This window comes from Anomalospiza imberbis, chromosome 1 (genome assembly GCF_031753505.1).
Source record: "Anomalospiza imberbis isolate Cuckoo-Finch-1a 21T00152 chromosome 1, ASM3175350v1, whole genome shotgun sequence".
Lineage (NCBI taxonomy): Eukaryota > Metazoa > Chordata > Aves > Passeriformes > Viduidae > Anomalospiza > Anomalospiza imberbis.
The window spans coordinates 30,567,634-30,639,722 of NC_089681.1; the positions used below are offsets into that span (position 1 = coordinate 30,567,634).

The window sequence follows — 72,089 nt, forward strand, 5'->3', positions numbered from 1 at the left end:
CAGCAAGCAATATTTTAAGCTAACTATGAAATTATACCCAGAAATCGCTTTCCGCACCTTGTTGTTACAGAAAATAGTCCTGCTGTTTACAGCAGACCTGTGTCTGCAGATGAAGAAAAAGAATCTACACACGTGACACAAATATTTTGTACTGGACATTACTATTCTACACTTACATGACTGCGTTAAATTGGAAAGAGATGGAATCAGCTCAAGCCTTAGATAAAGCACAAGACCACCATAAAGAAGGATCATAGTTCATGCAGAACCACAAATCAGGTCCATCATGACATGGAACACTGAGACAGAATTGCACTTGAGCATAATTAAGGACTTAAAGGATGATTACAGCTAGTAATTCTGCCCCATTAAATAAGAACTGACAGACAGAGAGGTCTTGCGGCAAATGCCTGACATTTGAATCTGGCAGCTTGCAGTTCACTTGGAAGGAACACAGAGTGGATGTGAGAACTAGAGAGTCCGAACAGGAAAAGGCAAAATTGCAAAGAAAAAGTGCAACCATAGCTCAAAGCAGTATCGACAGCAATGACTAATGCAACTTGAAAGACTTTTTAAAGCTTGTAGTATAAGAAAGTAATGCATCATACTTAGAATTATAGAATATGCAGGGTTGGAAGGGACCCATAAAGATCAATTATTGAGTTCAATCTCTGGCCCTATACAAGGGTCACACCATGTGCTTGAGAGCATTGTCCAACACTTCTTGAACTCTGTCAGGCTTGATACTGTGACCACTTCTCTAGGGAGCCTCTTCCAGTGTTCAGTCACCCTCTGGATGAAAAAGCTCTTCCTGATACCTAACCTAAGCCACCCCTTACTCAACTTCATGATCTTTCCTTGAGTTCTGTCACTGGTCACAGGAGTGGAAAGCTCCGTTTTCTCATTTTTTTGAAAAATTTTTTCCCAATTTAGAACATATATTTGAGGGCAGCTCTCACAAAATGTGTCACTCTGGCCCTTTTACTCATGTCCCAGTTGTTCACAGCAACTGTTGGTGGCAAGTCAATTCACACCTCTGTATATTTTACCTTAGAATTTTAAGGGTGCTAGGTTTCTTGGTGGTGGGGTGGGTTTTTGTTTGTTTGTTTTTTGGCCTTGTTTTGTTGTGTTTGGGTTTTTTGTTTGGTTTTTTGTTTTGTTTTGGTTTTTTTTTTTTTTTTGCAAGGTTTCTTGGGTTTGCTTTGGTTTTATTATTTTTCAAACAAGAGTCACATGACCTAGACTTTTAATTTCTTTTTACATATTCTATTTTGTATTTCTGGCACATGTAATACACCAGAAAGTGGGTCTGCTTCAAATAACACATTATAACTTGCAGTTTTTCCATGGCTTTGAGATCAGACAGCTAAGTAAAATCAAGTTACTCATAGCCACAACAGAAATCTAAAGGGACAACATGAAGGCTTGGTCCAGAACTTTATATATTTAGGAATAACTGAATATATGTGATCAACAAGAAAATCAGGATGATGGTTTTTGGAAGATAAAGTAGATAAGAAAGCATCACTGGAGCAGTTGTAGTGCATTCAAATATGAATTCATCATATGGAACTCAAACTTGACTAAGGCAAAATAAAAACATATTTGCAAACAAAAAGAAACATTAGAAACTAATGCCAAACTGCATGAATAAATAATTAGTTTACAAAGGAACACCTTCCTTTTAGAGCAGACTCTGGAAAACAGTTTTGCAAGAACAGAATCTAAAATGTGATGATGGAGATGGATTCTTCATTCCTCCAGTCTTTTTTATTTTTAGAAGTTAAATGCCAGGATTTTCTAGTTTCAACATATTGGCAGTGAAAGAAAATACATTCTTTCTTGTGACTTATACTAAAAGGCTTGGTAAGTCTCAATTTCACCTGACCACTACTCCCCAGTGATGTCTCACACCAAAGCATCTTACAGTTCTTAATATCAGCGACAAGTCAGCAGTATCTAAAAGCAACTGATCAAACTGCTAATGGAGCCTAATGAATTAATCACCTCCCCAGATAATGAACACATGTGGGAATTAATGTCTGTACAAAATTTGAAAACAAAACACAGCTACTCTCCTTCAAGAGTTATGATGTTTTACACTGGCATTACAAAAAAAAAAAAAAAGTGTGGGAAAAGAGCTATCAGGAAATATTTGAGCCCCAAATTAATGCCACAAAATCAGTTTGTAAATGTCTGTAACAGTGACAACCTACATCTAATGTTATAACTGTAAAGATTATATGGGAAGCTATTCAGCATCAAGTAATTTCTGCATTCAGGAGTTACTTCCACATTGCTGTACAGAGGAATACCACCAATGTACACACATTACTTACTCCTTCTTCCCACTGTTGCACTGTCACTGCAAATCCTTGAAATAATATAGAAAACCTAAGCCTAGGTCCATACCAATGCACCCAAAATATTTCCTAACATTTCATTTGGCCACCAGGAAATCACAAAAGTTCACTTGGTGTGTTCACACACAGACACAGATTAAGTAAGTGTAAGTAAATAAGTGTACTGAGAAGGCCAATGGAAGTGATTAGACACTCAGCAATATTGATGTGTAAAGAAAAATATTTGAAAATTTAAAATAAAATTTCACTACAGAGTGTGACATCACATACAGCCACTGGGATACTAACAATTACACATAATATTTATATGACTGATTTTTATAATTATTAAAGAATTTGAAATTAATTTAAAAAGGAGTATCAATAATAATTATAATTTTTTAAAAGTAGAGAAAAGATTATGTCAGAGTATCATGAAACACTGGCAATAAGACCAGCAAAGCAGTAAAAAGCATCCCAGGGGAAGTAGTGGAATCTCCATAATTTAGGATACTTAAAACCAAACTGAACAAAATGTTGGAAAATGTTCTGTAGGGAATAGTCCTGAATTTGTAAGGAGACAGCCTGGATGACCTAACAGGTCTCTTTCCATCTGTAATGTCTATTACTCTGCAATTGTCTCATGTCCTCAATCCACACATTAAGCAATCCCCACATTACTACAGTGCCAAATGGTTTGATTCCAAAGCTCCCACTTTCTTTACTCATCATTTAAGACTAGCAGAGCAGATGCTACTTAGGAATGAAAATGTCCATAGCAAGATCAACAACGAGGAATAAAATATAATTCTGAGGCCCAACCATGTAATTTCTCTCACACCAGCAGTTCTCAAGCTGTGTTAGTGCATACAATGTAACAGGGTACCATTAGGGGAATACGCACAGCTGGTAAATGGTTTGCAGCTCACCTCAGTGTTCTGCATTTTTAGTATGACTTGGATTTATAAAATCAGCATTGTTAAATCCTGTTGCAAACTACTATGCATCTAAGAAACTGATGAAAAATAGTTCTGTAAAATCTTAACCCCATTGTCTCAAGCTCTACATTGATGACAGTTTCTGTCAGCTACAATAATAATCTAAGCAGTATCTACCTCTGGCTTATTCTCATCACTCAATCTTGACTGTGTTTACAAATATTATTTACATGCTGCAACCAGCAGCAGGAAGATGGAGGACATTCATTATTACAGCCATTACACCCGAAGTTCTTTTCTATAACTCCATAATCTTCAGTATTACTTAAATTGGGAAAACTCAGAAAAAGCATTCTTTGAACAGGGATAGCTATTCTGCTTTCATAATGGAGAAATACATCAGGTTTCACATTACAAATGAATGTGTTTTTGAGCATGAGTTTGCAAAGTGTGAGAAAGACTCATATTTCTATCTCTCAACACAGAGAGGAAGGTTTACAGCACTGAAATAACCAGCAGAGTCACACCTTGCTTTTTACCAGAGGTGGGGCTTTAAATTTTTAAGGTCCTTGTTAGTCCCATGATAGCTTCGTTTTGTTGTTTATCATAAGGAACAAACCATATGTAGAACACCTTAAAGTTAGAATTTTACTTGGTCTGAACTACATTTTATTTAATAACAGATTAAATATATAGATTTGAATGGTTTTAGTTTTCTAAATATGAAAGCTTTACTTTGAAAAGTTTTCAAAATATTCAATTAAGTACTGTACAATCAAATAATAACTTCATTGTTTCTTTGTAAAGCACATAAAATTTAAAAATATTTGATGGTTTTTACTTTTTATAGCAATGTTAACATGCTTTTTACATTGTTTTTGACTTTGCTTCTTTTTATATTCATACAGGGAGAATTAATTCATTAGCACAGCCAACTTGAATTCCTTCCTGGCACAGCATATGGGAGTTTGCACATGGCGCAAGTACCTCAAATTGTTTATATAATGTAATTATGAATTTATATCACTAGAAGTTTATCCATGGCCATGTTTATTCCAGAATAAAAATATCCATACATAGACCCAATAAAGATATGTAGGGAGAAAGGGAGAAAGAATATGGAGGGCTGGGAGACAGGACAGGAGGACAGATTAACTAGAAACATACCAGCACTCCATGGGTCCCAATAATATCGCGTTGATCCCCAACATCTGGTCTTCTTGGTGGTGATGGTTCCCCACCAAAAAATACAGAATCCAATGGATTAATATTCATTTGGGCCAGGTGGTAATGCCCAGGTATCTCCCCTGAGAAGATGCAAATTTGACACTGTCTCTTACAAGACTTCAAGTCAGTTGCAAAATTTTGCATTATGTGCAGTGTTCTGATGCAGGGTCTGTGGTACCTTTCTGGGGGCCTTGAATAGACCATGACACCCCCTCACCTGCCACTCGTGTTAATGTACTGTAGATGTGCCTTTCCCACAGTGGGGGGCCCTGCAGCTGAGCCACTTTGTGTAAGGGAGGATGGGCGTTCACTGCCTCTCATCAGAGGCTACTTGACACACACAAAACCTCTCCTCTTCTGCCCTGGGCTGAGGGGAGATTCTCTGCAAACCTGGCAATGGATAAGTCTGGAGCTATAGCTTCCACGCTGAAGCTGCTGAGCTTGGCTCTTCCAATGCTCTCCCAGCCTTATCCATTACTTTCCAGAACTGAACAATAGTGTCCCTTTTTTCTTATCTCGAATAGCCTTAGGCAGTTTGACTCACAGTTCAGAGTTTCAGTCAGGAGGCCCATTTGGATTGCACTTCCATGGGGCAGCTTCATTACACAGTTTTGCTATAATAGGCAAAAGCCTCATAAAATTGTTTAAGCCATAAATCAAAACATTTCACTCTCTGACAGTTGGAAGGGACCTTCAAGATAATGTAGCTCCAAATCCCCTGCCATGGGCAATGACACCTTCCTCTAGACCAGGTTGCTGCAAGCCCCATCCAGCCTGGTCTTGACCTCACCACGCACACAGCGGAGAATTTCTTCCTAGTATCTAATCCAAACTTACTCTCTCATCTCAAGACACTTTTTTTTCATTGCTATTATAAATTAATGTTACATACTCTTCTCACACAGTGTAAAGCAAAATCAAAAACCTATGTTTTCTAAACAGTGTTGCATATTTAACTACAAAGCTAAAATATTAAATTTAATTACATATTTATTATTTATATTTAAGCAAAATGGATAAAAAATATTTTCTACTTCCATTTGGAAGCCTAAAAACACCATTTTAAAAAATGTATCAAAAACATGAGATGTGTGACATGAGATGAAAAAATACTAAAGAAAATCTCAAGTTCATATTAAAAAATTTACAAAATAGGTACACAATCAGGTTATGTGCAGCACCTTGTTTGAAATAGAGAAACACCAGAACTCCTAAAATATATCTTGTGATTGTCTTAAAAGAAAAGCAATACAGTAAGAAAAGCTATTATAATATACACAAAAAAAAAAGTTTACTAAACCAAATTGCTATAAAAATACAGAATATACTAAAATGGAATAAAAATGAAAACCCAAAATTAACTATTTAATTTACCTTTTCTATTTACCACCTGTGAAGGTTAAAAGAAAGCAAAATAACTGGGATGTTATCTTGATTTTTAACAGCACTTATTCCAAATTACTGTGTGATGTTAATTATGTGCTCCAGGATACATTCTGCAAGAAGCACCATGCAATATGGCAATCATGATTGCCATGATTGCACAAGAGACGCAGAAAACAAACAAAAAAATTACTACTCATAACATACAGCAACATGCAACAGAAAGTTTGCAGCTTTGTATGCACAGGATGAAAATGATCTTATTTTTAATATAATAGGAAAAACAACAAATGTTGCCATGTTAAAACCAAACATTAAAATAAATAAACTAGCCATGTCTTGTTTTGACACTAAAGAATAAAAATACCATTTTGTATAGTACCTTATTTTCCACTTTTGATTTTGCTTCACAGAAAGGAACACAATCTCTTATGGTATCTCATTTATATATACTGAATTCCAAGTATAAATCACAGAAATAATAGATTATGAATATATATGTGTTATTTATATAAGTGGCAAATTTAAAATACATTTAAAGTTGGAATTAATTTTTTACATACAAGTTTTTAAGCTACTTGTCGTTTAAATAAAGGGACCTAAAAGAATGTTTCAATTTTTAATTTTTTTCAACATTTTTTACATTTTAAGTTTTTTTAGCCTTCAGGGCTGAAATGGACAAGCTGTTTGCTTATGCGGGGTATTGCCTTTGTAAATCCATCACTCCACCAGGATAGCTGGCAAAGCTACCTCCTATAATTCTAGAAAATGGTCTCAGGGTAGAAACATCAGACATGCCCAGGAGTGATACACTACTTGTCAGTTCAGCTAAAATTTACACAACACACAGCTAGAGCTAAAGAAAACTCTAACAAATGATATGGCACTTGGATAGCATACTCTATCTAGTAATTTATAAGCACAATGAAAATTGCTTCAGATGGAGAACAATTTGCCTGTTTATGGTATTTCAGTTAGTTTTATAGATTCTTGTGTTTTTAGCTCTTAATTTTGAATATTTTATTTGAGGAAGCCACATTACAATATGTAATTAAATGAGGTAGTGGTAAGCATTGGCACCTTTATGCAAATGCAAGTCAAGACTTTCCTTTTTTTTTTTTTTTAAGACTTTTCTAAAAACATCTATTATCCCATATTCACATTTTGCTTTATGCATGTGTAAACATTGTTGAGAAGATGCAAGACCTGGCTGACTATCAACTCTTGCTGTTTCCCAATGAGGAGGAAGTGGTTGTTTACACACCACTGCTGCTTCTCTCAACTTACGGCTGCTTCTTCTTCCAGGGTTCAGATGGCTGTTTCTCATCTCTCCTGAGACTGACTTCCATTGCAGGAGAATGAAGAAACTCTCAAGGAGGACAGGAGCATTTCTCTCTTTCCCAGCATAGAAGAATGAGGGAGGATGACAATGAAACACTTTTCAATGACACCAGAACTTAGCACCAGCTTCTTTTCCCTTACTCCACACTCCCATCCTACATTCTTCTTGATGCACTGTGAACTTACAGACCAGGTTTCCCATCTTTCAGCAAGGTGGTCATTTTTGTATGCTTATTCACAGGAAACAAGGGAAAGGATTCACTACATCATGTGAATGCCCTGATAAAAGGAGACATGCTCAGAGTGTAAATGAAAGATGAAGCAAGTGTCTTTCCACCTGCAGCTCAGGTACTTTGCTTTCTTATTGAAGAAAGACATACTAAAGGAGCTAAAGAGATGCTGGAGTGGTTACCTTACATTCTTACCTTCCATTCTTACAAACCTTTTTCCTCTAAAAAGTTAAGCCAGATATAATCAACCATACTGGTAGTATATCTACCAACTGCACACAAGTCAAAATATGAGAGGCAGAGTCATATTAGCATGTTAGCATATTAGCTGGTTACTCTTTTTTTATTGACTGTCAGTAAAAATGAATTTGTCTGTCAGAGACAATATAGATGCACAAAATCCATTATTAAACTAAATTAACAAACTCTAGTTAAAAGCAAGAATTCTCTAGAAAAGTGCTATAGTTGCTCCAAAATAAATTTAAATGCATGATACATTTATTTAATTGAAGCTTCTTCCTTGCAGGAAAAGGAGAAATTCCTAAAAAATAAAATCCTTCCAAGAAAGTCAACTGCAGCTCCAAGGGCACAGTAAGGCCATGCAACACAATGTTCACATTAGAGACAACCAAATTAACACTACATCTTCAGCTAATATATTTACATGCCATATAAAAATAATATATAGAACCAGTAGTTTCACTCCTAATAACTTCATTAGTAGCACACTGTGAATAGGCTTGCACTGCAAGTCGCAGATATGCTTTTAAAATCCCCTCACAGGTCCTATTTTCAGTATCTTCCTCCCATTAGCTGAGTGCCATACCTATGGAATATCATTCTGAGCAGCTATCTAAGAAATGAATGACAGGTCTTCTGACACAGTATCATTCATGTTCAGGTCTACTGTGTTCTTTCTTTACTTGCCTTGATAATTATTTTACTCTTTCTCACATAGGTAAGAGGTCAAATTGTAGATTTAGAGAACCTAAGGCTATGAAAATCATCATGACCATCTATGCTGACCTCCTGAATAATGCAGACAACATAATTATATGATTCCAAATTAAATCTATAAAATCCTGCTAAAGGAACAGTTTATTGTACTGATGACTTCCAATTCCTATTTAAAGGACTTCAGACTCTAAAGAGCCTATCATATTCCTAAACCATTTGTTCCACTGGTTAAGTACCCTGAGTATAAAATTCTTACCTAAATCTGCCTAACTTCACCTAACATGCATCAAACTGCTCAGCTTTCTACCAGATGAAAGACTCTACCCCCAGAAACGTCCTCTACATTGCTGTAAGTTTTACTTAACTCTCTTCATAAACTTCTTTAGACAAATTAGCATTCTAATTTATCTCAGTCATGGTGATAATGTTAATCCAATTTAGCAAATATTTCTGAGAAACAGTAAACCTAAGCTTGTGGAGGAATGTATGGCAAACATACATATCAAACACAGAAGCAAACATACATATCAAACACAGAAGCAGAAAGACAGAATAAAAACAACCATAAAGCTGGAAAAATGATCTTACATTAGTTATCTAGTCTAGTTTCAAAAAAAAAAAATCATTGGACTGAGCAATTTCATCATAGCAGTCTTGCAAAATATTCATCTGTTTGAAGCAAAATTGTATTTTGATCATTTAAGTAATTTATACAGACCTGAAATATTCTTACTCACAAACAAACTGAAAACAAAAGAAAAAAATAATTTAAAAAGTCATTCAAAATTTTGGCATTTACCGTGATTTTATATTCTCATTCGTTCCTAATCTTTCAACATTATTTCATCACTCCTTTCTTCCTAATTGTCATAATAAGCATGACTATGTAAGTTAATATGTACTGAAAAAACCCCAACTAAACAGAATGAAAATATTTAAAATGTAGCTCCAAGGAACAGCTGAGGAAAAGGGCAAGGTTTCATACTTTTATTAAAAGTTTAGACTGAACTACAGGTTAAAGGTTCTGTAACACACTAACAACGTGGTTTCCGTAAGGGTATAGCTTTTGGATGGTTACCAAGACAAATTTTAGCTCCTTGTACAATTCTAACCCTGTTTGCTATACAAACTTCTTTGCCTCATTCAACTCCTTCCATAAACTCATGACTGCCACCAAGACTGGAAGAAGTAAAATTATTTTTCTAACTCACAGTGAAAATACAATATTTATCATTTTCTACAGCTCCATTCTTTTCCCCATGTGAACAGGATTTTGTCTCCTTTGCAAAGCACCAACACGGTTTCAAGTATATAATGAATAATTTTTATACCAATATTTTAAAACTGGAGGTCCTATAACACGTCGGATTTTATAAATTTCCTACAAGTGAGCTAAAACAGTATTGTGTTTGACCAAACCAGATTTCACATGAAACTAATAACTACACAGAGTTAAGCTTAAAGACTAAATGACTGAAAAAATGCTGAAACCTTATAATGACCAACAGGGAAAAAAAAAAATATTCCAAAAGGTATGGGACCATAAAAAAATTTTCTGGAACAAAATAAAAATACTATCAGGATAAAAATGTAAAAGCAAAGTGACCTAGCCAATTATAACAAATGTAAAATGAGACTCTGTTCAGACAGAGGATTTTTTCTGAAGAGTTACATTAGTCACAATAAAGTAGGCAATTTGAGAGAAGTCTGAATGAACAAAAAGCTTCAATTTTAACAAGAAAATTCACATGTTGACCAGAACTTCATATTCCTAAAAACTCTGAACCAAATGTAAGTCTTAAACTGTTTTTCCCCCAAATGAGGACAGTTAATTGCATAACTAGGAATTATAACAGCTGATCCATAAGAAAGAAGAACCACTAATTAAAAACATAAAGACAGGACCCCAAATGCTGTTTCTCATCTGGCTTCCCCTCAACGCACTTCATTTTTATTGCCCCCCTTTGGACACTCTCTATAACAGCTCTCTATATTGTGGTGCCCAAAACTGCACACAGCACTCGAGATGAGGCCACCCTAGTGCAGAGCAAAGCGGGATAATCCCCTCCCTTGCCCGGCTGGCAATGTTGTCCCTGATGCCCCCCAAGGCCATGCTTGGCCCTCCTGGCTTCCAGGGCCAAGGAATCTGCTGACTCAGATTCAACTTGCCATTGACCAGGACCACCAGATTCTCTTTCCACAGCACTGCTCTCCAGCATCTCACTCTCCAGTACATCCAGGGTTGTCCCATCCCAGGTGCAGAATCCAGCACTTTCCCTTGTTGAACTTCATACGGTTGGTGATTGCCCAGTCCTGTGATTTGTCAAGGTCTCTCTGCAGGGCCTCCCTGGCTTCAAGGGAGTCAACAGCTCCTCCTAGTTCTGTATCATCTGTGAACTTAACTTGCTCAGCATCTCTTCCAGTCCTGTGCCTGAATCATTTATAAAGACTTGGAAGAGCACAGGGCTGAGGACAGAGCCCTGCAGAACTCCACCAGTGACAGGTCAGTCTGATGTCTTCCCATTCACTATAACCCTTGGTGTGCCTGACTCATGAGCCAGCTGCTCACCCATCCCATGATGTGCTTATAGAGCTGTGGGCTGGACATTTCATCCAGAAGGATGCTGTGACAGATGGTATGAAAAGCTTTACATAAATCCAATAAGATTACATCAATTGGCTTCCCTTGTTCAGCTGGGTGGGTTACCTTGTCATAAAAGGAAATCAGGTTGGAAAAGAAGAACCTTCCCCTCATGAACCCGTGCTGGCTGTGACCAATGACTGCATTGTCTGTCTTTCAGGTGTTGTGCAATACCTGCCAGAAAAATCTTCTGCATAACCTTACCAGGCACTGAAGTGAGTCTTCAGCCAGCTCTTTAGCTATTGGCAGATAAATCCCATCATGCCGTATATTTATAGCAGTCCAGCTAGAACAGCAGATCCCTTACAATTTCAGGGTCAACTTGGAGTTTATCCTTCTCACACTCATGGTCCTCCAGCTCAGGGTACTGGGACCATTTTAGTCCATCACTGGTGCTGAAGACAGAGGAAAATAAAGCAATAAACATCTCCATCTTGTCTATATCCCTGTTTGTGGGTAACCATCCTCATCATCTAATGTGCCCATGTAATTTCTGCACTGACTTTTGCCATTAATGTATTTTAAAAAACTGTTTTTAAAAAATGTCCCCCACATTTCTGACCAGCTTCAACTCCAATTGAGCTTTGGCCACACAAATTTTCTCCCTAGAGTGGCAATCAACATCTCTGTATTCTTCCCATGTCACCTGACCTTGCTTCCACAGGGTATATGCCTTCCTTTTCTACCTTATCTCCAAAAGACCCCTGCTTAGCCAACCTGGCCTTCTGCTTTGTCTGCTTGACTTCTGACATTTTGGAATTGCCTTTTCCTGTGCCCTTAAGATAGACTTCAGCTCCTCATGTCCAGGGTTGAAGTTTTGTTGGCATTTTTCCTACCATCAACAGAGATTTTAAACTTGACTGCATGGTCATTCTGGCCAAGATGGCCACCAATCTCTACTTGGCTCATGAGACCCTCTCTGTTAAGAAATAACAAACCAAGGAGGGCATCTCTTCAGGCTGTTTTTTTATGTTTGTTCACAGTAAATTACCTCAAATAAAATTCCCCAATTCCAGATTGTCCTATGACTGTAATACCTTAAATTCTAATACAGTGACTTAGTTCTACTAAATTTGAGAATGTGAGTTCACAAAGATATTACAGCTGATGTGATAGTCAGTAAATGGGAAGGACCAGGGGATAGAAAAGTGAGAATAATCTCTATTAATTCCCTGAATACGGTAGAACAGGGAGACTAGATGTTATTCACTTTGACAACAACCAGCAGCTCATTCAGCACATCCATTCTTTGGAATAAGGACGAGCACATGATGCATTTTGCCCAGCCCACAGAAGCAAAAGGAAGCTGAGGGTACTACAAGCATAAGTTTCAAAAAAATATGAGAAAGATAAAAACAAATGCAGAAGGATTCAAAGTATTTCAGAGTGAATATATAAGGATATAAGCAGTACTGGTTTAGAAAGCTCTAAGAAGATCTAAGGGTACTACTAAAAGACACCAAAGAAAGAAGAAGGTAGCAAAAAGCTGGATTTTACAGTGTCAGGATAGAGGAGACATACAATACTCATTCCCTGCCCCGCAAAGAAAAAAAAGAAAGGTAAAAGAAAATTAATTCATTTTTTTTGATTGAACAAAGTATTACACTACTCTAACAATAGAGAAATAATATACAAAAGGAGAGGTATGGGTTATCTTGTCAATGTGAAGATGTATGCTTTAATTTCATGGTACTCTGACCACCGAGGATGGGTAGACAATGGGGTACCACTCACCCTTCCTGCAACTGCCGGTGTAAGTAGTCAGGAATGCAGGACACCTGGGACCAGGCATGACACAATGAGAAGTCTACTTCCACATCTTTGTTCCCAAGAATGCTCACTTAAGTCTGCAAGATCCACTCCTATAATCTCTAAGATTTTATTGTAAAAATGTCATAAAGTTATCTTTGATGACAATTATGGCATCTCCCTTCAAGACTCATTTGCAATTATTTTTTTCTAACGATTTTAATACTACTGATTTTACCCTTACTATTGGCAAGATAATCCTTATAAGACTGTGTTACATTCTTACTTTTTACTGGGGGGAAAAAAGAAAGTATTTTTTGAATAGAAAATTCTAACAAACTAATTAGTATGAACTTGAAAGCTATTAACTTGTTGAAAAAGCTATTAACATATTTTCATTACGCTATCTTGCAAATTAAATATCTATGAGACTCCAGAATCAGGTCTTTATTCTGAGAGGAAATGTCTCTGCTAAGGAGATTAATTTTTTTTCTTTTTTAATTAGAAAAATAAGGTAACATGACAAATGTGTATGTTTCTCTTAGACATATTTGTAAGTGGTGTTCATTGCACAGTAAATGGTTAAAAACATCAGACTTTAACTCATTCTAAAACCTAATTCTTCAGCTCCCCTAATAATAAATCCTTGCTTTTTGGCATGTTTCTATGCTCATGTGAGACTACACTTCTCCTTTTTGTTAAAGAAAGGAAAGTATTACACATATGAACAGCAAGAAAAATGTTTCATTTACTTCAAAATAAAGCATAAAGAAAATGCTTTGTCCTTATCAAAAGTGAGGAAGTGTTTTTCTTAAAATAGTAAACCTCATCACAATTTAACACAGAAGTTTAAAATAGTTAATCACATAATGCCCTATCTCAATACCATGCGTTCACAAACACTGCAAAAATTCTCCCACCTTTGGACAAGCTGTGAATCTTTATAAATTATGTTTTGCATATGCTCAGCAAAAAGTTCCTTCCAAAAGCAAAAGTATCTTAAAAAAAAATCCCTACTGAGTACTTTCCAAGCTGGAGATGAAGGAGCTAATCTAGCTTTTTGTAGTTGCCTCTGTTCCAGGCTGTTACAATGCCAAAGACAAGAAGAGACAACAAGGGAACATTTCCTTCTGTGCCTTTTGTTCCTTCACTAATTGAGTACTGAGAGTTCATAGATGAGAGAAGCATAAAAGAGGCAGGGAAGACCAAAGACAATTAGGTAGATTAGACAGACAACTGCTATTGGAACAATGATACAAAAGGTCAGAAGGAAAAAAATCATCAAAAGGGGAAGAAACTAAGACAGTTTTAGACGTGTATTTACTCATGAAGGACAATGAGCAAAATCAGGACACAAAGTAAGGTGGGTATGATGTCAGGGAAAGAAAAGCTGCATTAAACAGATGTTGCCAGCTGAGAGGACACAGAGGACAATTCTGTACCAATATAACACATCCTGCTCAGAAACTGGAACTCAGACTGAGTTTACAAACTCAAACATCGCCAGTGGTCAGCAAAGCATGGCCTTTAACAACCTCTACAAGTTGGCCCCTGTATAGATGATTATCATTAGTGCTCTCTCAAATTAAATAGCAGATGTCTGTGTTATCATAATGAGCTATGTGAAGATCAATATAATTCCACATCATAGATTTTTTTTTTGTTGGCTTCACTTTAAAACTTAGCAGTCTATATTGATAAAACTACAATTTTTCTGAGGGATTGTTTTCTAACTGGATAATATTATATCTGAAATTACTTTTATCCTTTCCTTCAAGTCACAAGTCACTGCTAGAGAAGTACTGGTATTACATCTAAAACTGACAAAGAGTTGAAATGGCACCACCAGTAATGGGGCAAATATTCTTTTAAGATCGTTTTAGTCCTTTGCAGGAAATACCATCATCACTGTCCCAGGCCAATAAATAATTTTATTGCTTGATAAAACATACACTGAATTTGTCCTTCTACAGAAAAATAAGATCTTGTTGAATAAATGTGAGATTCCAATATCCCACTGATCATACATAATGAGGTGAAACAAATAATCTATTTAATTCCTTTACCAAATAAAAAGTCCTTTAAAAATATCTTTAATAGTAAGCCAATTTAAACAAGAAATCTATATTGTAAAAGCAATCTTTGTGTTTATCATGTTTTCCTTATCTAGATAATCAAAAAGATAAGATGTAGATGTGTTTTGATCAATGTGACCCCATTTTTTTCCATTCAATTCTTTCTCTATTTTTAATTGTTGGGAGATTCATAAAAGAGTATACCGTCTTCCTTAGTTACATGCAACACTAAACTGAAGTTTACAGAGAAGTTTAGACTTCAATAATCTTTTTATTATTATCAAATACAATGTAGACACATGGTACTGCCCCTGCTCTTGTGAAAACTGACACAAAGTAAGAGACACCTGTGTAAAGTGCTGCAAAAGGATGCCAAGAATTCAAAATGAGTATTTTAAAATGAAAAGGATAAGGATAGTCCCCCCAAAACAAATGAGATCCAAATAAGAAAAAATAAGAAAATATACCTTTCTTATCTCTAGCTATTGTTCTGAAGAAGAATCTTAAATATAATTTCAGAGAAATGTTGACTGCAAAGCACAGAAAGCATATTTGTTGCATTAATAAGTACCATTTTACACAGTTACTTTATAGATTAAAACTGCATTTTATAGTGATGCAAAGAATTGCAAAGCCGAAAAGAGGGATTATAAAACAGAAAGGGTAGTCTTCAGTTCAAGAAATATTTCTATTGCTCTCGAAGGAGATTTATTTCATCCACCATATAGCATGTGTCAAGAGTTATGCTGATCCTTCACCAGGAGCTAAGTACCCTGATAGTTTTTACATTACCATGCACCACAATAGCAAGCCTTGACATTGGTTATAAGTGTCAGATGGAGCCTTCATTAATTGTCATCATCTTTAAGACATAAGAGAAACCCTTTCTTCTTGAATGTTATTACACAAAAAGTGTACATGTTATCTATATACAGCAAGAGCAAAAATGTTTTGTATTGTAATAATAATCATTTAGAATATATGGGGTGGAAAGTGTACTATTGTTAAACTGTCAGTCAAAACCCTTGTTATACAAGGATAGAACATCACATCCATCTATAACAGCCTTTTCTGTCAGTCAAATATGTTGTTCTATACAAATCTAGCATCAATTTGGTTTTTAAATTGGCAGAGGCTCTAAAACATTATACTTATGTGATACCAAAGTGATCTAAGTTGCTGCTCATATCAGACTATAATGCAGGTTTCCTCTAAAATCTAGTTCTGCTTCTGCTTTTAGACATCTGCAGAACACAGATGATTTTGCATATATAAGTACATGAATAGTCAATTTAAATATTTCTTCCAATATGTTCCAAAGAAGCATTTGGTGATAATCTCTAATTTTAAATAATAATTTGAGAAGTTATTTGAAAAGTTTAAATAATAATTTGAACCTTAATCATTTGAAAAGAATGATGAAATTATTTTTACTATGGACCCCACAAAACCCAAGAAATACTCCTGTTTATCCATTACTTACCTTCACTCAGAATAAGATTAGTCCTTTATCTCAGCTATGTTTTATGAAAATGGAGTTAAAAAGCTCTCAAGTTCTTCAGCATTTTTCTGTGACATTAGCTGCAGAATGAACTGAATGGGACACACTATTCACTCACAAATGAATGCAGAGTTGGACTCTGTTCCTTGTCCCATGGGAAAAATTAACAAAAATAAAAAGCACAGTGAAATTTAAATTTTATTGTATAAAAAATACAAAATAATAAGACAAGCTCTGGTGCCTTTTAACTTATTCCCATGCACACCCTGACATCTACCATTTTTCTACTAAGTTACTCATTTTCCTACCTGGGTTCAACATAGGCCTGAGAAAGCATATCAAATCAATCTTTCCAAAGATCGTTACCAAATTTAACCAGCCCATTTCTCCCATCTCTGAAGTGTGAAAATAAAGGTAGTATAAAGTACAAGTTACTAAAAGCAACAATAGCTTTTTGAGTTATATTTTTTTTTTTTTTTATTTCATACAGGAATAATTATCTAGAGTGATTTATTATCATCCTGAAAATTATTTGGGCATATGCAACATATCATAGCCATAATCAGTAGCTTTTCCATAGCCATAATCAGTAACTTTTAATATACTCGGTATTCACAACAACTGTATGGAATACTACCTAATGACAAGGTTCTAAAATCTTCAAGAGCCCTGGGGTCAAGTGCAAACAAATTGCTATTGAGATGATATCACCAATCACTTTTATACTTGGGGCAAGTTCAGATGGATTGCTACTGAGATGGTATCAGAGATCTGTTTTCCACTTGCACTGTTTCAGTAACACCTACAGTCACAAATCAAGGGTGCCAATGCCTAAACCATTTACATTTCCAGAACACTAAAGCTTACAACTCTTAGTTAAGGCATAAAATACAAGCTCATACTTTAGTTTATCAGCTCAGCTACCTTTTTAAAGAACTGAGGTAAAACAGCTGGCTACAGTAACCCTCAGTATATCAGACACAGAACTAAAATATATACAGAACTACTCAATAGTAGTTTTCAAAATCAGTCCATCATTCAAAAACTCCTAATACTTTACTTTTGTTCTTAGCTTCAACAGGTTAACTTTTCAGTAAAGGACCTAATATTTCCATTATTCATTTATAATTTAACACAAAAACTCTTATAAGGTCTTACTATTTAAGTCATGTCAGAACTGTGAATGTTTAATACAAAAGCAGCTCCTAAGGCAATCAAGAGTTTACACATAAAAAGTAATCATGTATAATTAACCCAATTAATACAGCAGTATTTACTTAGGTAGCATGTCAAAGGAGGCTAAAAAAAATAGGCAGCTTGCATACTGGTACTGTGTACTGTCTTTCCATTCTGAAAAAAACTGTACACAGCACATTGTATATATTCAAGTGTTAGTGTCACATTTCATGAGGCCAGTAATGTTATGTTAACTGCTTGAGTTTATGTGCTTTTTAATTCAAGACTGTAGTTTTTATCCCTATCTCAATTATCATTTGAAATATCTGAACTGGTATTTGAAAGCTGGCCAACAATTAAAAAGTGTCAACAAGTCAACTACACAATTTATAGAATCACGGAATGGCTGAGGTCTTGTCCAGCTCCTGACTCAAAGCAGGTTGTTAACAGCTGTGTTCAGTTGAGTTTTAACTGGATGGAGACTCCATAACCTGAGAAACCTGCTCCAGTATTTGATCACCCTTAAAATATGACGGTGAGAGTAAATTATTCACTTTCAGTTAACCATTATATTGACAAAAATAGTATATGCATAGTAATTCTGGAAAAAAAAAAAAACAAACAACAAAATCCAACAAACCAAAACCTAATTTTTTTGGTGCTGTTGCTTATTCTACTTAGAAAATTGATCTTAGACACTAGCAAAGCTTGGAGTCTATTTTTCCCCAAAAGAAGCTTTCTTCATAAGAGTGCAAGTTTTTGATATTGTAAAAATACATAGGACACACCTCCTATTTCTGGAAGTTTACAGTATGTCATCAAAACAGAATTTAGGTCAAAGAATCCTAATTAAATAGAAACACACATAAAACCTTGGAAGTTCAGTTTCTCATGATTACAAAATAGACCTGTTTATTCTTTTCTATGGATAAGCATTAATATATGTTTGTTTTAACTTTCAGCTTTCTTAAGTATTATCTTACATAGCCTAAAATATAACACTAATAAGATTAACTATTTCTTCTTTAAAGAGCACTGGAGAACTAATCACAAATTACAAAAAAATTCCAAGGAAATTAATGTTTGCAATTTACATGAGGAAGAAAATTTTGATCCATATATTTTATACGCCAGAGTCAAATGTAAGGAAATATATTTACAAAACCATTCACAAGATTTTTCCAGGTATTTTAAGTTACAGAGCTAAAGACATTACCACCATAGTCTCAGTAGATATTTTTTACTTTCTACTAGAAACTAAGAAACACATAAGGTCAAAAATAAAATAATTATATTATCAAAAAAACCCTCACAACAAATCAAAAACAAAAAACCCCAAAACAGACTCCAGCATCTATTATTTCTCAAATAGTAAAACTGAATTGTGAAATTGAGTTTATATAATACCTTAATCTGAAAAAAGAAAACAAAAAGCCAATTTTAAAAGTGAAGTTTAGCACATAAACACTTCTTTTCCAGCATGCAAATATGAAGAGTCATTCTTTCCCCAAATTTGTATCTTCAAAGAATACTGCATCATGGCTGATTTTCAAATGTACAGTCACAGAATAGGGTGCACAAATTTCCACACTGATCATCAAATTCTAATCACTATTTTGATTGATAAAAATGTCAAATGTCTATACAATGTCAATTTGCCTATGTACAACCACTTTCACTGAAAAACCTGGCCCAAAAGATAGATTATATGTCTAAAATACCAAAAATTTTTCATCACCAATATCTTGTTTTATGCATCATAAACTATGGAGCAGAATCACTCCTCTCAAGAGATCTGCATCATCACCAGAGCTTCTGCCTGGCTGTATCAAGTGGTTACTATGATTTTTTTCCTCCTTCTGTACATCAATGATTATGCCAGCAGAATACAGTTAAAACATACCAATCTTAAAATTTCAAAGCACAGAACAGATATTAATTTATGTCTCCAACACTAAGAAGCCAGCAGATATTTTACATACCTGGAAATCAAAGAAAGGTGAAGTGCTTTGTCTAAAGACTCTTGGAAGAAATGAGTAACAAAGCCATAATTAAAATTCAACATCAAACTTCATGTTAATCCTCTAGACCTAACTGTCTTTTTTCAAAGTGCATGATTTGGAACATCAAAATAAGAATCAATTCAGTCCCTTTTCTCAATACATGCTTTCATGATAAAATAAAACACCACATTCAGCTTCTTCCTCTGTATTCACACAATCATCTTTCTTAGCAATCAAACTCATTAATTCACTTTGGATTACCAAAAAAAAAAAAAATTTACAAAGAAAGTCAAGCCACATGTAAAATTTAAATTCCACATTTGATTTGGCTTCTACCTCTGTGTACTGAGGGGCCCACAGGAAAACACACATACGTGCCAGGTATGCTAGTATACCAACATGCACTAGAGCAATTTAATTAGTTTGCTTTCAATGCAAAGGTGCAGCACCTCAGCAATTATGAGATCGTTAATACAAGAGAGCATAACAGCACCTTTAGAGATCTTGTCTAACCTCTAGGCACACATATAACTCCCATTAAGACTAATGGGAGTCACATGTGTGTATCCAAGGGAGAAGAGACCCATTAAAACTGATACAACATATCCATTAATCTTCAGGTCACTCTTAAGGTCAAACATTATAAAATTGTTTATGAACAGTACTTGCTAGGTATTCACAGTGGCTACTTTGGTTTGGTACAGACCTGTGAGCAGTTAAGGCCATGGAAAATGTCTGCATTAAAAGCATCACCGTGTTTCAAGTAGTGGCACAGAAATTTGAGAGTGCTTTTCTGTAGTCAGAGGAGACATTTTTCTATCATATCCTGAAAGAATTAGAAGGGTTGAAATGACAGGGAAGGTTAGACACAAATGAAAACCTTGGACAAAGGTATGCTTTAGCTTTTCATTTTTCTTCCATCCCCCTCTCTTTCTTCATATTTCAGTCCCTTAGTTGTGGTTTTCTGCTTCAAGAAGAATATTAACAGCAGTGACTAAAATTCCCAATCTGTGCAGCCTACTACAAAGATGCTACAAATAACATTTTGATTACTGAACCACCAGCAAACCACAATAATTAAAGTACTGTTTGCATGGAGGAAGGGGTGTTTAAAGTGTTTCAAAGAGAAAGGTAATCTTAGCTTGCTATTTCTTTAGAGAGCATACCTGAAAACTCCCTTTTTCATCACTGTAGTGTATTTTAAGCAAACATGTGCTTTTCCAGTTTCCAAAACAATAAGGTTATCCAGTCTGTAAAACCAACCTGTTCAGCAATGAACTTGCTGTCTTTATCCACATTCAGGCCTGAGAAGAGAGAGAGAATTCTCAGCAGCATCAAGGCCACATGACCTCCATATGAACAGAGTAGATGTAACAGCAGGAGGAAATGTGAGTGTCAGATGAGTACAGAAATTAGGAAATACTTTGGATATGAAGTATCCCTATTCATTTACTGTTTGTTTCAGCAACTGGAGTAAATAAGAAAAGGTGTCTTCATCAAGAGTTACTCGTGGACTATTCTGAAACTCAGCTTCCAGAACACAGGTCAAAACTCTTACTCTGTGTGGAAAACTTGCATAGCACTTCCCTATGATACTTCCCGTTAACGGGTCTGTAAGTATTCCAAGCATTGACAACTTAGCCCTTCAAGCTTTTGTTCAGACCTCCTGTGACAGACACAGATATTCAGCTGCCTCTGCAGTGTCAGGTCAAAACAGAGGCAAGGGTTCACCTAGAAAGCACGGCTCCCAGAGACAGCCACAGTATCAGCCCCACCAAGAAACAGCACCCTGCTTCACTCTTTAGCTCCAGGTCCTCTATTGCTTTCCTCTGCGGTGCCCACCTGACACAAAGTCTCACTTCACAAGATTTTAAATGAGAAGCTCTCCACAGTGCCCCATACAAGGAAGTGTTTTTCTTTGTTGCTAATTCAAATATATAATGATAAAATAATGATAATAAATAAATTTCATTTCATTAATTTCATTAATTAACTACTTCTGAGCAGAAGGAAATTATTACATGGTTTTGTTTTAAAAACAAAGTAAAAAATACCCCAAATACCTTGGTGTACACAGTATACTATTTAAATATTTTGGGGTGATTGGTTTTTATTAGTGGCAATAAGCTTTACATCTCAATATCTTTCCATTAAACAAAAGAGTCTTTCTAGATCAAAAGATAGTTACCTCATTTTGCTTAAAAGGCACTTTTCATACAAAAAGATCTAATCCCCTTTTTGTGAAATCATGTGAATTAGCCCTATTCACTTCAAGCAGGTATTCTAAAAGAGGAATTACTCATTATTAACAAAGCTACGCATCTGTTTTGCCCGCTTTTATCACTGTGAAAAACTACATGTAAATATTGAACAGAACGGTTCTTTCAGGATCCCGATACTCATAAATGTCTGCATTTTGTTTTGATACCTGAGGTAGTCGAGTGCTATCTAAATTCTCATGAGTTAGAAAAAAATAGTACAGAATCCAACAATATGTGCCTATGGAATGCCCCCTCAGCAGAGATAACCTCAGGAAGTTATCTGAGGAACTATAACCCTTAATATCATCTGTGAATCTGTGTTCATGAATATGTCAAAACGAAATGGTTTGGAAATTAATAAATCACTATTTGAGTATCTTTTAACTTTTATTTAATAAACACTGACAATTCCCTCCAACCTGTTCACAGAGCTCTCTTTAGTTTGCTTTCCAGAACAGTAATAGCCAACTTCACAGTGCAGTTTGCCTCATCAAATTATAGCTTTTGAATCGTCTGAAACATTTTTGAGCCCGTAAGAAGACCTGACACCGATGCCAGGAACTAACCGAGCAACCACGTACGGACCAGCGCAACTGCTGGAGAACCACGGCCTGCAGTGCTGTCAGGCTGCTGCCGCCTTCCTTCCCCGCTCCGCTTGTTTCTCCTCTCACACGCCTGTGAATCCTGCCCGCAAACACTCCGCAGGCCTCCCGCCTCCCCATGGACTCCACCCCAGACTGCCCTCGACTCCAAGCTGCTCGGTGGCCACGCCACCCCAGGCCAGGAGTCTCTTCACTGCCACACGAGCGGCCCCCGAGCGAACCCCGCTGCAGGCGCCGGCCGAGCCGCAAACGGCGGCACGGCGGCACGGCGGCCCGGGTCCCGCCGGGCCCCGCGGCCCGGGAACACCATTGGCTGCTGCTCCTCACCCCGGCGGCTGATTCGCTGCTCGGGCTGTCAGTCAAACAGCGCGCGGCCCGCCCTGGCGCGGCCGCCGTGCCGGGAGCCCTTCCCGCGCGCCGTCCCGGTCTCCCGGAGCGCTTCCTGCGCAGCCGCGCCGGGCGCTGCCATCCGTGCGGCCGCCGCTCTGGGCAGCTGCCGCTGTGAGCCGGCTGGCGGGACGGTGCCCGCGGGCCGGGGCGGCTGAGGGGAGAGCGCCCGAGGCGGCTCCGTCCGCGGAGAGCTTCGCTGGGAGGCTCGAGGCTGAGCCCGGCGCACCCGCGGAGTCGCGCATAGCTGGGCCCGGCAGCGGCGCAGGTCAGTCGGGACGCGGGGCAGGACGAGACGGAGCGGCTGCGGTGGGCGGGAGCCGCCGCAGGGACCGTGGCCTGCGGCGGAGCCCATCCAGGCACCTCCCGCGGCCCGGCAGGCCGGGGCAGTCCCTTACCTCAGGCCCCGGCGCTCATGCAGGGCCTGCTTATAAAAACTTGTGCTTGGCCTCCTGCACTCCCCGGTCACCCCCGTTCCGTGGGTCCCGCTGGCATTCAGCCTTCTGGTGCCGCAGCGTGAAGAGGCGGGGAGCTTTCCGGCTAGGGCCAGGCGTGTGGTAAGAGAGGACAGAGCCTGGTGACGACCTCTGCAGAGATGAAAGGGCATAATATCCTGTCAGAGGGGTATTATCTTCTGAATTGTGATATCAGCTGAGAGACTGAAACATTTATAATCTTCGAGGGTCATTCCTCTGACTGCCTACTATAGGTGGGAAAGAAATCTAAAAATGAGGGTGGCAACTTTCCACTTTCTGTTAATCCAGTTTTGTGCAGCCTGTAAGTAACAAATTATTAGTTCACCACAAAACAAATGTGGATTTATTCTGAATGGTCAGTGTGTTTTGACAAACAGACAAACTCTGCTTATGACCTAGTCCATACTGGAAACCACAGCACTTGTTCTTCAGTTCTTGGTTGCCCATCATGACTAGTTTATCTAATGAAGTGATTAGTAGTAAAACAACTGAAAGTGTCATTGCTGGTACTTTAATTAGAGTACTAAATAAGCTATTAAAGGGAGGGAAAATTAATGTTTTCGGGGGTTTTTTTTCAGTGTTTGTTTATACTGCACGAAGTAATCAATTTCCATTACTTGCTATGGGGTTAAATTCACATCTATAAAATGTATAAATTAACTCATTAAAAGAGCTTTTTTTTTTTCCTTTTTAATTTTTAGTGGAAATTGAATGAACCAGTAGGGCACTTAATCAAGAGTACTGAAGGGATTTGACCCTTTTATTTTAATTCTTCTGGAAATTGGTACAGAAATAGATGATCATGTCAGTATTGAAGCATCTACTTTGGTTGCTAGTGCCTCTAGCATTAGATGTTAGTAAGAATACTTTTTTTGGAGTTAGTGCTGCATTGATGGTTGAACCTGATGATCTTAAAGGTCTATTCCAATCTTAATGATACTAGGATTCTGAGATTTACTCTTTTGATTATCATGATGATTGTACTGTTCTCCATATCATAAAGTTTTTGATTGAGTCTGTGAATTAGAAAATGGAATATGTTTAAAGCTGTTATCTGTGAAGGTTTTGCAAGGATCTTGTATTGCACCCACTTTCTTGCCTACTAGTCTGGAATTTTTGGGGAGAGTCTAAAAAAGGTGGAGTGTTTGGGCCTTTTTATGTAATGAGAGTTTGTGTGTATATCGACATTTTAAAACCTCAGTGTTATGTATGTAAATTTGCAGTTTTTAAAGTAGGAATTGAGGATGTGTGCTATTGAGTACAGAGTATTGTGAAATTGCATTAATCTGGGGCCCAGGCAACTGAAATAACTCTGCTTAGCATTTTGCCTCTATTTTTACATAGTTTCATCTCCTAGGCTTATCTTTGTCCAAAATTGCAGGTTTTTATTTGTCAAGAACATCCTTTCAGCAAATGAAAAAAATCACTTCCCATTAATGTTGCTTTAATTAAGTAAATAACTAAAATTAGATATCTTTCTGCATGAATGTCAAAATATCTTTTAGTTTTCTTAGGAATTTTGAAAACTGTGAAGTAATAGTAGCAAACTTACATGTATTTGAATCACCTCATGCTTACGTATCTCATAGCTAATCTTAGAACTCCTAGTATAGTAGTACAGATATATAAAATACCATGTTCTGAATTTATTTTTTACAAATTTTTTTTTTTTAGATAATGGGCCTTCAGATGTATTATGCATCTACCCACTTACTAAAGGGCTCCCAAGTAGCTAGAATGGCATGGCTCAATCCATGTTCTTAGAGCATTAGGGACTAGGCTAGATATATGTCTGTTCTGTGCAAGGAGGGTGTTTAGATTTGGGAGAAAATTGTTTATTTGTCTCCTATTAGATTATTTTATTATTCACCCACGGCTGTAGGTGAAGACTTTAGGTTTAATTTCATTAAATACTGTAGTGACTCACAGAAAGGTTTTGATACTTAAGATGATCCAGGACATGTAGGAAGTAAATATTCCTGTAATGGACCAAATTAAATTAAACTAAAACTTTTAAACAGTTATTATTAATATATAAGGACTCGATTGAACCCTTCATAGAGTAGAGTATGAAAGGTAATTTTTATTCTCTGATGTTTTTTTGCACTATTACTAATTCAAGGACCTTAATTTGTTCATTGACATCAAATGCTGTAGTGTAAGTCAAGAAAGACATTTTACCTTTTCTGTTTATAGTCTTTTGAGGTGACAGTCTTGAAAATGGCTAAAAACTGCTACCGAGAGAATATTTGGGAAGGAAGGAAACAGGTTTATGGCTACATAGTATCAATACCAACAATATGGTGTAAAATATATGGCTCTTCAATATATAAATTGTCCAAGTGTAGGGAGTGATATCTGAATCCAGTATTAACATATAGCTGGATGTAGTAACGAAGGACATGGTCTTTCAGGGAAAAAAAAAAAAACCCTAAATGTTTAATTGCATGTTCAAAATGTGAGATAGTGGGAATGTCTTTTCTTACTTTTTTAAACTTATGAAAGTAGTTTCAAAGCCATTAGGTTCAGAGAGAAGGGAAGGGGGGACAAAGAAGGGAAGAGATGGACAGCTTCTTGAAGGAAAATTAGTAGTAAATTAAACAGTAGACAAAATCAGTCAAAAATTTGAGACTATAATTTAAGTACCTTGTTACCCATGTGTTTTATTTCTCTGTTGGTTATAATGGCCTGCTCTTGCAAAACTTTCAAAAATTCCACAGTACTGTTGTTGCACTTGGAATTTCTACATTTAATCAGTGAAAACAACAATCAAGAAGATGTAAAGAAACAAATAAATTGGGTCCAGCTAACACTAACTGATAAGCTTAAGACATAAATACAATTTCATTGAATTAGCTTGTAAGCATGGTGTGCTCCAATAATAATAATTAAGATAATAATAAGAAATGTGAATAAACATTTGAATTAAAAGATAGCACTGTATTTAATAAGAACTGTTCTTCATATACTACTAATAAATTCATTCTATGTTAATGTCAGTCTAACTGAAGAATAAGATATGTTATATTACTTTTTTGATACCTTATTTCTTAAATCTTTTAGGTATTTAATGATTTTTGGGCAGAGAGGGCTTTTTTTAAGACTCTCTAGGTAATAACTTTTTCAATAAAGAAGTTCACTGTATTTGTGCCAGTTTAGCAATATTTTCTTTAAGCTATATGGTCTCTGACAGAAACTAATGTAATCTATTGCTTATTTGGTCGGTTAGTGACATTAGTGTTGGCTTTCTCTGAGAGCCTGGTTTAAGTATAAGAAAGTAAGATCATTGCCCTGGAATTTAGGAAAGCATGCTTTGGCCTCTTCAGGGATCTACTTGGAAGAGTCCCCCAGGGTCAGGCCCTGGAGGGATGCAGCACAGCTGGTTGATACTCAAGGATCACCTCCTCAGAGCTGAGGATCAGTCCATCCCAACAGTTATGAAGTCAGGCTAAAATGCCAGCAGCTGTGCATTGGTGAACAAGGAGCTCATTACAAAAGTCAGACATTAAAAGTAAAAGTGCAGAAGCAGGAACGGATAACCTGGAAGCAATATAGAGACAGTGTGTGCACATGCATGGATGTGATTAAGAAAGTCAGACTCTACCTGGAGTTGAATCTGGTGGGGATGTCAAAGACAACAAGAATTGCATCTTTAAATACACCAGTAGGAGGAGGAATACTAGGGAAAATGTGGTCTCATAGTTGAATGAGCAGGGAATGTGGAAAAGGCTATGGTTATGCAGGCTGCCTTTGCTTCCATCTCTATTAGCAAAGACCTTCAGGAGCTGTAGAACACAGGGAAGAGTCTGCAGCAGGGAAGAGGTACATTTGGAAGAGGTTTAGGTCAGAGAATATTTAAGTAAAGAGCACATAGATAACGCTCTGGGAATGAACTCATGAGTGCTGAGGGAGCTGGCTGATATCATTGTGAGGATAGTCTCAATAGTCGTCGGACTGGGAGATTGAGGAACTGGGAGAAGTGCCTGTAGACTGGAGGAAAGTCAATGTTTCTTCTGTTTTCAAAAGGGCAGGAAGAAGAACTCAGGGAACTACACCTGATCAGCTTTACCTTGATCCCCCAGAAGGATGGAAGGTGATGGAGCAGCTAATCCTGGAAACCCTTCTAAGACACATTAAAGAAAATGATCAGGAGTAGTCAGCATAGATTCACCAAGGCAAAGCCATTCTTAACCAACCTGATAATTCTCTACAATGAAATGACTGGCATGGTAAACAAGGGGAGGAGAGTAGGTACTTGCATCACTAAGTTGTTCAGCAGTCTCTTGTGGCATCATCCTCTTGGAGAAGCTGCTGCAGTACGGACTGGGTGAGCAAATAGTCAGGTCAGCATAAAATGTGCTGAACAGATGGACCACAGGGAATGGCAATCAGTAGTGTGAAGTCGAGTTGGAAGCTGGTAACTGCTGTTGTACCCCAGGGGTCAATACTGTGTTCAGCCCTGTTTAACATCTCCATTAATGATCTGGATGATGCGATCTGCAGTTAGAGGATGATAATTTTGTCAATTAAAATCAGTCTTTCGGTGAAATACCGTAATGTAAATTTCTCCCTAGCTAGGTCTGGTTCCCAAATGTTAGCTATTTAGGAAAAACATCAGAATTCATGCAATTTTTTCAGAGCATCCAGAAAGTGAATTAAAATTTTCAACCTAAATGATAGTAAGTTGTTTAGGACTTGAAATGGAAGTGGACTCACTGACTTGAAATAGAAGTGGACTCACTCACTGTATTGCTGCTGCAGTTATTGAAGACAGCTGCTACAACTTGCTACCTCTTTTGGACTGCTGAAGTTTACTTCAGTGTGGTGTTTTCAAGCAGGCTGCTTATGCTGTTTTGAGGTTTTTATTGGGTTTTCTTGGTCTGTTTTTTTTTTAGAGATAGGGTTGGGCTTTTTTCCTTTTGACAGCTATTAGCATACATACTTTTTCACTTAGACAACTGAAGAGAGTCACACCCTTTCTGTTCCTCTCATTTTAACTAATAGGCGTGCTTTCAACATTGCCTGCTGTACAGCACTCCCTGTAAAGTTAAAAGCAGCAAATAAAAAAAAATTAAAATGGCCAATGTGTTGTGCTAAAAAGATGCAGGCTCATCGTCAGGTTGTGCTGTATATGCACGGAGAAGGTAGCAGGCTCTCTGTTCTGTAGCTTCTTCAAGATTTGCTGTTCCTGTAGCCATACAGCTGACATATCTGCAAGCATCATCTGTTCATGTCTAAACTTTACAAAAATCTTCAGGAAAGGATGCTGTCTTTGTAACATGCCTGTCAGAGATGGGGGCAGGGGGTTTTTGGTTTGGAGGTGAAATACAAGAACTTCAGAAGTTTGAGTTTATTTCATGCTCTTTTGAAAAGGAAACTAAATTCAGATTTTTCAGAGTAAGGGGGAAATATGAGAGAAATAAAGAACTTTGAGGTAGAGGAAAAAGAGGGCATACACAATATAGAAAGGAAGAGGAATTTCAACAGTGGTGCAACTCTTGATTCAAGGTTGATTCTGACTGGGTCTGGGCACTTTTTCCTTCTCCTGCAAGGGAGGACTTGAGGGTTTTTTGCCTTCAGGAGGAAGTTGAATTGAATGCTGTTAATATTCATTGTGTTTGTATTAGTAGCTGCCTGGGAACAATGTCCCTAAAAATCTTGTCTTTGACAGTCCTTATCTCCTGTCTTGATTTTTGCTAATATTGTGAGTAGAGTTAGAAAAGAAAGAAGTTAATCAAAATTTAAGTTCTAAGAAGACTTGAAAAAACACATTAAAATAATAGTATTCAAAAGTAATATTAATTCTGTAGTCAGAGAAGCAGAAAAAAAAGTCACAAGAGGGGTTTGGTAAGGAGGAAAAACTTTTCCTGAAAGGGAAATTAAAATAATGCCATGACACTGTGGGGCATAACTAAATCTTGAAGGGAAATACAAATTGGAATTGCAGAGGGATTTCAGAAGCTGTAACAGCATACATCTGATGCTGCCTAGCAAGGAAATTATTATTCCTCTTCTAAACTGTTACTTGTAATACATGTATGCAATCGTTCAGTTGATTCTAAAATGCTAATGAAGTTACAGGATTGAAGAGAAGTGTGGTGGAAGTATATCAGTCTTCCCTTGTGTGCTTAAAATTCCCATAATTACCAAGTAATAAAATCGTCAAGGACTGGGGACACTGAGCACATCAAATTTTCCTAGCACCCCTAGTAGTCCATTGTGTATGCCAGACGTTTCAAGGTACAATCATACCAGAAAAGCTGAAAGTAGCGAGGAATTGCATAGTGTTACTTATTTAAACAGAGTAGCCTCTCACTTGCAAGTCTACATGAATCCTACAGTGGATTTGTACAAATAATTTTTTCTTTTCATTTTTGAAAGACAGCTAAAAGTTTCATTATTTGTATTTGCAGTATTGTGGTGTTTTGCTTGCACATTCAGCACGTTGAGATTGAAGACAGAAAGAACAGTTCTTCAAGTCAAACAAAAGGCTTGAGTTTCTGTCTTGCTGTTGACTGATGGTGGATGTAAGAGTATGATGCTGAGATTCAAAGGCATCTGGTTTCACAGTTACCTGGTTTTCCTGACCCTGTTGTTCTTTTTACTGGTACTACGTGTATATTACCTGATTCTGTGGTGACCTGTTTGTGTACTAAATCTGCAGAAAAATATAAGTTTAAATAGGTTGGGCTTTTGCCATTTCAACATGCAAAAATTATTAAATTTAAGTTTAAATGAGTGCTAGTGCTAGGTAATCTGTAAGATAAGGACAGAATAGACAGTAGTAGGAAAATAGGAGACAGTGACTGTAGCTGTCAAAAATTACATTAGCTTAGGTTTTTAAAGAACACAAGCCTGAAAAATGAGACATTTATGTCAGGTACTGCTCTTTATCCTTGCACCAGTTGAGAGTTTTTGATTATAATTAGATCAAATTACTCATAAGTTATGTCATATAATACAAAGCCAAAACTTAAAACATAGTGTGAACAGGCTTGTCTTTTTATTGATGCAGGACTTTATTGGTTCTAGCAAATCATAAATATATGCAGTCTGTAACAACACTGCTTTTACATAGTCCTCCTTTTGGTAAAGATGTTGACAGGAGTTAATTATGACTTAGGCATTTAGGACAGCGTTTACCATTCTTATGTAATAAGTATTTCTAATAAATGGTTAAAGGACCTTACGTTCCTGCAGTGCTGTACTTGCATCAGCATTGTTACACTTGCATATTGCTGAATATTTTTGACTTTGCAGTTGGTATGCATATTTATGTGAAAAAGAAGAAAGTTCGAATAAAATCTGGGCAGTGACTGTGTTTCATAAATGATAAGTGCAAAGTGTTTAATGCATGGGTTCTGTCATCTGTGGTAAATTGTATCAGTGTATAGAGCAGGTGTTGCTTCTGAATCCCTCTGTGTATCTTCTCAATCTTCATCCTGGCATCTCCGTACTTACCTGGTGATCCATTCATATGAATCAGACAGGTTGGAGCAGAACAGAGACACAGAGCTGTGAAATGAGAATGTAGGTTAGATTACTTTTTGTTTGTTTTTTAGGTAGTTTTGAATGGAAGAAATGTAAGGAGGGGCATGGAAAAAATGCATAAAATTGGGATTGACACTGTGCTTGACAAATAAGGGGATGTGAGATACAGTGCCCTTACAACAATGAAATGCAGATGTTATATATATCATGAGGTATAAGACCAACTTTTCAGAAAAGCAACAGTAACCAGCAAAGGAAGAGTTATGGCTATAACTGTCCTCACTGGAAGAGTTATGGCTATAACTGCCCTCAGTGTGCTCACAACTGTGCATTCATGTTCTGTCATTGACTGGACCATTCTGAAATGGAGCTGCATGCCTCTGCCACCAGGTGACATTTCACCTGCTTTACATAAAAGATCGCACATTTACTAGGCCGTGCATTCTTTCCTTGCTGCACATGCATTGCAATATTACTTAGCTATCCTTTTACCAGAACCTCATATCCTTATCACACTCAAAATGTCTTCAAATACAAGAGTCTCTCAGTCATCTCTTGATCACCTCAGCAGGTGAGACCTACATTATTAACTGAATTCTTAACTTTGCTTAGCTTTTGCATCTCCTGATACTGGTTTAGTCAGAGATGTTGCCCCTTCCTTACAAAGGGCTCTTTCTTCCCAGCTAACCATCACAGTTGCCACTCTGTTCAACTACTTTAATCAAATCTCTCATTTTAGTTCATCAACTGTAAAGGTAAGGCACTTCTCCAAATAACTGCCATTACCTGATTCCAAAGAAAAAAGTCTGTTGTGTACGAGACACATATTTTGCTCAGCATCTAGATCAAGGGATTTTTAACCATGTTTTTTGGAAGCCTTCAAGTTACAATGCAGCTTTACACTTACAGGTTTTTATCACTGATTGCTTTAAAAGGAAGGATAGCTAGATTTCATTTAGTGTAACAGAGGATGAGAATTTATAAGTGAGACTGACATGTCCCGTTAGAGATGAATTTGTAATTTGATATACTAAGGAGCAGGATGACAAAAGAGGAAATAAGATGAGGGAGGAAGAGAAAAAGGATATGGGATTAAGAATAATAGTTATGGAACATTAGTTTGTTATGTGTTTATCTTCCTGTTTATTCCAATAAATGAAAATTGGGGCTTATCAAAAAAGTTGGTAGAATGATGCTGTCTCTGACTTCTATGCTATGAGGAATACAAATGTACTTTGAGATTTTATAACTTCGAATTGAGCATCACAAATTTTAAAAGGTAGTATTTTAAATATTAGTTATGGGGTAATTATCAGATCTGTTTTTTTGGATCTTATAATCTGTCTTTTAAGAGTGCTGGCTGATGACAAATTTCTCTGAAGTCAGTAGAAGCTTTTAGCATTCAGAATATCTTAAGGATGGCCAGTAATAGTCTTGGTTGCTCGCATTCATCGTGAGGATGTGTTACACTGATGTGGGATTTTCAGTTTCCATCAAATGCTGTCAGAAATTACTGATTTACAGCTTCTAACAGTGCAGCACTTTCCTGCTGCTCTTCATTACTGTTGTATCAATTCTGGCTTTTCTGAGCTAGTTCTGATTTTGTAACTTGAAGCCCCAATATTTTGATTCTGGTAGGTAGTTTATGGAAGATAAATCAGTGAGCTATCATTAATGTTTCCTTGCTGTCTCCAGGCATTCAGCAGTGGCTAATCTCTTGTATCTCATTTTATGAAATCTAAGTTTACTGAGTTAAAATTGGAAAAGCAACCTGTGATTTGAATGTTTCTTTGTCTTGTGCTTGGTCTTGGGACCTTAAATGTAACTGTGGCATTTAGGCTTCTGGGATTATTTACTAGTTGCTCACTTAACCTCCATAATAAAATTCTTAATTTTATCTATGGGATTTGTTATACAGTAATTCAGTGTTTTCTTTGAATTTGTCTATTTTGAGAAATAGTCCTTCTCCCAGGAATATAAGAAATAAAGAATAGTTTCTGTGATTACAGTGTGTTACTGACTTTTCAAATAGTATTAGTAGTTATTCCAAACAGTTAAAGAATCAATTTATGTTCTTTAGAAAATGATAGGTATTTGTCTGAATTATATAGGAATCCAGACAGTAATACAAAATTAATCTTTTTTAAGGTTATTTGAGGTAATGATATAGTGATAAGTTAATTTTACAGTGATTAAGAGACAACACAGTTGGGGCTCCCAATTAGACTTTGATCTGAGGATATTTCTCTCTGCACTTGATAAGCAAGAAAGAGATGAGAATTAATGGTGAGACATGAGGCTTTGAGCAGCTGGGGTCCATGTTCTGTGTTATGAGAGTTGGTGTAAAGGAAGATTTTAAAGTTAACTGAATATGTATCATTTGATTTCTCATCTTTAAAATTTATTGATTTTAAATTGACATCTAAAATACCCTCTGCTATTGAGAGTACCCAGAAAGAAGAGTTAAATGATAAATTTTCACAAAGAAAAAAGTAGAGCATTCCACATTTAAAAAAATCTCAGCATTCTTGTGATGGGTGGAAAGGTAGTTTCCATTGCTATCTGTTGATACCCTAACTTTATGAACATCAAAGGAGGGATAGTAAACCAAGGCTATGGCTTGCTTTCCTGCTCTCACACACACCCAATATGGCAATGCACAATACCAAATGTATTGTAGCTCCTGAAGGAAAAAGGGGCTCTATGTTAGTGTTGCTTCCAGAGAGGAGATGATTTCTAGCATGCCCACTATACATCCTGCTCCCCCATGCTTGGACCATTGATCTCAAAGCTGGACTTGGCAGAGTGTAGTCTGTTGAAAAGGCTGAAAAATTGCTACCTTTAATGTATGCCCTGTTGTTTCTTTGTGTTGAGATAGTTTATAATAATAAAATAAAATAGTAATAGTGAATGTTAAGAGAGTCTTTATATCAGGAATTCTTCCATGGCCTGGAAATTAAACGAGTTGTCCAGGCAGAAGTAATACAACATGATTAGCGATGAATATAAAGGAATAGCATAGGAATGCAAGAATAAAATTGATGACTCTGAAGAACAAAATCAGTTTCAATTTACAAAGCACAAGAAAAGAATCAATGAAAGGGTCCAAAACTCTGAGTAAGAGGAGGCACGAATGGCTAAGTCCATTACCTAGATCTGTTATTAAATAAGAAAGGAGAACAAGGAACAGACTTTCAAAGACTGATTCTTCCCTTCATACTTTGTAAAAGAGATATATTGTGACCTGCTACTTTCATAAAATTAATCTTAGACAGGAAATAAAAGTGGAATCAAAGCACAGAAAGAATAGCCTAAGGAATCTAAATATAGATGTGCTCAAATGGCAAATCCTAATAAAATCCAACCTAGAATGATTGAGGAATTAGGCACTGCTGATTTTATTTATTTATTTAATATCCCAGAGGGTGGAAATAGCCAGCAGAATGGGTTTGTGTGTATCTGGTTTCGTGCCTCTTTATTCTTCTGGTAAGAGAATTATTGAAACTGTCAGTTTTGATTCCAAATAAAGGTTCAGGAGTAAATAGTTTAGCAATTAATTTGTATCTATCAGTGTGTAGAAGAGAAATGGTAAAAAATCCAGTATGGTTTGGTGAGACCTGTTTGTAAGAAACTTCAATATTTTTCTCTTCTAAACAAGAATAACAAGTCTAGTAAGAGGAAAACTTTAGGTAGAATGCAGCTTTATTTTAATAAAGTCTTTTTCCCTACATGAGCAAACTAGGGAAACATAATATCAATATTGTCTCCATTAGATGTTGATGTTATCAGTATCAAGTTGCAAGATTGCCTTTACAGAGTAATTATCTATAGCCCCCTGTCAAGATGAAAAGGCATTAGTGAGTTGGATGATGGAAGAGAACGCATACTTAGAAAAGTTACTGATGGTGCAAGCTGGAGAGAGGTTGAGAGTTTAGGGTTTTCTGTTTTCCTTCGTTTTAAACATGAGATCTGAATCCAATATACACTTGATGAGGTTTGAAAGTGTAAAATCAACAAGATGAAAAACAATGCTGGCATTTAACATGAAAAACTCAAAATACATGAATTCAAAACAAGAAATAATTATTCAGATAGAAAAATTAGAGAAAAAAGATATGAAGTATAGTAGATCTCAAGGTGAATTCCTGCTGGGGAAAAGTAAAGTTGTTGTTTTGTTGTGGATTTTACTTGGGTTTTTGGTTTGGATTTTTTTTTCTAGAGGATCATACCAGGCATGTTATAGGAAAGCAGATATTATCTAGTTTGGCAAATTTTGTGTAGGTAATTGGTCCTCTCACATGCCCTGCTTCTTTTTGCTCTTGAGAAGGTGCAGCAAAATGGAAATTCTTTTTTGTTGTTCTTGATTTCTACTATGGAATGAAAACTGTCCGGATTTTTACTAAACATGCTTTATACTGAATATGAGAAAAAGAGTCTTTGTAATTATTAGGGCCATAAAACACTGGAACAGACTACTTAGAAAAACTATGGAATTTGCTTTCTTGGTAGACGCATATCAATATATTCTTGAGCCTGTGTTCGTGCTGCGTTAGGATTTGATGGTCTCATGTAGTCCGTTCCATCTCTTTGTAAATACAGTATTAGACTACATGTTTTGTCTACACAGAAGAGATTGTGTAAAAGAATTAAATCACAAGCTCAGTGAAGTTAGTGGATGTGCTACTTATGCATCCTAAATGTAATTTTAAGTTCACAGAATTAACTAGGTTGGAAAAGATCTTTGAGCATTGAATTGAACCTATGACCTAACACCTCCTCATCAGGTAAACCATGGCACTGAGTATCATGTCCAGTCTTTTATTAAACACCTCTAGGGACAGTGACTCCACTACCTCCCTGGGCAGATGATACCCAGTCTCTCTTTCAGTGAAGATTTTTTTCCTGATGTCTAACCTAAACTTCCTCTGGCACATCTTAAGACTGTGTCCTCTCATTCTGTCACTGGTTGTCTGGGAGAGGAGACTAACCCCAGCCTGGCTACAGCCACCTTTCAGGCAGTTGTAGAGAGTGATAAGGTCTCCCTGAGCCTCATTTTCTTCAGGTTAAACAACCCCAGCTCCCTCAGTCTTTCCTCACAGGGCTTGTGTTCCAAGCCCCTCACCATCCTCGTTACCCTCCTCTGGACACACTCAAGAGTCTCAGCGTCCTTCCCAAACTGAGGGACCCAGAGCTGGACACAGCACTCAGGGTGCGGCCTCACCAGTGTTGAGTACAGGGGAAGGATGACCTCCCTGCTCCTGCTGGCCATGCTACAGGCTAGGATGCTCTTGGCCTTCCTGGCCGCCTGGGCACGCTGCTGGCTCATGTTCAGTTGGCTGTCGACCAGCACCTCCAGCCTGGACGCTGTCCAGCCACTCTGTCCTCAGTCTGTAGTGCTGCAGGGGATTGTTGTGACCAAAGAGCAGGACTCAGCACTTGGACTTGTTAAACTTCATGTTGTCGGACTTGGCCCATCTATCCAGCCTGTCCAGGTCCGTTTGCAGAGCTCTCCTACCATCCAGCAGATCGACACATGGTCCCAGCTTGGTGTCGTCTGCAAATTCACTGATGGTGGACTCAACCCCTCATCCAAATCATCAGTGATGATATTAAACAGGACTGGTCCCTGGGGGACACTACTAGTGACTGGCTGCCAACCATTAGGAACAAATTTTGGTTTTTAATTTAATAAATATGTTTTTATTTTGCTTCTCAAAAAGTGATTTGACAGATCATACTTAAAATTATTTTAAGGCTTCTGCATATATGTCTGTTTGTCATCTATAATGATTATGCTAGAAAAGCAGGGAATGCAATTGCAGTAGCTCTGAGATAGAAACCCCTTGATTACTCATCCACAGTAGAAAAGTCCTGTGGAAAAAATGGCACCCAAGAGGTTTCCTGGATTTGTATATTTCTTCAGGCAAAGTTTACAGACCTGTAAATTTAAATGTAGAATTTTTGTGGGCAGAATGCATTGACAAATGTGCCTGATGGTAATACATCTCCTACTGATAGTCCCAGAACAGGTCAATAATACTGCTTATATTGATAGCAGCAATGCAGGAGATGTTACTTGGTATTATAGCTAAAATCCATGTTATCCCCTTAATTATAATTGCATTAATATTGACAGGCTGTTGACAATACTCACATTACTATTGATAGTCATGTCAATAACATGTTTCCAGATAAAATATATTCATTCATAATTTCTACAATCCTCAATATCAGCACTAATATATACCAGAAGAAATTCCTTTTTCCCTAGTGATACACAGTAATTTTTTTTTGTACTGTGCAATTGGGATTGTTTATTTGTTTGGTTAAAAAAGACAAAACAAACAAAATACAGGCTATTTAAGAAAGGAACATTTTAGGGGTTTTTGATTGTTTGGTTTTATTCTGGCAGGCAATTCTTTTATTTTTTCTATGCAGTATCTCTGACAGTATAAAGGGAGAACTTTACAAGTACCAGTCTTTACTACTTCCTTCGTGTTGTTTGGTATTCATTCCTCCTTTTCCATATAGTCTGCATAAACATGTCTAAAAGTTCAATCAATTTGATAGCTGGTAGTTCAGGAAGAGACATTAAACATGACACTATTAAACAGTATATGTGGTGTTGATTCTTATTTTTTTAAAAAGAAGACTTGTTGGATTTGGCAAAATTTCACGGTTAACGAACAGTAGTTGTGCTGCTTGGGCATGTTGTCTCAAAAGTGGTCTCCATTTTCTGTATACAAAGTTCCAGTGCACTCTGACGGATTCAATGAAATTATTTCCTTCAAATACAGTTCTGTGTAGGATGACGGACATGAAAAAAAAAAAATCAATTAGATTCTGCAATGAGGCAATGGGAAGGTCAAGCTCCAAGTCTGAGAGAAGATTTTAGTCTACTCTCCTGTGAAAATTGGGAATAAATTAATTGCTAAAACAGGTAGATTCAGGCATCATTTGGTCAAATTTCAAGAATTTCTGGGGATGGAAATTTCAGTCTTGGTAGATAGAATGTTCCAACTTCCTTGCTTCCAATTGGAATTTGTCATGTAGTGACTTAATACACAGTTGCTTCTTTATTTCATTGCATCTCACAGAAAACTTTGGCTTTAATATTCTCTGCAACCCTCAGGAAGTAGATTATTCACAGACCACTTCTTAGCTGACTTATCCTCCAGGTTGAACCATCTGAGTTCCTTGGAACTTTTCTCATATATCAGGACCAGGGGTTCCCTGATGGTATTAGTTACAGGACTCTTTTCAGTTTGTTGACATTTCTTTTGTACTATTCATAGAAAAGAGGCTAAACTGGACTTAGTATTCCAGGTGTAGATTCACCAATGCCAAGTGGAGGGTAATAAGCTCATTTTTCAGTCTGCTGGCTATACAGATTCTAATGTGCTGCAAGGATGTGCTGCTGGCTTGTGTTCAGCGTGCTGCCTGTCCCCACATCCTCTTCTTCGAAGCAGGTTCATACAGGCTCCCAGCCTATGTGTATTTCATGATCCATCATAATCCTGTGGATTTGACACATTTTCGTTTGCCTTCAGAAAATTCCTGATGACCCATTCTTCACTTGCTCAGGTTTCTTTAGATAATATAGCTATAATGGGAGAAAAAAATCTGTAAATATTTAGTGTACCTTATTTATGAGAAATCTACAATAGTAGCTCATAGCACCTGCAGTAATGAAAAACAGTTGGAAAAGATGGTTGCACTGATGTTGGAAAATAGAAGATAGATCAAGGAAGTTGTTTGAGATTATGTCCCTTTTGAGTAAGTAGCATTTTTAGAGGAGGTTTTATGTGCTGGGAGTTATATAGAACACTGAAACAAGTAGAACAAAGTGAAATGAGTAGAAGAGAAAGTGAAGAAGACATTAGACTTTTAGGGATGATGAGTGAATAACCAGTGACAGGTTCTAGAGCAGGTGGTTATCAAAGGCTCTGGTTCCTAAAATGATAGTGGAATGAAAGGATGAGGAATAGGAAGGTGGATGGTCATTGATGCTGGAGTTTTTGAAGTGATGCAGCAAAATCCAGTAGGGGTTGAATTGACCCCTTTGATCATAAATTAGAGGAGGGAAGTTACTTGGATCATACTGGAAAATGTTTCCTGTGCTTTGGTTTCTGCTACAGAAAAGAATAAGTGTAAGGGAGACAGGCTTGAGTATATAGCCTTTGTATCCTGGTTTTTCCAGATGGTGTGGGTTCATGCAATGAACCCTATAGCTGCTTGCCCAGAGGAGGTGGCCTTATACCACCTTCAGCCATGTTTTGCCTGTTGATAAGGAGGGAGGAGTTTAAAAAAGCTGAGTAGAGCTATTTTATGCTCTACCTGTGTAGCAATCTTAGTTAATTGGAACCTACAGTTATACACCCTACACTAAGGACAATGTCATATTTCCTTGCAGTGATAAATAGTTATAAATAAGGAAAACAGAAAAAAAAAGCTACAGAAAGGAAAGCTACAGATGGTGTTTTATATTGTGTTTTAAGACTTCCTGGGTATTCTTTTTCAGCAAATATGGTTGTTTGTTTGAAGGATTTTTTTTTTTTTTTTTTTTTTTTAGTATTGTGGGCATCATTAGCAACTATTGCAACCAAGAGCCTCCACAGCATCTTTTGCTCACAATAATCTTGTATGGTTATTTTTCTCTTACAAATAAGAATTCGAGGCACTACCTCCTATACTTTCTCCAGAAGGCTGTGGACTCCTTACAGATCTGTCTTGCAAAGAATCTGGTTTAGAAAGTGAAATATGTTGCATACTGAAAAATGCTGAAAATACTGAAAATACTTCTGAAAATACTTCTGAATCACTTTGGGGTTTAAACTGTTGACAAAAGGAAGCAAAAATTGGTTACCCCACAATTTTGCATTGTACTTTGCTTTGGCAATTTATTGCATTTATTTCTCAGCCAGACTTCCAGATGCTCCAGCATCTAAAAGAAGCCATTTTAACTTTTTTTTTCTATGATGCTTGAACAAGAGGAGTATGCATTTGTTGACGTTGCTATTATACATTGATCATCTTGCCTGGAAATGTTATACGACAAGTTGCACAGTCCCACACCTGTCGAAAACAGTCTACAAAATATCTGCAGACGTCAGTGAAGTTCTGTATAATAATTTATATCTGGATGCTGAATATTTTTTAAATTTAGTATGATTCTTCTCTAAACAACTCACTGCCTTTATTAAGAAAATTTTATTAATTCCCACCTTAATTTCCATCCATATCTTTATGTAATTCCTAAATTTGTCTGTATTTCTATGGTTTTGCTTTCAGCTGTAGCAATTTAAGTGTTCATATGGCAACACTTGGTCTGCCTCACTGTTCTTTTCCAGATTTTCTGGTTAGTATTTAATTTTCCCTATTTCTCCATCAAACACCATATAGTGGTGCAGTTCTTCTTTCTGATCTGTTTTAAGGTTCAATTGAATATTAAAATTATGTCCTGCAATATTTTTAAAAATGTGTATATAAATTTATTCATATGAATATAAATATAAATCTCTGGATTTTTCTGAATATCTAGATGATGTTGAACACTTGTTTATAATCAAATGTTAACCGTTTGTGAGAAATGGTCAATCATAATTTCTTCTAAAAATAAGATTTTAAACTAATTTAAATGTGTAGTAATTTTATATCAGTGTAAAGCTTCCTGAAAGGAATTGTGGCATATTAATAGCATATTTATAGAGCATTCTGAGAACTTTGTTGTTTCTTGTCTACTGCTGGTATATTACAAGTTTGTTATTTTTAACAAAAATAGAAATAGGGAATACTCCACTATACTAAAATCTATTTGTGTTTTATTTCTAGAAAATTTATTTGTGAAGAAATGGCCTCCAGCATTGGAAATGAAAAGAGTGTGAATCCTGTGCTCAGAATAAGTCAGCTTGATGCTCTTGAACTAAACAAAGCCCTGGAACAACTAGTGTGGTCCCAGTTTACCAGCTGTTTTCATGGATTTAAACCAGGGGTGTTGGCTCATTTTGAACCAGAAGTAAAAGCATTTCTATGTCTTATATTATGGAAATTCACTATCTATTCCAAGAATGCAACTGTGGGGCAGGCTATTCTCAATATTCAGTACAAGAATAACTTATCTCAGACAGAGAAATACCAACCTCTGAGCAAACACCAGAAGTTATGGTATCTTATTTTCACTGTTGGTGGAAGATGGTTGGAAGAAAGATGTTACGATTTATTTAGCAATCGTCAACAGCAATCTTTCTGTAAAATTAAGAGCTATATAGGTTTTGGATCTGGACTTCTTAAGCTTTGTGGACTTGTAAATTTTCTGATTTTTCTTCGGAAAGGAACATTCGCAACACTTACAGAACGCATTCTAGGAATTCGGTCAGTTTTTTGCAAGCCACAAAATGTTCGTCAGATTGGATTTGAATACATGAACAGGGAACTCTTATGGCATGGCTTTGCTGATTTTTTGATATATTTGCTACCACTCATTAATGTACAGAAACTGAAACTTAAAATTTCCTCTTGGTGTTTGCCTATCACAGGTCTTTCCAATAGTGAAAACACATTAGCAGCTCACTGCAGGGAATGTTCACTATGTGGAGAATGGCCTACCATGCCACATACCATAGGCTGTCCACATGTTTTTTGTTACTACTGTATTAAAAGTAACTTTTTATTTGATATGTATTTTACATGTCCTAAATGTGGCTCAGAGGTACACAGTCTTCAGCCATTGAAGTATAAAATTGAAATGACAGAATTGCATGTCTGATATGAGGTTGATTTAGTTTTATACTGTACATTATATGTATCGAAGAGATTAATGGAAGAATTCAGAAATTATTGAAAGACTGCTGAAAGATGCTTTTGGGGACTCTGTAATTTATGTAATATGTATTTTTACTGGTCTTAGGTTTTTATGGGGTAACAGTGCCATAATGCCCTACCCCGCTTGGCAGGTTAGGGGAAGGTAGTTGGATTTACTCTGGGTGGTGTGTGGGAGAAACAACAACAGCATTCTCAGGAGGTTCAAGAAGAACTTTTACTTGCAAACTTTAGAAGATTCCAATTGAATAAGGCACTTGGCAAACTTTGACTTAGCAATCTTTAACTTACCCAGACACAGTGCCATTACCAACTTACCTGGTAGATGGATTAAGTGGGAAAGTTGTTCTTTTCATGCCTAAAGAATAATTATAAATTTGAATTCCCAATATGATGTTACACTAAAAAACCCACAAAGATATAAAGAATATTTAAGGAAAACAGTGCACCTTCTAGACCTTTGTGAGATGACAACTAATTTTCTCAGGCAGCTCTGTTTCTGAGCTTCAATTACATATTTATTGTCTTTTCTCAGAAGCTGAGGGACGAAACCCATCATCCATTGGGATGTGGCAGATGCTCAGGGTAACACTGAAGAAAACTGTTTACTCACAAGATGCCATCTGTAGGAATTGCCAATCATCTTTTTTGGTGTGGTCTTGGGGGGTGCCAAATCTCAGAGTTCACTTTCACACAGAAAAAGATCAAACACAGTTATGTGCATATTAATATATTAAAATAGGTAATTTCCTGCTTTTTGCTTTCATTATTTGCTTTCTTCGTTGCCTTTGCAATGTTTTAGTTGTTCTAACAGTTCGTCCATTTACTCTTCAACCTGGTTTTATAGGATTGTTTTCCTTTTAATTGCAATGGTTTTTTAACAGGAAGTGTTATTCAAAAGAGTCCCATTAACACAAAAATACATTACGTCCTCTTTTGAATCTTAAATTATCAAAAGCATATACAGTTAAATTACATAAATAGCTTTATGATGGCTCTGTTCTTGACTGGCAATCATCAATAGTCAGTCCCAAAAATAGCAGGGTAGCAGCTGATTGAATAACTTTGATCTACTTTTATGAAAGGGTTTATTACATTCTTCATTCTACATTCTGATTAGAACAACCCACTAGTCTATTTGTTTGGAGATCTTAAATTCTAGGTTTTGATCTTTAGAGTGACACACAGCATTTTCATCTAATGTAATTAGATACAGTTAGCGGGTGGGCAGCCAAAAACTTCATTAATTCTGCTGCTGTTCTGTGAGTCAACAGAGACTTGAGAGCAAGTGCTTCTAGATACTGTGCTGCAATATTATTTGCTGTCAAATATGTGTATTAGTAGACTGCCACATTTCTGTTATTTGCTGTTGCAATTAGAACCTGCAGGTGCAAACCTGTTTTTATTAGAGTATGAAAACTGTCAAGTCATTTGGAGTTCATCCTGAAGTTATGTCTTGTTTCTGAAGAAATTTTGTATGAATTGTCCTTCCACATCACTTAATAGTTTTTCCCAAAGAAATCAACGCAGCATTTTATCAACGCTGACTTCAAGGTGATCTAATGTCTCCAGAAACATCATCAGCATTTTGGTACTTCAGTCTTTATCACTGTTTATTAATAAAGACTTGTATGCATCCAAAATCCAGTGTTTGTAGCTTACAATCATAGCACACCTTTGTTTGCTGTGGACTCTTCATTTTTTCTGAAGTCTCAGAGCAGTTTTTTATCAAAAGAGCATGGATTCTCTGTATTGGCCTCTGCTAGGTGTCATGCCCTTCTTAGGTTGGAGTTCGCTTCTTTCCTATATAGAAATGTTTCATTTCCCTGAATATTAAAGAATGTTATCTTCCTTTTTCATTCCATCTTCCTCTGTCCTGCTGTTTGATGTGCGTAAGCTGTATGAATTTCCTGGGGTTTGTTTTGTCTCTTGCAGTTTCATGCAGGTAAAGTTTGTGCTCTGTTTTTCATCCCTGTTACGCTATCAATAAAAAAAACTGTTTCAAGCAGTTTAGTACTTCTATTGTACAGCTGGTTTCTGCTGGCTCTGCTATATCACACTTTACTGTTGTTTTGTTTTTGTTTTTTTTTTTTCCTGGAATTAAACTTCTAATGCTTAACTTATGCTGACTTATTATAGCAAAGCATTGGCCTACTTCTGTAGCACCTCCTCATCACTGTGTTTGGTTTGTAGCCGATAGTATTTGCAAAGTTTGTGAAGTCTGTGTCTTGTGGCATAAATAGTTTTGTTACCCTAAGAACCTAGATCTTTAGGTGGGGGTTTAGTTCTTTTATTTTCCATGCAAGTAAGCAGGTACCAAACATCTCACAGAAGTAGGTGGTTTGGGGAAAGAATGGTTGTTTATGTCAGCTACTGATTTTTTTTTATCTCCCCTATGGTGAAACCTTTGCTCAGTTGTAGTCACTAATGAGACCAGGGTTCCAACTTGAATATTGAAAAACTACCAGTTTACCTTTTTAGTACTTCAATATTCAGCATTTTCCTGAAGCACTTTAAAATTAAAAATATACTTTTTAAAATATTTTAATTGTTTTGTTGTGTCTTGTGATCTATAAGTTGCAGAAGAATCTTAGTTGAAGATATTACAGGAAAAAAATCAGATCCGTTGTGGACTAATGAAAGTATAATTAGTTTTACATATTGATTACCTTGATAATTTGTCCTCATAAACATTACATTTTTCAGGTTTAAACTCTACTTTATCAAAGGACTGCTACATCTGGTCCTACTTCCTGCAGTAGAGGGAATAATTTTTGTTTTGGAATGTTAATCTATAAACAAAAGGGGATTTGTATTCAGCTACCATTAGAATGTACTTGTGAGTAGTCATATGTGCATCAGTGAAAAGGATAAATGCTTAGAATTTAAGGAAGCTAAAGGACCAGAACTTCTGTTCAGTATTGGATAGGAGTTATAGCTTTATATTACCAGTTTTCTTTGTGCTCTGTTGACTTGGTGTGCTATATGAACATTTTCATTATCAAAAATCAAAAAATGAAGGCATAAATGAAACAGACTAATTGCATTAATAAACATACTAGAAAACTTTTTATTTCTTCATTTGAATGAGAATTACCAGTTGCCACAAGGTGTGATTGGGGAGGCATTCAGATGAAAGGAGTCAGAGAATGCTGTTTTTTACTTCCACAAACCACCATTCCATCTGCTCTGTATGTTTTAAGGGAGGTCTTATAAGTAATTTTATAGCAGACTTAGAAGTGGGAGTTTCTATGAAAGAAATGAGAGGGATAGTACTTGATTCCTGCCTTACTTTGAAATACTTTTTTTTTTGTAAGTGTGAGATATGATGGACAAGGATTATCTCAGCATTAGTAAAGAGATTATGTGAAAGATATGTATTTGCTAAATACAATATATCATAATGTCCTTATTGGAGAATACTAATGCAATTGTTATCTGGGATGTGTCATTCTTATGAAAAACAAGTTGACAAATAAATGATATTTTTTAACAGGAGGTTCTGAGGTTTGCCTTTTTCTTAAGGGAGTTTTTCTGGAAGAGTTGTTATTTCTTACTCAGTGGGTGACTTCAAACTTTGTCATTTATGAGACTAAAATGCAAAGTGAGAAACTAGTTTAGACTTCTCTTTAAAAATTTCTTCAGTTTTAGGTTTAAGCAAATTATCTTTTCACATTTCTTCTTTTGAGCAGATTAGTCATAGCTGTTACACTTTGCTGTGTGTTTACTAGGAAGCTGTGTTGGCTTGTACTGAGAAGAGAATATTGTGGCATGACTGGGCACAGAATAGGGTCATGCGTATTGCCACAACAGATAATAAACTGATGGTCATTTGCTTTTAATACAGTATGGTAGCCTGAGCTGCTGCAAGTCACTGTATATAGCCAAAGCAGCAGAAGCAGTTTCAAAGTGGTGCTTCGACCCCTTACCTATTCCCCAGTGGAAATCTTAGTAGAATTTGTTGAATAGATTACAGCTGCCTGCCTTCAGCCTCCCAAGAGCATTTTACATGCTGCCAACATTAAAACATCCATCTAAATTGTTATCACAGTCTTAAGTTTCTGCCATTCCAGGGGGTCCACTCCCAAAGTGAGGAGCTGGCAAGGTGGCCAAATATCATTCAAGAAAAAGACATTTGTGGGCAGAATCCCTCTCAGGCTGGCACCAGATGAATCACAAACATGCACAGGCATGTTCGTACAGCATCTGCTAAAGCCAACTAGTAATTTTTTCTGTTCTCTAGAACATACCTGGGGTTTAGAATGCTCAAACTGTCTGTGGATCTGCATACAAAAATGCAGCTCTATTTCAGATAAGAGGTGTGGACACACTTGTACAGCAGCAGGTGTAGGTAGTTATATGTCTTGCGGGCAGTTTTTAGTAAGTCTGAAATCCTCTGCTGCATATGTCTCTGATCTTGGGTCTCCTAAGAGAACAAACTGGTGCGAAGTATGGTAAAGTTGGCCAGTGTGCTACCATTCATCTCATATCTGTCTACTTTGAGGGACATATTTCAAGGATATTTCAGGGGAAAAAAAGGTTGTCAGTCTTGTTAAGCTCTGCATTAGGCTATATTGGAAGGGCTGTAATGGAAAACTAATCATAGCCTGTTGGAGTAGCTTAGGAGAGGGCAAAAAGCTGAGTCTTCTCTCTTCTGTCATTTTCTGTATCCATTGCAGCATTCTTTCTAACTTCTTGACTGCAGAACTGGCGACTTTCATTAACGTGACCAAAGCATCCTATCATGTTGCCTAGCTTTTAGTCACTTGCCAATAGCTGGTGTGCCATCTTGTTTAAAGCACTTACCTAAATAGTCCTTCAGGACACACTGCCAAGGAAATAACCCTAGGTAGCATCTCCAGATTGTGCAATTGGCAGGGATACCTCTGATGCAATAACTGTTTCAAGGATAATCCTTGGAGATACATTGTCTTAATGGAAAAGAAGTCACATCTTACAGGTTCAGTAGAAGTCTTCAGGTACCTGATTCCCTAACAAGATTGCTTGCCTACCCTCTGTAGTTAGTTCTCCTTTGTGGCCTGAAGACAGGGTGCAGAAAGGATCAGGGTTTTTTGCCTAGAACCAGGGCACTCCCTGGGCATAGGCTCCTAGGAGAGTGCCTATTGCAGCAGGCAAAGACAGTAAATTGCATCTGTGGTAGTACTGACTCTTACATGGGAATATGTATTACCTCTAAAGACTTGCAAAGAGTTTTGAAACTTGTCCTGTTTTATTGAGGTCCACTGCCTGTTACATGGTTGCTCTGAATGAGTTCTCTCCTATTGTACCCAGTTTTGATGTAAAGTCTTTAGTCGTGGTTGTGCATGGTGCAGTAAGGGACAACAGGCTTGGTATTCTGGATGTTGATATCCAGTTTGTCACTGGTGATCTTCATCTTAATTGCAGATGCACTAAACCACAACAGAAACTATGAACATACTATATGAGAGCCAATTATATGGGTAGAAATGCATGGCTTATGACAAGGCATAAGAAGCAGTGTGCATAATGCAGACCCAGGGCTAATTAAGTATTTCTTAAAATGCTATTTTGTCTGTTTGCCCTTAAATAGGTAAGTTTCTCATGAGTGGCCACCACAGCCACTAAACAGTCTTTCTGTAATTAATAAAAGCTTCTGTGATGGGTGTGCAGTATTTATTGATAACTTCTAAATCCAGCCTCTTGATGCAGGCTGCTACCAAAGATTCTGGATCCCATGGATTGCTCCACCTAATAGTCAATGGTTCAAAGATAGAGAACAAATAATGACCATTGCTTCAGGATACTTTTCATAAAGGCTCTAACATCTCCATGACTGCTACACTACTAATAATGACAGCCTATCCCTGATTTACTCTGTATTAAAAAGGATAAGAATGTGGAGGCAGGTGCTGGACCCCAGAATCAGAGCTCTAGAGGAATGTGGCTGCAGGGTAGACAACATGAGGATTTCAGAGGGCCTGTTGTGTGCAAAGACTGTGTACTCACTGCTGTTCATTCCATATACTGAGGACAAAATGGTCCCATGTGGTGTGTGGCATTTCTTCTCCAAAAGCAGTGCTTGAATGGCCAGAGCATGCTGCAAATGCAAGCATGAGATGGGCAATTAGCCAAGTGGCACAGCTTCTATTACATGTGTTGTGGAAAATAAGGTAACAGTTCAGTTGTGTTTGTCTGGTTGTCTCCAGGTTTGAGCAAACTGGCCATTGCAGAAGATATAGATGGACCTGAAGGATGCTGTCTCTTGCATCCTTTCACAATGCCTGTGACTGATAGCAGCAACAGCAGTCACCCTGCAACAGTTTCAAAGGTAGTAGAGTGGCAAGGCACAAAGAAGTACAGGTTGCTTATTGCATCATTGCTTAGTGCCACAAAAACCCAACTTCATAAAAATATAAATTGATCCAAGAAAAACTGGTACATTATCCATACTTGCAGAACCAATATAGATATCAGGACATGCAGATTAGAAGTATGAAGAAAATGGCACTTGAAAGTTTTTCACATACACAGCAAAACAGCTTTTGCTGCAGAAATGCAAAATGCATTAGTCATTGAGAATAGATACCTGCACATTTCCAGTCACCTACAGCTATTCCTGGAAATACACAACAGGATCAAAAAAGAAATAACATTCAAGCTGTGAAATACTTTATGGAAATGTCTCAAGATTCCAAAGGAAATTAAAAGATTGTAACAATCAAACTCAACTCTTGCTGAATGTAAGAATAAAACAGTTTGGTGATTCTTAAAATTAGCTCCACTAATTAATTTGCAGTCATAAAACTCTCTTCAGATACCTATGATTGTGAGAAGCTGCTTTTCACAATGAAATGGTTAGTTCTTACACCTAAGCTATTACTTTAACTCATGCTTTAAAGAGGTTGTTGGGGGACATTCAAGGAAAAGCATGTAACTGATTTTCCATTATTTCAGAGATAAACTGCTTGCTTTCTCAGGAACTGCTCATGAGCATGATGTTTTAGATCTACTTTTTGAAGTAGAACATATATTTTTGTAAAAGCATTAATTTTATTTTAAAATATATTAACAAAGGTAGCTGTTAATATTGCCCTTGATTTTTTGTTGTTATTGTTGTCTTGTAAGACCTTATGGAATGGATGGAAATTTTAATTCTATTACAGAAGTAAAAGCTCCTTTTTGGCATATTGTATGTAGGTGATGATAATCTGTTAGTGACTGCCTTTTCAGTAATGTGGTGGTCTAAATTCTGAATTCTATTATTTTACATCTGGAGCAACTGAAAGTATATTTTTTATAAACAGAAAACTTCACCTCATAAAAATTCATTACATAAGGGCATAAACAAGTAGTTTTCCTTGCAGTCATTGGCAGTAAGTGATTCATCAGTTTTCCACAGAAAACCAATTTCATTGCAGATGTTCTGCAGACTCCCTGAATTGTAGAATCATATCATCCAATCCCAGCACAAGGAAGGTAGGAATTTTTTTTTCAAGGGTGGAAAAAAGGCTGTGCTTAGTCTTTTTAATATGATTGAATATCATTTGCTGTCTCATCAGTTTTGTGAAATAACCATAAAGTAATCAGCTTGCCATTCTTTCCTTCCCTGTACAGGCTATCAACTTACTCACAATGCTGATTTCATAGCAAGTGCATAAGTGAATAACTTGAAGGAGAGCAAAATCTTCCTTTGAGGTTAAACAAAATGTAACTGGGTTACATAGTTGTCTCTCCTTCTTTTCTTCATTCTTTCTCTTCTCATTCCTTTCTTCTTTCTTGCTTTTTTCATTCATTTCTTTCATTCTTTCCTTCTTGTTTAATACTTCAAAATACAGAAATTTCCCATAGTAATCAGCCACTAATTTTCATTGTCCAACAATCTTGCCTTTTTTCTTCCTTTTTTTAAATAGAGTTTATTTTTCTAAGAACCAGTAATTAATTGGTTAATTCAATTCTTTTTTTTTCACAATGAGCCAGAAATAAAGGATAGACCTAAAAAGTACTTCTTGTTAGTGTGTGCAATTTTGTTACTTCTATTCTGTATAACATATATAATCCACCCTACTATATTTCCACTGCATTAACTTACGTAGATACAAAATTCAATTCTGATAGCTGAAGGAGGGAAAGGAGACAAAGGAATATATTAAGATGAAAGTGAAAAGGTATGGAGAAAGTTTGAAGCAGAGAAACCACAAAAGTAGCTGGCAAGCAGCAGGAACCAGAAAGAGATTTCGAGGAGGAGGAATTAATTTTATTGATATCTCCAAGATGGAGTTGAATTAACCCATAGAGGAGAAGCTGGTAGTAGCAAAATGCACAGATTAAGTCAGCAGGTAAATGTTCTATACAGCTTTAAGTTTTTCTGTAAGTCTTCTATTTCCCATTTTGTTTTCTCTATTGCTACTATTCTAACATAGCAAAGAGAGAACATTCCTCCAAACCTGTGAATCAATGAACTGAAACCAGCATGATCCAGTCTAGAGTCATAGAATCAAACAATCGTTTCATTTGTAAAAGATCTCTAAGATCATCAAATCCAACCACTGTCAAGTCCACCACCAAACCATGTCCCCAGGTACAACATCCACAGGTATTTTATATATCTCCAGGATGATGACTCAACCACTTCCATGGCAGCCTATTCCAATGCTTGACAACCCTTTCCATAAAGAAGTTTTTCCTAATATGCATTCTAAGCCTCTCCTGGTGCAATGTGAGGCCAGTTCCTCATATCCTATCACTTGTTCAGAAAAGAAACTACCCCCCCCAAGCCCACCTCGCCACAACTTCCTTTCAGGGAGTTGTAGAGATCAAAAAGGTCCCTCCTGAGTGTCCTATCCCTCAGGCTATACAACCCCAGCTTCCTCAGCTGCTTCTCATAAGACTTGGGCTCCAGAGCCCTCACCAGCCCTGTTGCCTTTCTCTGGACACACTCCAGCACCTCAATGTCTTTTTTTATAGTGAAGGGCCCAAAACTGAGCACAGAACTTGAGGTGTGGCTTCACGAGTTCCAAATACAGGGGAACAATCACTGCCTTTGTCCTCCTGCTGCTATAAGCCAGGATGGCATTGGCCTTCTTGGTCAGGCAGACACACTACTGGCTCATGTTCAGCAAGCTGTCACTTGTCACCAGAGAGAAGAGATTGGTGCCTGTCCCTTAACTCTCCCTTCAGTGTCATCTTCTCCAGGCTGAACAGACCAAGTGACCTCAGCTGCTCCTCAAGGCTCTTCACCATCTTTTTTGCCCTCCTTTGGGCACTCTTTAACAGCTTAATGTCTTTCTCATATTGTACCACCCAAAACTACACACAGGACTCAAGGTGAGGCTGCTGATGCAGGTAGGGCAAGGTCATACAGGACCTGCCTTTTACAAATGCAGGCTGGCTCAGCCTGATGCTCTGATTGTCCTGCACGTGTCATGTGATGGCACTCAAGATGATCAGCTCCATGATCTTCCCTGGCACTGAGGTCAGGCTGACAGGCCTGTAGTTCCCAGGTCCTTTTTCTGTCCCTTCTTGGAGATGAGTGTCGCATTTACCAACCTCCACTGAGCAGGGGCCTCCCTGGTTATCCAGAACTGCTGGTAAATGATTGAAAGTGTTTCAATGTGCACTTCCTCAGTGCCTTATCTTGTATCTGTATCCAAAAAATAGTATTTCATTTGATGTCGAAAAATAATGGTGCAAGTCCTAAAGAAGAAACTTTTGTTCAAAGTTTGAGAAAACAGGAAAATATATATCCAAATGACTTTTGTTGACCAGATCAGATACAGGAGTTCAACATTTAACAGCTAAGCTATACTACACCAAAAAACTAAGCCTGTCTGGGTTTTTTGGTACTTTGGCCAGTGTACATGGCACAGTTCCCATCTATATTAGTAAATTCACTACCCATCATAAGAAGATGGCTTTGAATGCTTGAGCCCAACTGAGTGTATTTATAAACAACCACAGGGAATATAAACAGCCACGGAGAGTTAATTTCTAAGCCATTTCAAATACATTTCACATGGTAAGTATTCTCCATGTATTGCAAGTTTTCTCAGATTGTTCAGTGTCACTGAGCTCAATAGTAGATAAAAACAGACAGGATGCATGCTGCCTTCTTCCACTAATCCCCACAAAAAAGACATCATAGAATTAGGGAGTCATAAAAGCAGCATCAGTTTCAACTTTGACATCACTGGTTCTGCAAAAGGATCTGAGGGTGCCCCAGCAAGCTCTCTACTTCTTTATTGCTTCTCCAGTTCATTTCTTTCCCAGGCAAAATCCTTGCGTGGTTTCCCTCCTGTGACTGTTAGAATAAACAAAGGAGTTCAAACTGCTGGTGCCCATGTTTCCAGGCTAGTTTTCTTAAAAACAGTGCCACAGAAATAGTCTCTTCATTCCCATTCAAGTTCTTTCTCTGCAAAGACAATGGGGCAAAGCCTAGACTGTGTTTAAGCCTGATTTAAGAGCCTGTCTCCTAGGCTCTTTCTTTCTAAACTTATATCTGGTTCCAAACCACACAGGACCAGGATGTTGGCTCAGGATGTTTTCTCAACAAAGAAAAAATGTTTTGTCATACCTCCTAGAGGACAGTGCACTCAAGCTACCTGTATTTGTCCTATGCAGATTATAGAAACAAAAGCTTGAGCCCATACTAAAACTGAGAGCATATGCAGGTTCTTACTCCTTCAAAAATCTACAGAAATTTTCCTGCATGTCTGTATTAAATAGTGTTGTAAACAATATGGATGACTAGCAAATTTAAATTCAAGAATAGGATAAGATACTTAATTTCACAGCTTTGGTTTGCGTAGAAAGGATGAACACGGATGTTGTCATTAGTCATGCTTTCTCCTTGTGTACCCATGAAGATGGAGCTATGGAGTAAGTGCAAACCAGCACAAACAGATCTGTTCAGCCCGAAATTCAAGTGTGGTGAAAAATGAGAAATTGCACCCTGATAGTAAGGAACAATGGGTGTCTTCATATGTAAGTTTATATGTATATAAAGATATATGATGGTTTATGAACTATTATTTTTAACATCTACTTTTGTAGAATTACAGACTTCCCTCTCATGAAAGCAGTGCAGCTGTTTCACAGGGTGCCAGAGATTGTAAGTTCAGGCAGCTAAGGAGAAGAGTTTACACAATTTTGTAGGAATGAGCTGTGAGAGAACACTGAAATATGTTCCAGGAGAAAAAAAAAAAAAACTATAGATATAGGGACATAAATAAAAAGAAGCGGAAGTAATTTCAGAGAAAAGCTTAAGGAGGACTTGAAAAAGGAGAAGGCACTTGGCAACTGGGGACAAGAAAATTTACCTCATGCAGCCACTTGGATTGAGGAGAGCAGCATGTAAAATGAAGAAAAGTTGATTTTTACCGCGGTATTGAAAAAAACCTATTGAATTAAGTTTTTCCTTTAAGATGCCTTGCTGGAGTTTTCTGTGTGAGAAACAATCAGCCTGCTAACTGCAGGCTCCAAGTGAATATGTGAGAAAAGATTTTTCTTTCTGATATAGGTTACACTGACATGTAGAATGGAAGTTTAATACTGTACTTTATCATTAGTCCAATGAAATTACAGATATCAGCTCCTTTAACAAATTAAAGTTATACCACATGGAGAAAAGGATTAAACCACATGCAGAATTAGGGTTATCTTCACTCCTTTCTGGCCTTAGACCATAGAAATGAAAAGGACAGGTTGGAGAAAGTTGCTAGGAGACTGTAATCACAAGTGTCAGAATAATACATTTTTATTTAAAATAGGAAATGTTGATTAATGAACATACTTAACAGATAATGAGTAAAGGTATTGAAAGCATCTATGTTCAATCAAATTTCAGGTGAAACATTTAATTTATATGTTGAAAAGCCATTGTGAATTGAAAGTCTTCAAGGTAAAACTAGCCAAGTCAAGCAGTTAAAACTGAAGGACACAACAGTTTTAAGAGTGCTTGATTAGAAGCCTCTAGATACTAAGAAGCAAGAGAAAGTGTTTCCAATATGTACACTTGCCCAGTAAGTGTAAAACCAAAGAACAAAAGAGGAAATTATTTAGCTATTAGAGTCTCATGTAGATATGTTGTAGAAACTAAGGTAAGATGAGACTACTGCTTTGCAAGCAACAAATTGATTTAAAGGTAAGATAGTGGAGAAGATGTTGTATATGTAGCACATTAAAATGAGAAAAAACTAAGCAATAAATTAAATTGATGGTAAAGAAACTTCAGCCTAAATGAAAAGGTAACTTATTAAAGTATGAACAAAAGGGTCCTAGGACTTATTATACCAAAACCTCCAACAGTGTCCACATGTTGATTTAATTTGTGTCAGTTTTATCTGGTATTACACCCTGAAAATACTAGTGTGATATTTTGCATGCAAGATTTAGGAAACTTAGGTTCTTGGAACCAGCAGTCCGAGTTTGTTACACAGCTTGGAATCTGAGACTACAAGACATTTTCTCTCCTCTCTCACATTTAGGTGAAGTGGTAATGCATAATAAGCAGTTTACTGTGATGACCACCTCAGCTTCATGAACGTAGAATGGATTGTGTCCTTATTGATTCATTTCAGTGTCAAAGAGACCAGTCAACAAGATTGTCCATCCAAACCAAGTAAAATAATTTGACTGCCAGGAAGAAATTGCTTCCTATATGTCAATAGACACCTGCAGAAGACAGGAAATGAGATACTGGTCCAATGTCTGGCAGCTGATCACTCAGCCTACTAGCAACAACAAAATCTTATGCTAGATACAAATCTTGCTAAGTCTTCTAGGGAAAAAAATCTGTAGTGACAGAACAGGAATGACAAAATACTAATGAAATAATCGTAGTTTGAAATAAACTAATCATTCAGTCTTAAACGTGGAATAATCATAAAAGCATAAAATATTTCTGTGCTGGTTTTACTTGATAAATAATAAATCCAGACATTTTTTTAACAAGCCATAATTTAACTAATTCTAAACTCAATATTTCTAATGAAGTATGATATGAATATGTTTATATCTAAATATTTATTATTTCTAATAAGCAAGAGTAGCTGCATACAATGAGAAAATAGTCTTGCCTCAAACAATTACAGTGCAGGAAAAATACATTGTTGGTGAAGTTAGCTGAAATGACAGCTTATACAGAGACAGTGTAGTCTGAAATAGCATTTCACTTCCTAAAAAAAAAATTTAAACTATTTTATTATTCAGCTCAAATTTGAAAAAGAATATAAGAAACAGAATGCTCAACTGATAGCTTGTCTACTATCCAGTAAAATAATACTGTTAGGAAAAAAATGCTTTGTTAGTTTGTAATGGAGATCAGCAAATGTACTTTGTGTGTACAAGAAAAAAAAAAAAAAGACTGAAATAGCACTAATATAGCAATAGTTTGTACATCGAAAGTTTATAGTTGCTTCCATGAATAGTTCTAAGCCTTTTTGCTTTTTACTTAACCATTTTATTTCTGATCTGAATTAGGGCTCCTGGGCAAATGGGAAAGGGCCGACACTATAGGTTCCTCTCTTGAACAGTGCTTTTATCACCTACCAGAAAGAAAAGTGAGTAAGAAAAAAATTACTGTTTATTATTTAGTGAGAGGAATTAAAAACAATAGCAAAATATATTTGTTTGAACTCTGATAGTATCACTATTTAGTCATCTTTATATGGTATGATATTATTCTGGATTGCTTATTTTGTTTATATTCCAATTTAATTTAACATAGGTCTTGAATCTGTATATTAGTTAATGAATCCAAACTCACTAGAAATACAGCATGAATAATTGCCAACAACTAGCAAAAATAATTTCTATTGTATAAAGGAAAAAAATAAAGTAAAACTCTGTATAAATTATTTCACTCTCTTTCCTTCTGCACCTTTGATTACTTATTTGCTGAAATACTGAGTTTCTGCTGACATGCAGAGTCTCCTCAGGAATCGTGGGGCAGCAGTCACTGGACAAATTTGTAGTTTAGATCATAGTTATATGGGGTCAGAAAGCAGATATGTAGAAATTAGTAGGAACATATAAGGGAGAACTAATTTTAAACTTTATATTCACAAAAAAAGACTAAATAATAAAAAAAAGTGATTAGTTCTCAAACAGAAATCACCAGACTCTACGAATATGTTCAAAAAAGTATTTCAGTACCTAAATCCAAGAGAATGATCCAGAATTAGGATGGAATATATCAGCACCCTGCTTTCTACAAATAATGTTATTACTACTGCAAATTTCTTAGGTATGTCTTAGTCTGGTACTATGCATATCCCAAAGTACAGCTGCTTGGGGAGAGCACAGCATGAAAATATTCAGCTTGTGTCTGAGAGAACTTGGGAATTATAAAGCAACCATCCTATCACTCGTGTCTCCTGAAAGGTGCACTTCAGCAGACAGGCACCAGGATCCTCAAGCATGCATTGACAACTGTGCGTCATGCATGAAACACAGAAAGAAGCAGTAAGAGATGCACCTGCCTATATCCATAATTTTTAACAGAATAACAGGTAGAAGTTAGAGATTTGATTTCTGTAATTTACACCTCCTGGAATTTCAAATCAGACATGCCTGTGAGGAGACAGCACCAGCTTTAGATTAGGCTGCAGGAGAGTCAGCAGTCAAAGATGAAAGAGTTTACAGCATCTAGTTGTGTCCTTTTAATGATTTGTTTCTTTTCTGTATATGTTCATCACTGTGCTTTCCACTGGGAGAAAGTTATCCCTTTGTTTTTTTAACTAAAAAGGTAATAAACTAATATTTTGGCAGAACTACTTTGTCAATTAATAGCTCTTCTTCCTTTTCATCTGTTGACTGCCTGTTCTCCATCTTCTTGGAGTTCAACCTTTGGGAGATACTGAAGACCAGATTCCATAGATGTCAAAGACAACTGAGTCAAAAATAAGAGATGATGGCATTTCATGCATTGTTAAATGTAGTAGTTTCTACATTTGTTTTATTTCTTCTTCATCTTTATCTACTGGACCTAATTTATATTCAGTTGCATCATTTCCAAGTGATTTAAAGTTCACCACAAATGGTAAGATTTTATTTTACTGTGTGCTAAAAAAAATTATACTTTCTTGTGCCTTTATGTTCAAATCTGAGAAATGACACAAGACAAAATGCTTCATTTCATTATTTTTTTAGTAACAGCAAAAATACTTGCATTTTAGCTTACAATACACCACTTTCCTTGCTTTTGAGGCCTGAGTCCAGAAAACCATTTGAGAATGTAAATTTTAATATATTGTATGAGAAAACAGTCATCTACTGTTCTTGAGAAACAAAGTCTTCTATTTTGTGTAATACCCGTTTTAGCAAATTAAAGACACAATTTTACTTACTTATTTGCCTGATAGATTGGATCTGCTGTACAGACACATAGCAAACAAACAGGCTTTACATGACGAGTTTAGAATACTGACTGAAATATCCTGCCTATATACCTAACATACAGTATATATACTGTTGGATGAGTTATGGTGTAGAGATACACACAATGGAATTTTGACTTTAAGGTTTGGTAGCAGAGGAAAATTATTTGCTGTTTTGCAGTTCCTCCTCCACACAATGAATTTGTTCGGAGTCTTTATCTCCACTTGCATCAGAACACCCACAAAATCATTCAGATTGTCTCTGAACAGCATTGGGAGCCACACTTTCCTGCATTTCAGCCGAGCAGTGAGAGTTGCATCAAAGTAAATGTGTCTTTTTCTGCTATTTTCCTCCCACCTTCAAATCTGTTAACAGAGTTCAACTGTTCTCTTAAACAGCATTCACCTCCAAACACTTATGTTGATTTCATGCATAAAAGGAAGATGTGTAAGTTGATCTCTGAGACATGGAAGAACTGCCAGAGGAAGTAGCTGTGAGTGCTTAGTCAGTGTTGGGTGCCATCAATGCAGTGTTACATGGAACATCACAGGACTGGAATTAGGCAACATGTAGACTCATGCTAGGTGCTGTTTGGACATTTAATTTTGGTAATGTAATTTTTAATTTGTATATCTGTCTGTCAGGACAGATGAGAGAAAGAAAAGAAAGAGTTGCCACTTCAGGACACACTTTACTCTTGGTGACAAACCTACCTCACATTTTCTCTTGGACTGATTTAGTGTAGTGGCTTAGAATTGCAAGGACAGTTTCCAAGGACATGTAGCATTTCCTTTATTTTTTTTTTTTTAAACAAAACTTAAACATTTTCATGTTTATCCACAAATGTTCCTGCCCTCCATATGACCAGAACAGCAAAAACAATACTCACCAGCTGGCTCACCTAAATTGTTTCCAAATACGACTGCAATAATTGTCCATTTGTCTTTTTTGTTCAAGTGTCCCAGATCCATTAATACAGGCTTATAATTCAAGGAAGTTGAGGAGAACAGGAGGATAGAGACTGGTATATTCAATCTCCATTTTTACAGAGTTGTCAAACTTCTTGATAAGAATTTTAAGATTCCTCTTACATGAATTGTTTGTACATGTAGCTGTCTTCCCTGTACAATGTTCAAATGCAGGTACTAGATAAGGTTTTAGGTGTTGCAGTTCTGTAAGGACCTACTTTTGAAATGGTAATGACAGTAGGAATGGTTCAAACAGCGGCAGAAGAAAAATCAAGCCTTATGTTCAACCCTTTTCCTTGTTTTTGCTTTATATCTGTTCTTTTATATTAATTTATGCTCAGCTCATGTGTAGCACATATTAGAACTTTTCCTATCCTCAGCACTGTTTTTTTACTGTTTTGTTTCATAAACAACTAAATCAACGAAATAGTACTGAGTGAAAAGGTCCTTCAGAATTTAAGAAAAGGAGAATAAAATTTCAATCTCTGGTGTATGCATTTCATTCTCTTTTAAAAGAGAAACACAGACACATGCCCAGGATCTCCCCAGCTCTCATTCTGCAAAAGAGAAAACTGTATAGACCATTTTCCAGGCTTTTCTAAAAATTGGGTCTGTTGTAGTAAATATATTCCACATGTCAAGGTAAGGTGTTCTTTGAAAATTTCCATGTTAGCTGCATCATCCACACCAGGATTTTTCTTGGCCTTCACTTTTCTCCTGTTGGAACCCAAACAGTGGCCAGATGGAGTGGAGTGCTCAGGTTCTGTAACAACACCAAATCCAAATACAGTTTGAGCTCTTCCAAGGGCTTTGGAGAGTACCCTCGAATCTCACAACACAGTTGTAGACTATAGTTAAAAGCCCGCTTTAGTGTGCTAGCAGTTTTGAGTAGATATCTGCTGTCAGATATCAGACACCTTTTTAAAACACCAGAGGAGGAAAAGCGTCTCTTCCTCCCTCCTCTGCCTGAAATTCAAGTATCTAAGCCGTAAACAACGTGACTGGTTTATTTACAAAACCCAGATATATTCTTCAAGACTGTAAATTGCATTCTCTCATATTCTACCAATGTTTAGGAAAGAAAACCAATGAAACTTACACATTCACTAGATTTCTAAATGAAATTTCAAATCAATAGTGAAGACGGAGAAACTGTAAGGATTAACTTCTGCCTATTAATATTACAAACAAATACTTTATACTAAAAAACCCATACAGAATGATTTGTGTGACTACAATTCATCCTTATAAAGAAAATTTATATTCCATAATGTGCTATGTATAACAGTATGTCTAACAAAACAACACAACTGTAAGAGTAGCTTGCTCTCTTTATTTTTTTTTCCCAAGTCTAGCTAAATCCTTCTCAAAAATATATTATTTCATATTTTTTTAAGGCTGAAGAAATAAAATCTTTCTAAAACTGAAAGATTTTCAAGAGGTGTCAGACATGAGGATTTTGAAAAGTACTTCATGGTGGGGGGGTGGGGGGGTGGTCCCGAAGCGAGACACACAAGACACACAGATCCTATGGTCACTTTTGAAAATCTTGGCAATCTAATTTTAAAATTTTAATCTAATTTCCTGAGCTTATTTATAGAACAGAGCAAGCTAAGCCCTTTGTTGAACTGCAGCTATCCTGTGAGCTTATGTTATCAGTTATAAAAACGTACCCTGCCCCAATTTCACAAGTCCTTAATTACTCATCTCCTCCCACAGAAACCATTAACAAGTGATATATGATACATATTTCTTAAAATATAGCATGAAATGCAAAGCAAAGTGTCAGGCTGTTCAGAAGCTATGCATATTTTGGTGACTCAGAACAATGCACAACAGTGTAAGGAGATTAGTAAAATTAAGAGTTCATTTTCATTCCCAGTTCCAATTGGTCTTATTTAAATGCTGGGCTGTCCTAAGGTTAAAAATAAGCCCTTCTAGTTTTAAGCTCTTAAATTGTACCTTTAATCCTTTGTCTCATTTAAATTTGATGAACTACATTAAAAGTAGGCAGATTATAAATATTCATGACTTATTTATTTATTTTTTAGATGTTATCCATTGCAAACCAAAGAGGTCAGTAAAATGCAATTTGATAACCTTCCACTAATTATTTGAATATATTTTCCATATTATCACAAAAAAATGTTGTTTTCAGTTTCAATAAGTTCCGTTTTCATATTTCAACTCATTATTTCCTCACAGAAAATTGATTTAGTAGCAAGTATTTTTAAGGAGTCCATCAGACTGCAGATCATATTGTATTTGTTGCAGGAAAACAAACATGCTGTATATATTTAAGGAAGGAAGATATATGATCTGGGTAATTACTGACATAGTATTCCTACCTCATGGAGATTTTAGAATAAGTATGGATCATAGTATAATTAATTATATAAATCAGAAATGAAAAAAATTCTAAGTTCAGCAAAATCCAGTCATGCAGGGTAATTGTACCTTTCTTGGCTAAATTAAAGGGTTTTCTAGGCAAAAAAATGTACTAGCTAAAATATAGCTGGGCATCAGATTTACTGCAATATAATTCCTGTAGGAAGTTGCTTATTAGGTTAATGAAGCTAGACTAGTGAACGAATTGTAATATGGGTAATAAAAGAGTGCAGGTGATACTGCTCAGGGAAACTGTTAGTAGGAAAAGTAAAATAGTTACAGTGGTACTAAATGAACACAGGAGAGGTCCAGATTATCAGAGCAAAACTGACAACTGGACACTGAAGTAAAAGAGATGGGATGACATGTAACAGTATGGTGTAGGGTTTAGGACAAATAGCAAGATTTTGCTATTTACAGAGTGGAAATAATAGAGGAAGAAGATAAAGTTTGGTACTATTAGTCAGTCACATAAAGTACATGAACAAGCATTGTGAAGGGGCTATTGAAAGGAAAAATATGATCTGATCTGCAAATAAGATAACTGCAGTACAGAGAGAAAAGTAGGATTTCTGTTGTAGAAGACATTGGTGAGATCTCTCCTCAAGTACTATTTTAAGTTTCTGCCATGTGTTTACCAGAAAGATGTATGGAAATGAAAAGAAGCATAAAGAAGTGGACCTGTAATATCTGCCTACAGAAAAGGAAGAGTATATTTAGCTTTAACTATTATATGCAGAATTGCTCACTTTCCCAACTCATAAGATGACTTTATAGTCTTGTAATTGTGTTGAAGAAGTATTTTCAGCTGACGTACTCAACCTCTGACATAAGCATGTTCTTATAGAAATCCTTGCCTCAGAAAAAGAATGTAGAATGTGTAGGCAGAAAAGTGGTGCTTACAAAGGTGGTCCTTACATTGTAAGGTTAATTTGTCTTTTCCTTACAATCTCATAACAGTTTGTGAAAAAAGAGTTCCTTCAAGGAATGATTCAGAATACATAAAATTATGCTACTTTCCAAAATGGCTGAAATTGATGATGTTGATATTTCTGTGTAGTGTTTCTTCTTTTGCAATATTCAGACACTTGTATGTTTAATGTAAATGATTAGAAAAACTTTGGAGAACTGAAAGTTATGGTTCTCAGTGGAAGTTTCTGGTATATTTTACTGCTTAGCTTGTTGGGGAATGCAGACATGAGAGACATAGCCAGACGTAGCCAGATTTTTTTAGAAGATGAAGTGTGTCAAGTTTTTTATCAGCACACTCATTTATAGTAAATCCATGACCTGATTCGTGGATGGACTGTATGAAATGTGAGCTGTTGGAATTGAGGGAACGGGATTTCTCCCAGAAGAGGGAAGATGAGCTGATATACCACTGTAACCTACATCAAAGTAGAAAACGTGAAGCTGCATGTAGAAGTTAAGGGGTACTTACACTCAGATCAACCACACCAATCTATATCCCCACCTCCTAAAGAACAGGATGTGAATCCAAGAAGTTCTACCATCATTTTGGATTAGAAAGAAAATAGCATAAAGCTTAGTATATAATGTTTTTGTGCAGTCAATTATATATTATTGCCTTGAAAATTTTTATTTCTTCAGCCAAACTGCTATTCTTTCTTCCAAAAAATTTTAGGAAATAATTTATGTTACAAGCTTCATTAGTGGAATTTTAATTTAACAAAATCTACTGAGTGTTAACAGACCCAGCAAATAACTGAGATCACTAGCTGGAAGTGTTTTGTTTTAAAGCATATTTTTATCGGGATATATATCAAAAACTAATAATCCTCAGGCCGAAAGTTTTTTATACTCTGGAGCTTTTTCTCCCATGAATACATGAGAGATTTGCCTTGATAACTCCTATTAACACAAGTGGGAGTTGCAAGCCAATCCCCTATGCATTTTTTGAAGAACTTATCTCAAAGCATTGCCCAAAGCAAATTTTTATGATAGCTTAGCACCCCTGGGAACAGGGATTTATAATGGCAACAACTGAAAAAGACCATAATCTATAGTTTAGTGATGGGAATAAGTGTACTGTTATACATTTTCAGTTATTATGCTGCTGAACTTGAACTCCAAATTGTTTCCTTCTTGAAGAAATATTTGAAGTAGTTTTATTGAAATAGCTATTATAATGCTTTAAAGTTTCTGAAGTATTTTAATATTGTCTCAGATTTCAACCTTTCTTTCGATTCCCCAGTCAAACAACACACATTAATAATAGAAACTATATAAAACCCTTAAAAACCACTATGTAAAGCAACAAACACTCTTGTAAGTGCAACTTTAAAATAATGTTTTCCTAATATCTATAAATTTAATCTATTACTGGTAATTTTCACTGTGATAAAGGATCTGACTTGTTCTTTGGGTAATCATCTCTGTTTTAAAAACTTCCAAAAGGAAATAAGAAACAGTGAAGACTTAAGATAAATGGCATGAGTAATGCTCTGCAAATTATCTTGTCAATATTACAGCCCAACATTTAAAACCCAAGGATGATAAAAGCATCTAAATTAGAAATCTGTGTAAGTTGGGTACTTTTAAAAATCATTTGGCATGGTATATGTTGCCATTTTATAATTTTAATTTTTTTTCTAGGTTTCAGAAAATACTGATGAAAACTTAGCAAAACAAAGTTTCAAATGTTAATGAAACAAGTGGGAAGCAGGTACTAGGTTATTCATGGTCATGTTCTTGGATCCTATAGAGAGAAAAAAATCTTCCATAGAATACATAATGGTGAAGGTCTTTGTTTGTCATATGAAGTAAGAATTTTTATTTATAGTGACAGGTTTTAAAGAACCTTGAAAAAAATGGTCAAATTTTGATAATTTTGATCTAGAGTAATATATAATAGTGTTGGTTTTAGTCTCATTAATGTACTTTCAGTATAGTGAATTCCTTTCTCTCACGGTCACAGAATCACGAAGTAGCCTCCAGCTGAGGATGGAAGAGACCTCTGGAAGTCACCTGGTCCAAGCCCCCTGCTCAAGCAGGGCTTCCTAAAGACTGTTTTGCAAGATGGCTTTTGAAAATCTGTGAGGAGGAAGACTCCACAGCCTCCCTGGGCAACCTGATCCCCTGCTCAGTCACACTCCCAGTGAAAAAGTGTTTTCTGATGTTCAGGCAGAGCTTTCTGCATTTTCAGTTGTGCCCCCTGCCTCTGGTCCTGTCACAGGGCAGCACTGAAAAGACCCCAACTGTCCTTTTTGTCCCATCCCTTCAGGTATTTACAGATATTCATAAGGCCACCCGAGTCTTCTACTAGGCTGAACAGTCCCAGCTCTCTCAGCCTTTCCTCAGAGTACAGATGCAGCCTCTTGTCATCTTCGTGGCCTTTTATTGGACTCTCACCAATATCCCCATATCTCGCCTGTAGTAGGGCACCCAAAATTGGGCAGAGTATTCTGAGTAGGGCCTCACCAATGTTGAGGAAAAGGGAAGAATCACATCTCTTGACCTACTGACAACATTCCTCCTAATGCAGCCCAGGATACCACTAGCCTTTGCTGCCAGGGCTTATTGCAGGAATCTGAGGTCCTTTTCTGCAAAGCTGCTGTCAAGATGGCTGGCGCCCAGGAGATACCAGGTCATGGGGTTGTTGCTTGGCAGGGCTTTTTGCTTCCCCTTTTTGAACTTCATGAGATTCCTGACAGCCCTGCACAATCCTTTAACCAACCACTCCTCACTTTTTGTGTCTTCAGCAAACTTGTTTCATCATCCAGATAATTTCATGTTAATGTTCTGAGTGATCTTCTTTCACTGTCAAGTCTCATTCCCTCCTTCTGTCCATCTTTTACTAGCTCTTTTGTGCTCCCAACAACAGGAGCTGTTGCTCTGAGCTCCCAGCAATTCAGGCATGTTGGCTGGTGTGAATATTCAGAAATCAAAGTGAACCCTAGACTGTGTAAGGAGGAACAGGAAATCTTATGTGAGTGGCAAATTCAGTCTATGTCTGTAGGATATCCTTTTTTTGTCCCCTCTGATCACGGGGTGGGAATCCTACACGGAGGCCGAGGCATTTGGCGTCCGAGAGAGAGAGAGAGAGAGAGAGTCCTTCTGGGGTGTTTTGAGCCCTGGGAAAAATGGGTGGGGCAGAACTGAGAGGCCACATCCAATGGGACACAGGTGAGGAGAAGGGGAGAGGGTAACCATTACACCTGAGGCTTAAGGGAGGGGAGGGGAAAGGTGTGTGGAATAGACCAATGTGACATGGTGCTATATAAAAACTATTCAGTGCAAATTCCCAGTGCAAAACAACAACTAAAAAACTATTTAATGCATCACAATGTCGGTCATACTGCAATGGCAAAGAAAGATGCAAAGGAAAGACTAAATTAGCAGTTAGTTCACTACCTGTTGCCAGTTCGTATGTATTCACACATAATACTCCAAACTGCACTATCCTTGCTGGTATCTCTACATAAGGTGCAGAAACAGTAGAGCTATTTCATCATCAGGTATTGAGGGCTTAAGAGCAAAAAGTTTGGACTACAACTGATATTAGTAAATTTTTTTTACTAATTTTTTTTGCTTTCTGATATTAGTAAATTTTTTTAACAACTCAGATGGAAGCTAATTTATAAATCACTTTTTCTCAGAACCAGACCTAGTAGAACATAGATTAAATATGAAAAAAAGAAGAAATTGTGTACTCTCCTCATGAAAATGTATTGGGATGAATCAAACACTGATCAGATCTATTGCACTTACTGTACAGTTAACAACAATGATGAATTTGTACTGGAATCGTTTTAACTGGAAATCAGGAAAGATAAGATTATGACGGTATAAACTAATTTGGTCCACTAATATGAAATGTAAATTTGTAAGAATTTAATGTCTAAAAATATCTGGAATAATTAGACTATATTAATGCATTGTTCAATTAACTTCCACTTGTGGGAGTTTTGATGCAACTGATGTGCTCTTTCCTGCCAGTCATTATTGTTCTAAAATGATTTTAACCTTTCTTTCATATCTGTGCACTAAGGTTGAATTTTAAACAATGGTAAAAGCCAGGTAGTTAATTTGTTTTTGTTTCAATAAATTACTCCCTCACTTCTTTTTCAAGCTAATCAGTGAGCTGTATGTCCCCTAATGTATGCATAAAATGCCACATACCTTCAGCCTAATCATAGATACTGTTCCCTTCCCTAGTATTAACTTCGTATAGTATTAACAAAGGGTAATCTTTCTAACAAGAAACTAACAGATTCCAGAGTTTTTCTATAATGACAACCATATTTTTTTCTCTCCTTCTAACAGTCAGATGAATGATATAAAATAATTTGTCATAATGAAGATGACCAATCTCTTTATCATTGAGTGCTTGTACTTATACAAAATGTGATGCACACATCCTTTTTTGCTGTTCTGTATTTGTCTGAAATGGATTATAGGAGATTCATTTTTCTGGGTATCTACATTAAAGTAGAATACTGCATAAATAGAAAAAATCCCATTGACCCTAAATATATTTGCCACACTATTTCATATTATGGACATATTCAGATTTCATTTACACTGGCTTCCCCCTAGGAAAGCTGCTCACCAAGGGAATAAATTGAGAAAGAAACACAGCTCACTGTAATGAAAAATCAATGTTAATATAGATCCCATACTTTCTGGGAATAGAAAGCAAACAGGTTGCTGTCTGTTTTGAATAGCTGCATAAAAATGTTGTATGCAAAGTAATCTGTCATGAGTTTTCTGTATTCAGAATAAATATTTCTGAATTGTTTTAAACATAGTTATATTACTTCTTGTACCAGTAGAATCCCAGCTTATTTATTAAAACCTGAGGGCCCATCACATGGTAGGTAGTAATCAATAAAACTTATGCCAACTGATGTTATTCTGTTTGTCAAGTCATATTGCTACAGTTCTGTCTCTAGGATGTTACAAAGTGGTAGCTTGTTTGCAGTGTTTTTTTCTACCTTCTTGGCAATGACTCAGGAAATGTTTCTCATAACTATAGCAACTGGAAAAAAAAAACAAACCCAAATCATATTTCATTCATTTCTAACAAAAGACAAAAAACCCCACACCAACAAAAGCAGTAGAAAATTATGTTCTAATGCACCGTTACTGCATTGCCTTAGATGCATTATGCAAACTGAGTAAATTACCTTCTGGTAAGAAACTTGCATGATCAGTCAGTCACATCAGCATGTTGCCAGACCTGACTAATCTAAGCAAACAAACCAACCAACCAATCAACCCACAAACTATATTTGACATTGTCAGATCATCTGAAACACTACAGCACTCATCCAGATTTACTTGGTATTTTAAAGAATGACCTAGATTGTATATATAAGATTTTTTTATCTGCACTGAGGAAGCTAAGGGAGAGAGAGCTGTTTGGAAGGAAGGAGTTATAAGAAGAGAATCATCAAGGATGATATGGTAAGTTTTATGGTAGAGATTCACGAGGGAATGATGAGGCCAAGATAAGTACTGTCCTTAAAATGCACTATTGCCAGTTCTATGGCTCTTCAGGGATCAGCTGTTTAAAGCTGGTTTTGTTAATCTAATATTTATTTACATATATCCAGACACAGGAAAGGATTTCTATTGCCATTTGGTTTTTGACAACTGGTCTGCTATTTGGTTCTCATACATTCCTTCATTAATGTCTTGGACATTGCAGGAAAAGAAGACAAGACACCAGGAATGTGGTTTAAGTAGGCCGTGACTTCATAAATAACACATCTGGGAACCATCTGGAAATGACTCGTCCAGTGCAGGTCATACTTCCTTTGTAATCCATACCACGTGGTGGCAAACTGCCATCAGTCCTCCACCCTGCTAACATGGCCTGAGCATCACTCCTGAGATCCATGGGCCCCCTTCCCCTGAAGAGGACTGAAAAATAAAAAGGAGGCTGTATCTTAACTCAAACGTTGCCCCAACTTTCTTTGCAATCTTCTGTTCCCTTCTAATTTCTGTTTACAGTTTACCGTAACCTGCAATCCTTAGTCAATAATTACCTTCACTGGAAATTTGGTGCAGTGAGGCAACAACTTTTCTACCCCAGCCAAATTCCCACACTATCAATAATTGCTTCCATTAGAGCAGCCAGTATTATATTCCTTCTCAAGTCAGAAATTGGAATAGAACATGGAATTCTATTGAAAGCACACTTCAAATGAATAGTTACCTGATTTTTCTTTTCAGTTAATTTATAAATCAGCCAAATTCCTCCTGTGATCACCTAAACTTTCTGGTGTGGTGTCCTGAAATCACAGTCATTTTGCTGTAACATGATCTGGCTGTACTTATGACCTCCTGTCCTAATCTCAATTCTGCCATTATTTTCCCCTCCATATGTTATCATGATTTATCTTCTTCCATTCATATGGCCACTCCCTCATCCTGAATGAATCAGAGCTACCTCCTGACTTCCTGCTATGCTCTTCATTTGGGCTAACGCCTACCTGAAAGAGAAGTGAGCTTCCAGAAGAACTGGATTTCTGATGTAAAGCCAAATGCACACTGTTAGCCAGACAATATATTTATAGTCTGGCATACCATTGTGAAAAAGAGGCTGAACATGGATATTACTGAAACTGCCCCCTCTGTATTCATGTGTCATCTCACAGGCAATATCAGCCCCAACCCCAGTCTTCTTGGTTACTATTGACATGCTGGCTTCAGATTACTATAAAATCCATTTAGAATGGACGGGAACCCTGTTTGGCATGATAATGGCTGTAATACCTGTTCTTTGACATTGACCTAAAATAAAATATTCTTTATGAATTAACTGCCTTCCATGGAAAGCAACAGTAGCATGGCATCCACGTCACATGTGAATAGTTTGAGACATGGCATCCACGTCACATGTGAATAGTTTGAGAAACTCTTACATTACTATAATACAGAAATTTACTTTATTTTTAAAGGAATATTCTCATAAACAAAGGAATTGTAAGCTGAAAAGGCAGATTTTCTTCATTTTTCGTGTGTCTGATTTGTAGATACCTAGGCCAAGGCTCTGCTTGAATTCCGTTTGGCCAGTTCTTGAGAAATTCTGCAACTATCCCAATCTCAGACCTACTTAAATTCACATAAAGTTTTTCTTAGGCTGATATACTCGTAAAATAATGATGATCAGTATTAATGCAAAAGAAAAAAAATGGCATCTTGCCTTGTATTCCAAAGATAAAACCATGAAACATGGACATTTTTTAATATTTTAGGACAGATTTCTCCACTTAGGACAGGTGAATAAAGTTACTCATACTTGCACACTTCAAGATGTTTTGCATGTTGGCAAAATTTCTACCAAAATCAAGATTCCAGAGGCAAACTGTAAATAAATATTCTCCTTGCTGGCAAATTCTCTCAATCTTTAGCTCTTTCCTTCTTTGATTGATTTGAGAAATATTGATCTTATTTTTAATTATTTCTAAAAATCAAATTACTATCACTTACACATCTGGGAAAATTTACTTGCCCTATAAAATATCAACCTATGTCAAATGGCTGTTATGAATGACTGTAGACCTACTTTTCCATTTAAAGTTGAAAAAATCAGAATCTCTTGAAACTAAGTACACTATTTCTTGTTCTGTCTTTAAGAACATGGGTCATTACATAAAACACAGCAGATGGGAAAGTATCGGTTTCAAAGTGACTACCCAAAATATTAAAGGTACCATATCTGTAGTTATTTTTATTTAATACTGCAGTCATCTTAATGATTTTAACAGTATTAACAGCTTTAATGAGTATTTATTCTAGTCTCCAGCTGAATTAACTAATTGTTACACTGAATAGAGAAGGCAATTCACTATTTTTCATTCGTGGACAGTATCCTAAACTCACTGGCCAAAAGAATATAAAGGCAGCAAACTTTGTCTTCTTATGAACTCTTAAACTGAGGAGAAGTTCACTATGGTGACTGCTTTCATAAAAAAACCTTGAACTTTAGCCAGTCCACGTATATTGATCGATATTCACATTAGTGTACTTCTAAGAACCTGCATATCTTTTGTGTCGGTCTGCTGAAACAACCTGGAGTTTTTCCTAAAAGGTGGATTTAGACAGAAATGGTCTTAACAATGTTCTAGCTCATCAGTGCATGAAGGTCAGTGAAGAAAAAAAAAAGAGTGAGCTAGACTCCTGGCCCCTGGGTGATGATGGCAAATAGACTCTCAAACTTTGTCCTGCTGGTGTGAGAAACAGATTTTAATAGACCTCTAATCCTTTGGACACACAAAAGCAGATAAACACACAAGAGTTTCTGCTCCCTGCCTTTGTACAGCAGCTGCTTCTTCTAGGACCAGTCAGGTACTGAGAGAACTCTCCCTAGAGCTACAGGTCTATATGTGTATATATAAGCAGAATGTCCTCAAGGGAAACTACTCCATGGATGAACAGGAGCCAAGAAGCTGAACCCTCTAATTCATGAGCCACCTACTTCTGTCTTCTCCATGCTTGGGAAGAGGCTGAGCATTCAAAGAGAATGTGGGTTGAAAATATGATGTAAAAATTAAGTATCTGTTGACACAGATTGCTTGGTGAGCCTCCAAAGGTGTGGAATGGGTTCTCCAGATGGACAGTGCACAAGGCATCTGTTACAATGCAAACTTTGAAAAAAAATTTTCTAGCATTTTGATTCAGAAGGTTTCTCTTGTTCTGAAAGCTTCACATAATTATATCATTCCCTAATTGCTACTGAGAGAATGTGCTTTGAGTTGCAAACTGATGAGAAGAGCAATAATTAAGAGGGTATACCAAGTACATCTGCCTTAAGCAAAAGTAATTTGCAATGCTGAATTAATGCATTCTTTGTCTATCAGTGATATTTGGTGCCACATTTTCTTCTGTTATTGTTTTGGGCATATTTATTTATTCTGACTGATTCTGTCTCCCCAGAGTAAGCTATTTCCCCAGTCTCACTTTCTCTTTTATTTCCTGAATAAATGCAAAAATAAATATGCCAGGAGAATGCCTCTCTGTGATACCCTACACAAAATCAAAAGCCTTTTTTTTAATTGCTTGCTATTTACCAGTAACTCATAAAACACATACTTGACAGTGCTGACTGTTGTCTGAGATGTAAATAATTTTTTAAATTAATTTTTTAAGAATCATTATTCTCCTTCTAATTTTATTCATTTCAAACTTATTTTCCCCTATCACTTCAATAAGCTTGCTTATGATTCCAACAGGCATGATGATTATGAGATCAATTTAATTTTTTAAGGGCATTATTTAGGTATTACTTTACCTAAATATGTCTCCTGAAGATCTTTCCATCTCACAGATTAGCAAAGGTTAAATCTGCAACAGGATTTAGGTGTTGAACTGCAGATCATTAGAATATTTTTGGTATCCTACCACCATCCTGTTTCCCAGCTCAAGGCATGAAGTGACTTGGCTTCTTTGCAGCTGACTCAAAGCAGCTAAGAGTGGAGAACCCTCCACTTTCAGCTAAGGATATACACAGACTGCTTACACCATGTTTCACAGAGGGACTTAACTGAGTGTGGATTTAGACTGCATAAAGTTCTTCCTTCTCTTCTGGAGTCACATCTGGAAACCCTTTCCTGAATGAGGCACCTATGCCAAGACAATCATTTCCTGAAAAATAAACACAGTAGGGAGTTTTTGGTTCCATTAAACCCAGCTGCCTGGTTAAGGCAGATCTGATTCCTTTAACTACATGAAAGGATGTAGGTGATCTGTGTTTAACTGTGTCCTTCCATGCCCCAGTCAGAGCCTGTTGGGATAGTACACTAGCCATGAGGGTATAGTAGATTTTGGGGAAAACAATCCTAGTTGCTTTTAAAGCCTTTTTGTATAAACTACTTTCATATTCACTTGAAGGAAGGAGTAGGAGATGGATTTCCCTGGTGAGTGATTTAACCACCAGGCATTCTAACTCCCTCTCTGACCTAATGAATATTTCATATTTTATTCTGTGGAACATATTATGCAATCATTCAATTAAGCACTGTCTCATAATGCATATGCACAAGGTGTTATTCATGAATAACACCACTGAAGCTGAGACGCTTGTTTTGTAAAATAAAAAATGCTGTTTTCATTATTAAGCACTACATCTTTATTGTTCTGCTGTTGAAAGCAGAGTTGACGTTTGGAAACAGTGCATCAACCAGCCATTATTGAAAATAACTCTAAACCCCAGTTAACTTCCAAGCTAGAATGGAGAGGTTTGGAGAAAAAGTATTGTGGTCTTTCTCCATTGCCTGAAGCATCTTTACCTCTCTTTGAACATACAATCAGCTTCGAGAAGAGGGAAGACAAGAACTGGAGTCCAAAGAGCAGAAACACCAAATTTTTGGGTATAGGAACCCAAATGGGAAGCAGGGATTACAGAAGACAGAAATGAGTGAGGAAAAGGAGAACAAAGGAGAATTAAAAATTCAGGGGTGAGAGACCATTGTCTGACAAATACCCTTTTTCTGCCCCCCTCACCTGAATATAGAGAATTGGTGCCATTGACTCATCCTCAGGGAAAAAGCATAAGGGGAAGATGAGTACATTTACTTGCCCCATAAAGTATCAACCTATGTTAAATGGCTGCTATGGTCAAGAAGATCGCTTATCTGGCAAAACCATTTGCTGGTTTTTAGGAACTTAGCTTGCCCAGCTTCAAAAGAGCACAGGTGAAGACTGAAGAGGCCTAAGAAAAGGAAACTACTTGCCTTAGCAAGTGTCAGAAACAGAAGATTTTGAGACCCTGAATTAAATAACCATGCTAGAAAATTTTTAATTTTGCAT

At 36.7% G+C, this 72,089-nt stretch overlaps 1 protein-coding gene across 3 annotated transcripts; it reads left to right on the forward strand.

The window, feature by feature from the left end:
* Positions 1 to 22,955: 22,955 nt before the first annotated feature.
* Positions 22,956 to 45,096, forward strand: PEX2 (peroxisomal biogenesis factor 2). 3 transcript variants are annotated; one of them, XM_068186337.1, is made up of 2 exons: positions 22,956 to 23,081; positions 40,612 to 45,096. In XM_068186337.1, exon 2 carries the CDS (start codon positions 40,631 to 40,633, stop codon positions 41,543 to 41,545), a length of 915 nt encoding a protein of 304 aa, XP_068042438.1. In that variant the 5' UTR covers positions 22,956 to 23,081; positions 40,612 to 40,630; the 3' UTR covers positions 41,546 to 45,096. The 3 variants fall into 3 exon arrangements, with proteins under 3 accessions (XP_068042438.1, XP_068042446.1, XP_068042454.1); XM_068186345.1 differs by lacking the exon at positions 22,956 to 23,081 and adding an exon at positions 23,368 to 23,590; XM_068186353.1 differs by lacking the exon at positions 22,956 to 23,081 and adding an exon at positions 37,422 to 37,720.
* Positions 45,097 to 72,089: the final 26,993 nt, after the last annotated feature.

Coding starts and splice junctions, on each gene's coding strand:
- PEX2 (XM_068186337.1), top strand. CDS start 40,631: ATGGCCTCCAGCATTGGAAATGAAAAGAGTGTGAATCCTGTGCTCAGA.